The sequence below is a fragment of the Rhinopithecus bieti genome, unplaced genomic scaffold (genome assembly GCF_001698545.2).
Source record: "Rhinopithecus bieti isolate Rb0 unplaced genomic scaffold, ASM169854v2 scaffold_5889, whole genome shotgun sequence".
Lineage (NCBI taxonomy): Eukaryota > Metazoa > Chordata > Mammalia > Primates > Cercopithecidae > Rhinopithecus > Rhinopithecus bieti.
In genome coordinates, this window is record NW_016805277.1 from 3,509,341 (window position 1) to 3,579,729 (window position 70,389).

General features: G+C 47.9%; 1 protein-coding gene across 7 annotated transcripts; it reads left to right on the plus strand.

Moving 5' to 3' along the window:
• The first annotated feature begins 11,559 nt into the window (after nt 1-11,559).
• Nucleotides 11,560-46,886, plus strand: P4HA2 (prolyl 4-hydroxylase subunit alpha 2). 7 transcript variants are annotated; one of them, XM_017872040.1, is made up of 17 exons: nt 11,560-11,669; nt 12,228-12,363; nt 20,744-20,843; nt 21,540-21,636; nt 22,041-22,192; nt 25,332-25,469; nt 28,712-28,951; nt 29,886-30,079; nt 31,371-31,547; nt 35,362-35,432; nt 35,669-35,768; nt 40,584-40,637; nt 41,134-41,193; nt 44,022-44,090; nt 44,481-44,577; nt 44,699-44,838; nt 46,409-46,495. In XM_017872040.1, the coding sequence occupies exons 3-16, from the start codon at nt 20,756-20,758 to the stop codon at nt 44,809-44,811; spliced, it is 1,650 nt and encodes a 549-aa protein (XP_017727529.1). In that variant the 5' UTR covers nt 11,560-11,669; nt 12,228-12,363; nt 20,744-20,755; the 3' UTR covers nt 44,812-44,838; nt 46,409-46,495. The 7 variants fall into 7 exon arrangements, with proteins under 7 accessions (XP_017727529.1, XP_017727526.1, XP_017727531.1 ...); XM_017872037.1 differs by lacking the exon at nt 41,134-41,193 and adding an exon at nt 41,243-41,308; XM_017872039.1 differs by lacking the exon at nt 41,134-41,193 and adding an exon at nt 41,243-41,308 and having other exon boundaries at nt 11,611-11,669; nt 12,191-12,363.
• Nucleotides 46,887-70,389: the final 23,503 nt, after the last annotated feature.

Below are 70,389 nucleotides of genomic sequence, written 5' to 3' on the forward strand. Positions count from 1 at the left end.
TGTTTTTCTGACTCATCTCTGTGTCCCTGGGTACCCAGGACTGGACACAAGGGAGGTGTCAGGGGATGTTTGTTGACTGACTGTAAGTGAGGGTGTAGAGGGTTCCTGAAGCCCTAGGCTGAGTGACCAAGTATGGAAACGCTGCCTGCCACACTTCAGCATGGCCAAGGCAGCTGGTCTTCTCCTTCAAAGGCAGTCCTGAGGCTTGACAGGTCATAGAGCCAGGCTTTCATGTCTAGGCTACAGACAGCTTCCTCAAAGTCCATCTCCTCTTCCCTACTGATCTTTTCCTGCTACTCCCCATGGTTGAACCCAACCAGAAGTTGCAGGGCAAGTGTACCCGTTGATGCTATCCATACAGGTCAGCAGCCAGGACACAGAGCAGGGGGAAGAGGAGACAGGAGAAGAGATCTGGAAGGGTAAGCAGATGACATCTGTCAAGTGTTAGGTAACACTTGGTACAGGGAGAGTGCTCCATAAATTAGTTGTCCAATCACAGAAGCATCCCAGAGCATCATAGAAACCCAGATGAGGACTGCCCACCCTGCTCCTCTGGCTCTTTTCCTCCAGGAGCTCCTCTCCACGGAGCCAGGATATTCTGGGTATGTTCAGAGTTCAAGGTCTCCCCATCTCCTTTCCTAACTTCACTGCATTACTAGTCCTTGGTGTTTCCCTTAGGGTTACTGGCTTCTAGGGCTCGAGGCTTCTATAGCCTGAGGCTTCCCAAGGCTACAAGTCAACTTAGCTGACCATGAAGGGCCCTGATCACTATGGGCTGAGGAAAGGATTTGGTGGCTTCCCAATATCCTCCCTGCCTCTTCAGCCAGCGGAGGTCCCAGCATTGGAGTCACTCCCCAGGGCCTGGAAAACATCTCTCTCTGCCCAGTTGCTCATGATTATGCAGCCCTAGACACAGGTCTCAGCTAAACCTTGGCAGGTTGGAGGGATGGGGCACCAAGTGGAACCCCAAGTGGAGGGGCTTTTTGAGCAAGGCTGGAGCTGCTCCTTTGAGTGTCCCCTGGTGGGCTCCATGCACCCTCTGGTGGCCAACCTCATTTTTGCAACTACAGCTCTGGACAAGAAGGAAGCAGCTCCCCTAAAAGATTGTCCCAGAAGGCCTCACACCCGTTTGCCCTGGGACAAAAATAGTTGTTGGTGCCCCAGGAGAGAGTGCAGAGAAAATTCCAGATCTTGATGAGGGCATGGTGTCAGCCTGGCCTATAGCTGTTGGGTGACCATTGGGGTGAGAGGGCAGTACTTGCCCCCAAAACTGCATCCACCAATGACAGCGTCTAACGCTGTCAGTTTGAGAAAGCCATCTTTCCACCTTTACCACCTTGATCATTCCCTCTTCAGCCAAGAAGACGTACTGTCCAAGCCATCCCTTCTCCCTTGGGCTCTGATTTCTACAGATGATAGAGGTAGACATCTTCCTGATTCCAAGCCTGCAACTAGCTGGTTCAGGGTGTGGAACAAGGCCAGAGTCTGGTTCAAAGTCAGTATCAGGCTCTGGTTCAGAGTCAAGATTAAGGGCAGAGCCAGAGGACAAAGGACAGAACCTCCTCCTTCTCATGTGAAAGGCCAGATCCACACGCTTGCCTATGCATGTGAATCCCTCTGTGCATAAGCATACAAATGTGTGTGTGTGTGTGCGTGTGTGTGTGTGTGTGTGTGTTGGTGGGTGAGAGCCCTCTTACTAGAGGCTATGGCTAAGTCTTTCAGGCACTAGAGGGTCAGGGATTATCAAGCTTCTCACAGGTTTATGCAAATGTTTGAAACATGAAAAAATATAGAAAGCTATAAAAAATATAAATACTAAATACAGCAAATGTTAACAGTATGTCATAGTCATAGTCAACTGAAGTTCAGCCATGCTCTTGTGTGGTTAAGTTTAAAATGTATTTATGTGGGATGTGGGTGTGTGGAACAGGTTTGATGTGGAATGAGGTAGTCAGGATCTTTGGAGGAATTAGTGCCCTGGCCTCCTTGTGGTGGGTAAGAGTCCCAGGGTAGTGTCCTGCAGGGGCACAAGGCAGGGCTGACTAGCAAGTTCAAATGCTGGTGTCTACTGAAGGGAAGGGGAGATCAGAGCTGCAACTGAAGCTGATACTAGCAGGGCAGTTGAGAGCAGGAAAGAGGCCATAGGAGGGTTTAGGGTTTAGGGTCCTTGAGGCAGGAGTGAGCAGGCCTTAGCCACACCAGTGATTCAGGCTTTTGTGATTACGTGGTGGCAGATTGGGATTAGCGCTAGCCACTGACAGCTCATGTGGTGATTTTTTTTTTTTTAATTAGCAAGACATACTCCCTTTTCGGTTCACTTTATTTCCATCTACTGAAAACTTGTTGTAATGACTATGCACATCTATGATGTCTGCCATGTAAATGGAGCCCCAGGCTTCATTGTGCAGTGCACCAATTGAGCAATGTTTGATTGGGATAGGATCACTCATAGATAGATTCACAGACACCAGTCTTGCTCCTGAAAGGATATAAGGTACCTTACAAACATGTTTCATTATAGCAAAGTGAAGTACATTCATTTAAAAATAGAGACAGGCAGCCTGGGCAACATGGCGAGACCCCTTCTCTACAAAAATACATAAAAAATTAGCCATGTGTGGTAGCATGCACCTGTGGTCCCACCAGAGCGGCTGAGGAAGATTGCTTGAGCCTGGGAGGCTGAGGCTGCAGTGAGCCTCTGCACTCCAGCCTGTGTTCATACTCTGCACTTCAGCCTGGAGAGAGGAACACCCTGTCTCAAAAAAAAAAAAAAAAAAAAGAAAGAAAGAAAGAAAAAAAAGGAGAGGAAGGGTGGCACCAGGAGAGTTTGTGCTGAAACCATCATTAAATGGGTGGTTACCTTGCAATGAAAGGAGCCTCACATTTGAGGAAGCCAGACACTGTGATTAGGATTCCATGTCAGCCTGAAACCCAGAAGAGTGCTGGCATGTTCTCTGGAGGCAGCCAATTTTCATTCTGTTCTTGTACTGTCTGGGGGCTGCCACTAATTTCCTTTAGCAAGGGCGGCTCTAGGGTAACAGGGCTCAGGGGGCCTGGATGACAAGTAGGACCTCATTCCTAAAAGGGAGCTCAGAAAGGAGGGGGCAGAGCATTCAACAAATATTTCTTGAATAAATGAATGAGCAAAAGAACATAGCCCTTCCTACTTTACTTCACCAATTCTTAACTCTATCTACTTTTCTCTCTATTCATTGGCAGTTCCCAGTTCAGGTCACTGTCAGCTGTCACCCTGCCTCAGCCAAGCTCTGCTTCTCCTTCTCCTCCTCTCACCCATAGTAGAAAGGGTATTTTTCCTAAATCCCAAATCTGATCCTGCCACTCCCCTACCTTTGCTCTGGGGTGTTTGCTCCTTGTCTTCAGCATCACATCTAAATCCTTTTTTGTGGCCCATGAGGCCTCAGGTGATCTGTCCCTGGGATCTCTGCAGCTTTACCTCTTATTACTTCCCTACTCTCTGTTCCACCGTTGTTCCCCAAATCAAAGAGGGCTTCCAGGGTTTGGGCTTTGAGGCTGTGACAATAAACTGGGGAGATGTATTAGCGTGCTAAGGCTGCCATAACAAAATATCACAGCCTGAGTGGCTTAAACAATAGAAATTCATTTTCTTGTAGTTCTGGAGGCCAGAAGTCCAAGATGATTGAGGTGTCATCAGGGCGGGTTCCTGGTGAGGCCTCTCTTCCTGGCTTGTAGATGGTCACCTTCTTGCTGTGTCCTCACATGGCCTCGTTTTTGTGCAAATGTGGAGATACAACCCTCTTGTCTCTCCTCTTCTTATAAGGACGCCAGTCGTATTCAAGTAAGGCTTCATCTCTATGACCTCACTTAACCTTTATTAGCTTTATTAACCTTTTATAGGTCTTATCTCTACTGGCTTCCTGACATTTTAACAAGGCCTGAAAAAAACATTAAAAACACTGAACTTTCAGCCTTTTAGACAGTAGTACATCAGATGCCCAATAGCTATCCTCAAGCCTCACCTCATCTTCACCTATCCCTAATTCCCACCCAGCCCCAATATAGGCTCAGGGCTGGGGAAGGAAGGATGGGTGGCTGCTGGACTGTAATAATAATTTCTAAAAGTGTGCTTTACAGTATATACCTCAAAATATCAGATTTCAAGCACCATGCCTAGCCAACTGCTGCCCTCTGGACATTTGCACTAGTCCAGAGCCTCTTGCCCAGGATGGAGGTGAAGTGAGGAGGAAAGCTGTAGTGTAAGCTCACTCTTTACACCATGGGGGGCCTGCCCTCGACTTGCTGGGTAACTGCAGTTCCTGAAGGTCTTGGCATGCCTGTAATGACAGCTCAGCCTGGGCTGACTCCGCTTGTCTCGGGCTGCAGGGGTCCATGGGGGAGGCAACTGGTAGGAAAGTTGTAGCCTGCTTTGGTTTTTGCACCCACCAGATGGGCTCAGGGATTAGGGGGGCACTCTCTAGGTACCCACTTGGTCCTGCCCAGCATGTCCCCACAGGCTTCCGGGGATTCTGCCAGATTATCTTTCCCTTTTCCAGGATCAACCACCAGGCTATAAGACCAGATTACTGGATAGGCCCTATTTCAGAAGCAGTAGGGCCACCACTAGGTAGCCCCACTCAAGCTGCACCTCTTGCTGCCTGTGTTTGGCCTTCAGTCAAAGCAATGGCCAATTGAGACACACCCGGTCCTTCCTCAGTCTCCAAGGGGAGAAACCTAGGGTGGGTTGAGGATTGTTTCCAGGCTCCAGTGGACAGCTGCATGCAGAATGTGCTGAAGAATACAGATGTGTATCCACATATACAGTGCCCTCTGTGTGGCATTGGTTGAACCTGAGGGCCTTGTTCTGGGAAATTCCATGGAAGGCCAGATAGTCGTAAACCCTGACCAGACCTCCAGCTGCTGCAGTGGTTCCAGGGCCTGCAAGAGTCATTCAGGAAGGCTTTAGTGCCAAGCAGTGGAGCTTGCCCCACTCTCCTTCCCCAAAACAGGGATCACAGATGAGTAGGAGGGGAGGAGGCTGGGGCAGGGCAGGCTGAGGAGGCTCCTGTTTAGAGTTAAGGGCTATGCCCCACCCACCCTCCTATTCATCCAATTTCCTGTCCGCCCAGCACAGATGTTTTTACTATCCCTTCTGGGGAAACACCAGGTTCTTCCTTCTGGGTGGGGATGGCAGGCAGACAAGTCCAGACTGCTTCAAGGAACCAATGGCCAGGGATATTGTCTAGGGACAGCATGGAGGTAGAGCCTCATTTGGCAATACCCTGGCTATGCTGGGGTGAAAGGTCATAGGCCTTGCCTGAGCTTGAGCCTGGGAAGTGTCTCCAAGACTGGGTCTAGGTAGGCAGTACCTCCTACTAGTAGCCTTTCCCTCCCTAGACAAAGTTGCTGGGTGGGCCTCTGCTTACCTACTAGTTTTTTATACTAGACAGAGCCCCTTTGACATGTGTGGTCCCTGAATCCCCTGCCTCGACCTCAACTGGTGATCAGCAAATGTTTGTTGAGTGAATGCATAAATGAACACCATAGAGCTGTTCCAGAAGTGAGGTATGGCTTTGTTCATACAATGTATTTGGGGAGAAGGGATGCGAATCTCTATAACATGCTGTCATATGTGACTGTTAAAGATGGTTGTGGATTCATTAAGTGACACACACTGGTTGTACTCAATGAGGTCTGCTAAAGGCCACAATAGTGGGAATGTCCACTCATTCATTTATGTATTTTTGTTCACCACTTCCTGTCTGGGCTCTGGGTGCCAGACCCTGTGCTAGAGCTGGAGACGCAGTGATGAATAGGTTAGAGGCAGTCCCCAGGAGGGCCAAATGGTAAATGAAGTAGACATTGAATGAGGTCAGGTAGCATGTATGAAACTCATCCATGAGGAGTTTTGGGGCCTATGACTCCAAAGCCATAGGCCCCAAAAGGATCTGGCTCAGGCTAAGCCCAGAAAGGCTTTTGAAAGAAACAACCTTGGCCGGGCACTGTGGCTCACACCTGTAATCTCAGCACTTTGGGAGGCTGAGGTGGGCAGATCACGAGGTCAGGAGATTGAGACCATCCTGGCTAACATGGTGAAACCCCATCTCTACTAAAAATACAAAAAATTAGCTGGGCATGGTGGTGGGCACCTGTAGCCCCAGCTACTCAGGAGGCTGAGGCAGGAGAATGGCGTGAACCCGGGAGGCGGAGCTTGCAGTGGGCCGAGATCGCGCCACTGCACTCCAGCCTGGGCAACAGAGCGAGACTCCGTCTCATAAAAAAAAAAAAAGACACAACCTTTTGGGAAGAGAGTGTTCTAGGCAGGAGGAATAGCACATTCAAAGGCCAGGGAACTAAAAAGTGCCTGGAGTGGCTGCAGCATCAAGTTTAAGGCTGCACACAAGAAGAGAGACCATCAGGGCTGAATAAAGGGGATTGGCAGCATTGGCAGGATTTGTGTCTATCCTTCGGTCCATGGAATACCTTTCAGAGGTTCTGTATGGAAATAACATGATGGGCATCACATGGTTACAATGTCATTCTGCCTGTGGTAGGGAGTAAGGATAGAAGGAGCTGAGTAGAAGAGTGGGCTAGGATGGTTTGTCCAAGTGAGAGATGGTGGTGTCCTGAATTTGGTCTGCCATAGCAGGGTTGAGGAAAAGTAAGTGAACTGAGAGAGATCCACTGGGTAAGATCTCCAGGGGGGGCATGCAGTGGGAAAGAAAAGGGAAGTCACTGGGAGATGGTGATATTTGCTGAGATGTAGGAAGTGTTGGAGCAGAAGCAGTTTGGGTGGTATGGGGTGTGGTATGGGGGGAGGTGTTTCATCCTGGCTGAATCTGCAACTGGAGATGCCCTGAAAGCAGTGGTAGGGGAGTCCCCACACGGGACTACCCCAAACGATCCTGAAATGGTTGGGATTCTGAAGAGAGTAGCACTAAATGCCAGGGTAATCAGTAAAAAGCATTTATTAGGAACATTTCTCGGTCTCTGAGGGGGCTGCAGTACATCCTCCAGGCAGACAGCGAGACAGGGATGTTCTATCTAGGTATGCCTGCTGCAAGCGGAGTCTGGATATGGAATTTATATGAGATTTTAAGGAATTTGGCTCAGGGTCGGGGCTAGTTTCTTTCGGTGTTTTGGGCAACAATCTAAACACCTTTATCAGTGCCTCGGAATGTTTAAGGCCCCAGCTTGGGCTCAAGCCTACAGGAAAAAACCTTCGGCTGTCTGAGTCACAGAGTGGTCAAGGCATTTGGTATTTGTCAGGAGAGAGAAAAATGTGGGGGAACCTGGGGGACCCTACATGAGATAATGAGTTCACTTATCAAGAGGCCACAAATAAAAGGCTGTGATGATGTGGGTCTGGAGGGGACCCAGGCTGGAGATTCAAAACTGAGTGACAGATTTACATGGGTCCAGAAGCCTTTGAGGGTGTGGGGGAATGTCAAATGTAGTGGATTAAATGGCGCCCCCCCAACCCCACCAAATTGCATTCATGTCCTACTACCTGGATCATGTGAATGTGACCTTATTTGGAAAAAGGGACCTTACAGATACTATTAAGTTACAGATTAGGGGAGCTATTATGGTGGTTCCGGGCCTGTAAGAGTCATCAGCATTCAGGGAGGCTTCAGTGCCAAGCCTCCTTGGATTACCTGGGTAGACCTCCCAATCTGCCCTGGATTAGCTGGGTAGACCCTACAGCCAATGACAGTTGTTTTTATAAGAAACAGAAGGGCAGACGCTGAGGAGAAGGGCAGGTGAAGATGGAGGCAGAGATTCGTGTGATACAGCCACAAGCCAAGGAACTTCTGAGCCACCAGAAGCTGGAAGAGGCAAGGAGGGGTTCGCCCCTAGAGGCTTCAGAGGGAGCACACCCTGGTAACATTTTGATTTTGGACTTCTGGCCTCCAGAACTGTGAGAGAATAAACTTCTATTGACTTAAACCACCCAATTCGTGGTAATTTGTTGTGGCAGCCCCAGGAAATGAATAGATCAGGAGCCCAGATGGAGTCTGAGGGTCTTACGTTAAGCGCTGGGTGAAGTGAGGCCGCAAAGGCAGAGGTCAGAAATGGTATCTTCTGGGTGGAGGCAGGTAGAGGAAAAGGAATGTAAAGACAAATGAATTGCCACTTCCTGCAAGGCAGGAAGACCAAGGAGACATGATCCTCAGAAGTCCTGCCCCTTCTCAAGGCCTCAGATTTTTAGGAGGATACCTGACCAATGCTGTGGTCCTGAGCTGCCTGGACTCCGTGAAAGTCTTACTCATGCCCTTGGAGACTAAATCCTACAGTGTGGAGCAAGGTATTAAGGAGATATCCATCCATTCAAGGAGTTAGCAAATACTTATTGAGCCCAGTTCTGTGGTGGGAAAATGGCAATGGATAAATGCATGCATAGTTTATGTACTCCCAGACCTCCCAGTCCGGGAGGGGGGAAGATGCTACCCAAGCGATGATTCAATTTTATCAACTGTGGCAAGTGTTATGAAGCACATAGAGACATGAGAAGCTGTTATGGGAGGTTTTTGGTTGTTTCTTTTTTGAGGCAGAGTCTTGTTCTTGTCACCCAGGCTGGAGTGCAATGGCGCCATCTTGGCTCACTGTAACCTCTGCCTCCTGGGTTCAAGCGATTCTCCCATCTCAGCCTCCCTAGTAGCTGGGATTAAAGGTATTTGCCATCATGCGCGGCTATTTTTTTTTTTTTTTTTTTTTTTTTTTGAGATGGAGTCTCACTCTGTCGCCCAGGCTGGAGTACGGTGGCGCGATCTCGACTCACTGCAAGCTCTGCCTCCCGGGTTCACGCCATTCTCCTGCCTCAGCCTCCCAAGTAGCTGGGACTACAGGTGCCCACCACTACGCCCGGCTAATTTTTTGTATTTTTAGTAGAAATGGGGTTTCACCATGTTAGCCAGGATGGTCTCGATCTCCTGACCTCGTGATCCGCCTGCCTCGGCCTCCCAAAGTGCTGGGATTATAGGTGTGAGCCACTGCGCCCGGCTATGACCAGCTAATTTTTGTATTGTTGTAGAGACAGGGTTTCACCATGTCGGCCATGCTGGTCTCGAACTCCTGACCTCAGGTGATCCGTCTGCCTCAGGCTTCCGAAGTGCTGGGATTACAACCGTGAGCCACTGTGCCTGGTCTGTTATGGGAGGTTTTGACCTACACAGGGAAGTAAGGAAAATCTCTCTGCCTCTGAGGGAATCTGAAGGATTCTGAAGGTTTTAATCAGAGGGGGAAAATTTTTTTCTAGACAGACGGAACAGCTTGTACAAAGGTCTGGGGTGGGGAGGGCGAATGGCCAATTAGAGGGACTGGAAGAAGTTCGATGTGGTTACAGAAGTGAGCAGAGGCCAAACCATGTGGAACCTTATAAGCCACCTTTCGATGTTTCTCAAGATCAGTGCAATTTCCCATCTGCAAGTAATGGGCTCAGATCTGCATTTTGAGATCATCAGGGTTGTAGTGAAGGAGAGATGAGAGGGAACAAAAGTGGAGGAGTAGCCAGTTAGGAAAGTGTTGCCGTCACTCATGTGAAAAAGATGGAGAGAAGTGGGTGGATTAGAGGGAGATTTAGGGGTAAAATTGAACAGACTTGGGATAAAGGTGAAGAGTCTGGAGACGAGGGAGAGGGAGCTGCTAAGTATGACTCCTAGGCTTCTGGTTAGGTAACTGATGGGAAGTATTTCCTTTAGTACAGCAGTGAAGACAGTGTGTGTGGAGGTGGGAGATGTGGGGGAGAACAAGAACTCTGTGTTGGACATGTTGCCATTGAGGTGCTGTGGACACTCAAGTGGGGATGTACACTGAACAATGAGTTATATGAATTTGGGGTTCAGCAGTAAGGATAAGGGTAAAGAGAGAAATTTGTGTCACCTGCGTGTAAAGAGAAGAGGGAAATGGAAAGCCTAGACTTGAGCTTTGAGGAACCCCCAAACTTTACTAATAGGGAGAGGATGCTGAAGAAGCTTAAGCAGAGGTGGCCATAGAGGATGAGGGGAAACCAAGGGAAATCAGTGTTCCAGGGGGGCAGTGGCCATCGCTGGGTGTCAAACACTGCTCAGGGCCCTGGCAGATGAGGTCTGAAGAACAGCCGTTGAATTTAGAGATTGGAGGCTATAGTTTATCGAGACCTGGTTTGGTGCTGTTAGGGAGCTAGAAGGCTGATGGCAGGGCCTGAAGAGTGGGAGAGACAGCTCTTTTAGGGCCTGAAGAGTGGGAGAGACGTGAGGATGAGGAGACAGCTCTTTCAAGAAATTTTGCTGTGGTTAAGAACAGAGATACTCAGTAGGGTCGAATGAGGGTTTTGTTCCCATAGCAGAGACTTGAACACATTTATAGGCCAATGGGAAAGATCCAGTTGAGAGCGGATGGTTGAGCCTTCAGGAGAGAAAAGGGATGATCCATGGGACAAGCTCCTGAGAAGGGGGAGGAGATGGAAGGAAGCTTCTGTGCATGTAGCAGATGCAGGAGGGTTTCTGTGTGGTTTTAGCCGGGCTCGGGCCGGTGGCTGACGCAGGCAGGAACAGTGCCTCACCCATGCTTTATGTGTATTTCCGTGTGCGTGCTCTTGCTTTCCCCAGGTCTGGGCCGCCTGCCTGGCCCGTGTGCCACAGGGAATATCCACACTGGGGCCGGGTGGAGGCTGGGCATCTCCCGCTCTGGGCTTGCTCCCTGATGAGATTCTCAGACCGTGTTTCCCCTCATTCATGAGGAAGGTTCACAGAGCAGGCGTGGGAACTTGCCTGGCCGCCAGGGCCTCCTCCCGCTCAGGCTGAGGTTTACTGCATCTCTGTCCTTATTGCCTTCTAGACTGGATTGGCTCAACCAGGTGTCCACTCTTTTTGGCCCATGGCATAAAGAAGGGTTTGGGCAACCCACTGTGCCCCAGGTTGTTACCGCCCCCCCGCCCCCCCAGCCTTTGATGGGTCCCCTTCTCATCAATCCATTACCCCTGCACATGCCACCAGGACTGCCTGAACTGCCAGGGACTCTCTGAACCCCTCTGGGAGCTCAGTCCTGGGAATGGGCCTCCCAATCTTGGTCTCCAGGGGGTGGGCCCCAGGTCTCTAGTCTTCCTCAGGGCCTTCTCCACTGGTCTGCCTCCTCTCCTGATACCCAGTTCCTAGCCGGGGTGACCCCAGCCTCCTGTGCTGGGAAGAAGGGGCCCGTGTACCCGGCAGGGCCCCCCAGGCAATGGGCATGAGCGCAGGCAGGGAAATCCGTCAGACTCCAGGGACGCTCTCCCTACAGCCCCAGCGCGGGGATCGGGTCGTGGCGACCTCTCCAGGCGCCCGGGGGCTGGGGAGGAGGGCGGGCCAAGGCCCGCAGGTGGGGGGCGCCAAAGCCAGGCGGGCGCGGAGTACGTGCGGTGGGCTGCGGGCGGCATGAAGGGCGCGGGCCGCCAGCTCCGGCTCCAGCTTCACGCTCCGGCTCCCGCTCCCGCGAGGTCGGGTAGCCTGGGCGTTCCCAGGGGTCGCAGAGAACTGCGAACCCCGCCGGAGCCCCCGGAGCTCAGAGCCTGGACGCAGGCGGGCGTGTGGAGCGTGAGGTGGGGACGTGGCGGCGGCTCAAGTGGGCGGAGCCCCAGCCGCGGCCGGAGGCGGAGTCGCCAAGGGAGGAGGCGCCAAGCTGACCCGGCGACGCCGCGGGAGGTTCTGGAAACGCCTGGAGCTGCGAGTGTCCAGGTGAGCGCCCCGCCCGCTCAGCTGCCAGATCAACCCCAGGGCTAGGGCCGCCAGGCGGTGCGTTCTGCCTGCGCGGGGCTGAGAGGGGCCGGGGCCGGGGCCGGGGCCGGGGCCAGGGGTCGCGCTGCTAGCCGCCCGCAAAGCAGTCCGGGCCGCAACGCTGCGCCCTCCGCCCTGTTTCTGCACCCGTCTGGGTTCTTGTCTCGCCGTCCGCAAGCCTTCCCGAGCTCAGGGTGGTGAGGTCAGCGGCGCCCTTCGTGCGGTCCCCTCGGCGGTCGGGCAGGCCTGGGAACTTGGCAGCCCTTCCCTGTCAGGCTCCCGGGAAGTGGCGGCCTGACCCCGGGCTGTTGACTGTTGGGAGCAGGGGTGCGGCGTCCGCCTGGCCCTGAGGGGCTGCTTCATATTGGCTAGGCCCGTTTTCCAACCCCCCAAGGACTGGGAGTCCGAGGTCTTCTCCTGGCAGGGTCCAGCTTGGAGCCCATTAGATGGGTCATTGGATCAGAAAGTCTTTTCTCCCCCAGACATCCTTGTGGAACCTGCGTTGTTTTTCCTTGGCAGCCGCGGAGACCCGTGATAATTCGTTAACTAATTCAACAAACGGGACCCTTCTGTGTGCCAGAAACCGCAAGCAGTTGCTAACCCAGTGGGACAGGCGGATTGGAAGAGCGGGAAGGTCCTGGCCCGGAGTGGTGTGGTAAGCGCTGTGCTGGAAGGGAATGCGGGCTGTGGGTACTTGGTGGAGGACTGGCTGCCTCTGGCCAGGGGACTTACCGGAAGAGGTGACCCATGAGCTGAAGTGGTCAGAGGAAGGCTGGCAAAAGGGCACTGTGGACAGAGGAACAGCCTATATGAGTGGGAACAGAGACCTTGGCCAATGCCATTCCTTATGGCATTGTAGTGGAAGCAAGGTGATGGGGAAGGAACACTGTAGGGGATAGCTGTCCACGGACGCTGTCCACAAGACCCTGGAGTGAGACGATGTGCCTGGTACTGTGCCGTGCATGTGTAAGATGCCCAGTTGGCCCTCGCAGCATGAGCCTGGATCAGGACACTTCCTGCCTCAGGTATTGCTGGGCAGCCCACGTGGGCCCCTGGCCTTTGTGTTCTATTTGATCCTTTAAGATGGTGCAGGAGGATACAAAAAATTGGATGTGGTGGCGTGTGTCTGTAGTCCTAGCTACTCGGGAGGCTGAGGCAGGAGAATCACATGAGCCTGGGAGGCAGAGGTTGCAGTGAGCCGAGATCGCGCCACTGCACTCCAGCCTGGGCGACAGAGCGAGACTCCATCTCAAAAAAATAAAAAAGAAAAAACAGATGATGCAGGAGAGCATTGGGATCCCTCCCAAGACTGAAATTGTTGTCTTTTGCTGTAGAGTGACACCCGAGATTTGTGCTTCTTGATCTAGACTACCTGGGGCCTCACAGCCTCAGCCCTCTTGTAGGAGATCCTGTCCTAAGAGCAAGGGCTGGAGTTCATCACTTTGTAACTTGGGGCATTCTTAAGTATCCCAGACTTTGCAGAGATCCATTGTCCACCTAAGAATTTATAGGATGTTTTTGGGATCTGCTGCTTGTTCTCAGCCTATATCTCATCTGACATTAATGGGTTTCATAATTTAGTCTCTGTTAAATGAACTCGAATTTCCTTTGGCTTGTACTTAAACTGCCCCTGAAGTGCCCAAGGTGCAGCCTCTCACTGTGGTTCTGGGCCTCAGGGCCCAGTCTCTCTGTTTGCTTCTCCCCACTCACAGAATGTTTGATCTTTGGATTCTTTTCTTTTAGGGCCTCCTTGTTCTTACACAGTGGAGTGTCCACTGTGTGGCCCAGCCAATGAAGCCACGTAGCAAGGATGGAATGAGTTGGCTGGGGGCCTCATCCCAAAGATGCTGTCATACTGGATCACCCTAGTTCTTTAAGAGCTTAGCAGGGAGACTTGGTGACAGCTTAGCTGAGACATTGTCTGTGGCATGTGATAGGCCCTTGTATCCTGTTGAAAGCTCTGCATTGGGGTACTCTAGACAGTGCTTACTTAGTCACTGGTTTAGACTGGCCCCAGCTGATCTCAGTTCATCCCTTGAGTGCCTCCTGCCTGTTTGGCTTCTGACTAGAGCGTGCCTGGGGCTGGCACGAGGGAGGAGAGAGAAGAGGTGGCTAAGGCACTATTCTTGCCTGTGGGTAGCTCGTACTCTGAGATTGCTGCTTCATATTGGCAGCTGGCCATGTGCCAGGGGAGGAGCCCAGCTGTGAGTGCTCATCAAAGGAAGAGACTACGTGGGTGCAGCTCTGAGGAATGAGTCGGTTGAGGGAATCTAGGGTCTCCTCATTTCCTAAGAAGGCCTCCCTTTTTCACTCTGCCCTCCCACATCCTTGGGAGCGTCTGAGACTGTAAGCAAGGCCTTGGCTGATTTGTGGCCACGCTGGCTGATAGTGTGCAGAGGGCTAGGAGGTGTGTCTCTGGCTCCTGGGGTCTGTCAAGAGTTTACTGTTAGGCAGATGGAAGTTGGCAGGAAAAGCTGTGATGCAAGTACATGCAAGCCCAGCAGAGTGCTGGAGTGAGAGTTAAACTTCGGGAAAGTTGCTCACATCTAACAATTTGGACATTTGAAGTTCCTTAGGGTAAGACATCAGCCTGTCCTGGAGCAAAGAGGGCTGGAAGGTCCTGTGGTCTGTGGGCTTTGTGTTAGGGACATGGAATGAAGGATAGAAAGACAGTTTTTTTTTTTTTTTTTTCTCAGAGCAGAGGGGAATGAAAAGTCTGGATGATTTACTGGAGCTCTAGAAGAGAGTTCTTGTTCAGTTGGTGTCATTGCAGGGCAGAGGATTAAGTGTTTGGGTAGAATGCTCTCCAGCTCAGATGGAATCTGTCTGAACCTGGTAAGAGACCAGCATCTGCTCTGGACCTTTCAGGAAGTGCTTGCTTAGAGTGTGGCCTGTTTTGTACCTGGCACTCTGAGGGCCAGGGTGTAGTGGAGATCCTCAGGCCTGGGTACTTGCAGGAGCCTGGAATGAGCAGATCAGAGGCATGTAAGTGTGTGAGATCCTAGAGTATTGGTCCAGTCCTTCGCCTTTTGCTAGAGGACGTTGCTTGATGAGCTTTAGAACCAGTGATTGACCAGTTCCAAGGTTATCCCCTGAATTAAATGTTTCATCTCTTGTTGAGCTCCTGGGACGTGGAGATCGCCCAATTTCTGCCTTGTGTGCATCTTCACTGTCCCCTAGTCTGGACCTTCTTTCTCACCCAGGAATCAGCTGACTTGGGCTGGGCAGCTGGCTGCCTCAGGTCCACTGATGTTTCTCTGCTGCCCTTGGTACTAATGATTGACATAAATTATGCCTAGTGTGGGGCTACCTGCCAACATCTGTCATCATATTCAGTCCTCCAACAGCCCTATGAGATATAGGTCCTAGTATTGTCTCTATTATATACATGGGGAAACTGAGGAATCCTGTAACTTGTCCAAGGTCACAAAGCTGGGAAGTGGTATAGAACTGGGGTTTAACTTTTAGTATGTCTGACCCTAGGGCAGGTGTGCCTATCCATTCGACTGTACTGCCTTGCCCTGAGCTGGACTGGCTGGTTATTTGTGAGTGCTGTCTTGTCTAAGGTAGGAGTGACTGCCTATCTGAACTTAACGGACCATGGTGCTGTTTTCTGGGTCCATGTTGCATTCCTCCCTCTGGTGAGATCCAGCCAGGGATGTCATGGACCTGCTTTATGAACCTTTGGTGTAACCCATGATAAAGTCCTTAACCTGGGCAGGCATGCTCTTCCTGGGCAAAGTGTGGCTCCCCTGTTTGGGAGTCCATTGCACTTTAAGGTAACAGATAGATTACTGAGTAGGACTGGATGGCTGCAATATCTAGCAGAGTGTGTTTTGCGTTTGACTTTTGGTTCTGTCATTGATTTGTTGTCAGATGTCAGGTATGCAGGAAACCCTCTCTCAGCCTCAGCTGTTTGTCATTTGTATCTATCTTATATCTGAAATGGAGGTACTTATCTAGCTTAGAAGGTTTGGGTGAGAATTAGATAATAGAAATGAAAGATTTTTGGAAACAAATAGTGGTTATCTCAGACTAGGTTCCCAGAAACAGCCTGAGACAGAGCTTAAGTACTTAATGCTTTATTGGAAGGTGTAATTGCAGGACAGCCAAGGTGAGGGAAAAGAAAAGTGAGGTGCAGGCCCGTGTGATGGCTCAGGCCGTGCGATGGCTCCCGCCTGTAATCCCAGCACTTTGGGAGGCCGAGGCGGGTGGATTGCCTGAGGTCAGGAGTTTGAGACCAGCCTGGCCAATATGGTGAAACCCTGTCTCTACTAAAAATACAAAAATTAGCTGGGCATGGTGGCACACGCCTGTAGTCCAAGCTACTCGGGAGACTGAGGCAGGAGAATCCCTTGAACCTGGGAGGTGGAGGTTGCATTGAGCCAAGATTGCGCCACTGTACTCCAGTCTGGGCAACAGAGCGAGACTGTCTCAAAAAAATAAAAAAAGTGAGATATAAAGGAGGATGGGAGGTGGTGTTTTAGCAAGCTGGCTACTCTGCACAGAGATGTACTCGGTTACCCTACGAGGGCCCTTTGGTAGCCACTGGGGAGACCAGTCTGGTACTTCAACAGTCTGGAGATAGTGAGAGGAGCCAGAGATTCTAGCTTGGGCCTGGATAGTCTCCACCACTGAGCTGAGGCAAAGTAAATACCCTGGGACCTGGGAGACGGGTGAGACCAAGAGGTTGCAAGGTGGGACATAAGAGGCATCCAATATAGTGGTATATGGATTTTATCCTCGAGTGTAGTTCCCTTTTATGAGTTAGTCTCATTCAGACTGCCAAGTCTCTGCTGAGACTGTGACTGAAAACCCAACTTGGGTTTTGCATGTCGATTTTAACAGCCTTCTCTGCTACTTCATTGTCTAGTTACTGAAGCAAGACTTTGTGGTGGTGTTGATGGTATCCAGGTGGGAAAGTGGAAGTCAACCACTGTTCATGTACTAGATAGAGAATGTATGTGGATAGCTACAGATAAACATCTTGGCTTTATTAGGTTCTTGGTGAAGGAGAATATTTTTCACATAAAGTAGTTGTTGAAGATATGAAACCTGGCATGGTGAGATGAGGCTGGAGAGGGCAGCAGGGCCTGGTCACACAGTCAAAAGGACCCTTTGGGCTAAAGAGTTTGGACTTTATCCTGATGGCAGTAGAGAGCCAAAGGAGGGCTTTGATAAACCATGCTGGCTACTTTGTAGAGCAAAGGTGGGAGGAAGGCCAGATGAGATGTGGAGAGGCCAGTGTAGTGGGGGCCAGGATGGCTGTAGGGGAAGTTAGGGGTGGCTCAGATCAGGGTGATGACTGAGGCTCAGGAGAGTAGGGTGCCCCCCATACTTGCCTAGGGTGCCGTGACAGCAGCTTATGGGCCTGAATGGACATCCACATGCTTTGGTGGCAGGGTCTCCTGGAGCCTCTGGATCCTCTTAGGCTGAACACACAGGTCCTTTCAGCTCTGTTATCCTAGAGTTGGGGGTGGTGGGGAGCCGTGTCCAGTTAGGTTTTCCGCCTTCATAGAAGGCAGGCAGCTTCTTGTTCTGTGCCAAGCAAGACCAGTTTGTTCTCAGCAAGCTCATGTTCTGTCTCTAGGCTGTTAAATACATTGTTAAAACTCAAGCTGTTGCATTTGGGTTGCAGCTGGGAGCTTGGCAGAGGGTCTGCCTGATGAGGTAAGGAGAGAAGCTAAGGACACTGCTGGTTTGCAGCTGGAAACATCTTTTCATGGCCATTTGGCCAGATTGTCAATGTCTTTTCCAAAGATCAGGCTTGGTGGGACCTCTGGTGTATGTCTTGGAATTGCCCTGTGTTTAGAAACAGTGCCAGTCGCCTGTTGGGTGACTCACTGTTGCTGGGATGTTGGCAGGTTTTGCAGGACCTCCCTGTGGGGGTCCAAACACTGGGGCTGGCAGGGCCCCTTTGGAGTCTATTTGAGAAGGACCTGCTTTGTTTTCTTTACATTTTAAGCATATGATAAAATAATTTTAAAAATTGCTATAGAATTTCTTGTAGAAAGAGTAGAGAAACAAATCAGCATAAAACTAAAAAGAAATTATTTCACCAAGATAGAGCCAGACGTATAACTCTTTTCTTGCATCTCTCTGTATACACACATACATTAATTTTTCCCTGCCAAAATGGAATTATAGAGTGCATATTATTTGGGGCCCACTTTTCTCACTTAACAGTATGCTTTGATCTCTCCATGTTGATATATAGTATTCATTCTTAATATACTCCATAAAAACTCATTGTATAGAAGAAATGTAAAATCTTCTATTGTTGTAGTTTCCTAATTTGAACAAGTCTGAGGTGAAGTATTTTTCATTGTGTTCCTGGTATGAGGCAGGCATTGTTTTAAACTCTGGGCATGCAGCACAGATAAAACTCAGTATTGGTTTTCTGCTCAAGGCTGGTGTCACTTTGTTTTTTATAAAAGAGAGTTTGACATTGTTCACCTCCAGACATATTCCACTTGGATTTTGAGGGTTTCTGGCAGGGCTTTTGGCAGCACTGGACACTTTGTAGGGGCACTCAGCAGGTACACATACTTTCACCTACTCTGTCTTAAGCTGTGCATAGTTATAAGATGGGATGGGAATTGGCCTTTCCCACATTGTGGGGCACAGTCCCTCTTGGATGCTGCCTCTTCCCAGTCTAACCCTAATTAGAGGACTTTTTGTACAGAGCCTTTTGAGTTAAGGGGCCCAGGCTTGGGAGAAATGGGGTAGGGCTCCAGAGTACCCTTGCCTGAGATGTCAGTGTTGATGTGGTAGTCTGGGAGCTGCTACTTGGAGGTGCCCAGCTCTCCAGGCTAGCAGAGTTAGTTATCCACTTTTCCCACCAGAGTAAGACTTTGCAGGCTCTTGGTAGGCAAGTCATCTGTGATTACCTGTGATTCTTTGAGGCTCTGCCCAAACCCCATCTGTAATTCTTTGAGGCTCTGCCTCCAGGCTGAGATTCAAGAATGGGCTCAGTCTAAGCCAGATCGCACATTCCAGAGAAATGACAGCTGGTATTCATGTAATGAAGAAACCTGGCTTTTCCCTGAGTGCTGTGAGGTATGAACCATAGATGATAGGAGCAGAATGGTTTGAAAGGAATGGACAGACTTCCTCCCTGGAATTTGGCCTCTAAAAAGGTATGCAACTGTAGCTGGAGACACACCTGGGGAGAGATGCTGGGTTCCCCACTTCCAACCATGTCTGGTTTGGAATCCTGCCTGGGCTCTGTTCTCCCACCACCCCAGCTCTGAGGAGCAGTCAGCTGGTCCCTTTCTGTTCACAGATACATCCTCCCAGCTCTATGTTTTCACTGTCCCCTCCCTACATACATACAGAAGGAGCTGAGCCTGAGCCAGTCAAGTGTTTTGAGGAACAAGGAACAGACACCCAATCCCTTAGGTGTAAGGGGCTTGTGCAAGCAAGAGAGAGGCCTTCTGAAATCCTGGGATAGAGAAGACAGTATAGTAAGGCCTTGAAGCAGACCTGTGGCTAGAACTAGGAGGGCCTGGACTCTGCCTCAGGGCCAGCCCAGGCCTACTCACTTTCTCTTGATGACTTGCTCTCTTCTGCTGCTCTAACTCCCTAATGGACTGCTCAGCACAATACTGTCTACCCTGCAGCAGGTTCCAGATTGAAAGATAATTGTCCTGTGTGTCTTGGGACCCCTACACCTAGACTATGATAGGAAGACTGTCAGCTCTGCAGGCATTTGGCATAGGCATGAACACATGGGGCCATTCACTTATTCTTTCCTTGTGATAGAGGATGCCATTTGCAGATGGGAGTTGTGGTTGGCCTTCTCTGAGCCTAACCTAGAATCTCAATGGATTAGGATTTCTTCTGAAAGAGTAAGATGAGGAATGGTGGGTGTGCTGTGTGTCTAATCAAGTATGGCAGGCAAAAAATTGATGAACTGGCATTAGCTTAGACTTAGAATTCTGTCAGATAAGGCTTACGTTTTTTGGGGAAGCATTTGTATTTCCTTTGGTTTGCTTGTTTTCTCTTAGTAAATTTCCATTTGAGCACCCCCATAGGGTGCTCAAAAGCAGGGCAGGAAGAAGACTGGCAGAGCTGGGGTACAGATGGGTGCTAATCCTCCAGCACAGTCTAGCTACATGGCTGAGCTGGGAAGACGATATCTGAAGCTTCTGTTGTGGACTGAGGGTTACTGCCAGTGGGGCTTGTCTCAGGTTGTGCCTATTTCTGGGCTGATGAGAAGACAGTAGCTGGCCCCTTTCCCATGTCAGCAGCCCAGCCTGAGGTTTTGGCCATGTGTAGCATATTCATTTTTGTATCCTGAGTGCCTAGATCAGTGCCTGGCATCTGCAGGTCTTCAGTAAATATTTGTGAATGAATGGTGACGGGCCAGTGAGGACAGTGTCTGCCAAGGAGCCTTACTACAGGAAGAACACTGTCTGCCCAGGAGACTGTCTCCCCTGACTGCTCTTTCTCTGGCAGGTGCAGACTGGGAGGGGTTAGTTTTATTTCTCTTCTGGCTGGCCATCTGTTGTACACCTTAGTTTGGGTATTGGTACCCTGGAGGATATTGTGTCAAATTATCTTTCTGTTGTTGTCTCTCGTGTACTGTTACCTCCTTGTGGGCAGGGACTTGTTCCCTAGAACCTGGCGCTGTCCTGGCATATGTCTTGGAAGATAAGACAGAAACAAACAGCAGTCTGTGAAATAAGAAGGAGTGGGCCAGAATCTTGGACTGATAGACCGATGGAACCAGAGCTGACTACACCGCCCTGTGATTCCACCTTCCCATGGTACAGGTGGTTGCTGGGAGTAGAGAGGATGGGCTCTCTCCCTAGGGCATATGGCTTCCCAGAGCAGGGACCAGAATTGAGCACACATCACTGGCTGCGCGCGCTTTGTTCTTTCTGCTGTTTATCCTTTTTAGCTTCTGTGTGCTAGGCCAGGATTTTGGTATGTTTGATTATCTGCATATGTGTTCACATGCCTATGTGTCTCCTCACCTAAATTACTTTTTCATTTTGTTGATCCAGTGATTGTCATTGAATGCCTTTCAGACACTTCCCTCTATGACCATGAAGCTCTGGGTGTCTGCATTGCTGATGGCCTGGTTTGGTGTCCTGAGCTGTGTGCAGGCCGAATTCTTCACCTCTATTGGTATGTGCCAACAGGACTGTCGTCTCCCTGACCCTTTGGCTCACATGCCACGGATATCTCTGGCTGCAGCCTGTTCTCATTTAGAGTGGGATAGCCTTAATAACTGGTTTTGACCAGTTCTGAGAAGAGTGAAACTGGCAGAGTTGCTATTTTCCCCTATACGATCCCAGTGATCTGGTTGTTCAGGAAGCCAACCGTCTGAATTGGGTCTTTCTCCCTGGGAAGTGCAGGCTGCACTTGGGCTCTCTGGTCTTTTTGACCACCTTGCCCATGGACCAGAGAGTGGTTCTGAGCAGCAAATCCTTTGTATCCTGAGGATCAAGCTTTTCCTATCCTTCTGACCTAAAGTTCAGAGCTTTTTATCCTGTGATGTGCCCCCAGGATATCCATGCCCGAGTGTCATGACCAGCTATGTAACAGTTGGAGAATGAGATTTAGGTCTACTTCTTGAGTGACATCCAGTGCATTTATCTCAAATGTCCAACTGGTACCTCTGCCTCTTTCTCCCTGAAGTTGGGAGATAGGACCCCATGAGTGCCTAGGCCCCCTTTAACTCCAAGTCCCCGTGATCCCCAGAGAGCTTACGTGTTCTTGTCCCAGGGGACTTGCTTCTGTGCTGGTATTCTGTGCTCCAAGGAAGGAGGCTGGACATCCCTCTTCTGTTTCTCACTGGTGTCTTTCTTCTCTCTCTTGCAGGGCACATGACTGACCTGATTTATGCAGAAAAAGAGCTGGTACAGTCTCTGAAGGAGTACATCCTTGTGGAGGAAGCCAAGCTTTCCAAGATTAAGAGGTGTCCTAAGTCCCCATACAATCCTTAGTTGGCCCTTCTTCCCTTCTGCCCCTCAAGGAACAAGGAAGCCACTCAGCGTACCTATTAGAGGAAACCCTTGAGAGGGTGATGTGGGGCTGGCCTGGTTACTTCATGTCAGTCCTTGAGAGGAGCTAAGTGCATGGGCTAAGGAGTCACTGTTTATTTTGTATTTAAGACCTTTTCCCTTAAACTGGGGGTCCCAGCTCTTATCTAGATTAAGGGGCTAGAAGGATCTGTGGGGAGTTACTGTATTCATTTTTCATTGCCTCTTGATGAAAAGGGCCCCAGCACCTGGCATCAGGGAATTCTCACCTGGGAAATTATCACAGGTCAAGACCTATGTGGGTGGATGCATTACTCTTCCTTTTCCTCTGGTTCCACAGCTGGGCCAACAAAATGGAAGCCTTGACTAGCAAGTCAGCTGCTGATGCTGAGGGTTACCTGGCCCACCCTGTGAATGCCTACAAACTGGTGAAGCGGCTAAACACAGACTGGCCTGCGCTGGAGGACCTTGTCCTGCAGGACTCAGCTGCAGGTGAGGAATGGTGAGCAGGTGCTTGAGTGAGCCCATATGTTCGTGTGCTCATGCCTGGGCTGTTATGTCTGAGCTTGTCTTGGGTCTGGGTGTTGGTGGGCAAGTGCATTATGTAAACAGGACCCTGCTGGTCTCATGGCTCTCTCCCTTCTCTGTGGGGACCTGGAAGTTGGCTGTCCTTGGTTTTTAACGTCTAATGATGGTTAGTTCTTTTTTTAGCGTCCTTTTTTTAGTGTCTGTCTTTTCTTATGTTTTGCTAATGACATTTTTCCGATTATGCTTTAGTGATACATGTTTATAGAAAAGTTGGAAAACACAAAAACAAGAGAATTATAATTCTTAATCCAATTGCCTAGTGGTGAGCATTATTAAAATTATAGTTTTTCTACCTATGCATATACATTTAAAAAATGGAACTGTACATACATACCAGGGCATGCAAACTCAGTTGCTTGGAGGGACAAATGAATTTACAAGTGTCAAGTGGGCTGGATGGTGGGACCAGGGCAAGTTGGGGAGCATAGGTCTCATCTAAATTCATTCCTATTCATATCTTTTACAAACAAAGTGTATCTGTTGGTAGATTTGTGGCAGAAGAAAAAATTCTTTCTGAATTTCACCATGTTGGCCAGGTGCGCTTCTTTGTATGCTATTCAGTATTCTTCTGCAACGTGGTTTTAATGTCTGGATGGTGATTACCTATCAAATGGTGATAATCTGTCATAATACTGTCAAATGGGTCAAGTAATTGGATATGGGATTTTTTTCTGAATTATCAGCACCTTTTTACATATTTCTTGGTGTATACTTCTGATTTTTTTTTAGGGTAAATTCTTAGAAGTCATATTTACAGGTCAGAGTGTGAACTTTTTAAAAGCTTTAAACTATACTTGATGCTTTTATTGTGATAATACTTTTTATGCCCTAATACTTTCCTGTCAATAAGAAGAGATGGTAGGGTGGGCCTGGAGGTGGGCTCTCCTAACTCCTAGCCCTGGGTTTAGTCCTCTGGACTCACTGCCTTTTTTTTTTTTTGAGACAGAGTCTCACTCTGTCACCAGGTTGGAGTGCAGTGGTGTGATCTCGGCTCACTGCAACCTCCGCCTCCGGGTTCAAGCAATTCTCCTGCCTCAGCCTCCTGAGTAGCTGGGACTACAGGCACGTGCCACCACGCCCAGCTAATTTTTTTTTTTGGTATTTTTAGTAGAGACAGGGTTTCACCATGTGTTGGCCAGGATGTTCTCGATCTCTTGACCTTGTGATCCACCCACCTCAGCCTCCCAAAGTGCTGGGATTACAGGCGTGAGCCACCACGCCCAGCTGCCTTTTTTTTTTTTTTAAGGGACAGAGTCTTACTGTATTAGCCCAGACTAGAGTGCAGTGGCTATTCACAGGTGTGATTGTAGCACACTACAGCCTTGAACTCCTGGCCTCACGTGATCCTCCTGCCTCAGCCTCTTGAGTAGCTGGGACTATAGGCACAGAGCCACTGTACCCAGCTCTTCACTGCCTCTTTTCTCTGAGTTGTGAGTGCTGATTAACTTCAGACTAGCTGTCTCTCTGGCTGAGACATTTTAGCCCATGTGGCCAGACTGGGTTGGGCTTGGGGGCAGGGTGGCCTCTGGAGAGGGATTGGTGAGCTCAGCCAGGCTGGAGCTGTGCCCAGTGAGCTCACTGCCTCCAGAAACCACGTCTGCCTTTCCCAGACTCCCGCCTCTCCGCCTGGGCCTGCAGCTTGGGACAGGCTGTTCTGCCTGCACGGCAGGAGACTAAGCCTACCCAGATGACCTCCCCTCTCCAATCTTGTTCTCCATACCCTACACTCACACCATCATCTGGTTCCTTTGGAAAACCTTATGATTACCTGGAAGGAGTTAGGTCAGGCCCAGAGAATAATTGGTTGTTTTCATCTTTGACTTTGAGTTCTTGCCCCTGAAATGAATGGGGCATGCTGACAGTGTGGCTTTTCCTGGCAGCATGTTCCCCTACCCCCGCCCCACCAGATTCTAAACTCTTTAGAGTCCCTGACCATGTAGCTATGAAGACAAGGAAGGCAGGGTTACAGCTTCTTGGTCCCTGTCCCCAGTTATGGCTGGAAGTGGATGTTTAGGTCTGAAGTCATAGGTTGCAGTGGATATAGCTACTCTTGGGGAGAGGTTGGGGAAGGAATGGCCTTGTTCCCCTCTCATTTCTCAGCTTAGAGGCAGAATTGAAGGCCCTAAGTCACCCTGGGAAGGCTTGGCTCCCACCTGGAGCCCTGGGATTGTGAGAGGTACACATCTTACTTTACAGCTAGGGCTTGGAGTCCCAGAAAAGCCTCCTTGGAGTACTTCTGTGGTCAAAAGCTCTCCCAGGCTTCAGGCTGTGGTCTTGAGCACCATAACTGGAGAGCCCATGCCCTGAACTCATTGCAGGTCTGAGGGGTGGGAGTACAGAGGAGAATAGGCCCACCATGGTCTCTCAGGGGACCGACCTTGCTGGGCTGGTGCAGCCCCATCTTGGTCCTTGGCCTGTCTAGGTGGTCCCTCAGCTGTCAACCTAGGGGGAGGGGGATGACCTCCAGGACTTTCATCATCACCTTTATGGATGATAAGTGCCAGTGGTCAGTAATGAGTGGCCAGCTCGGCTTCGTTAGTTAACTGCCATTGTCCCTTGGACTCCTCAACTTGAAATGGGGGCTGGAAGTCTGTGTTTACCTGACTGGCCCAATTACCCTGGATCAAGGTTTTCGATGGGATTCATTTTCCACTGAGTGGTGGACAGTTCTTCCCTGAGTCCTCTCCCGTGCTCTTCTCAGTTACCCTCTATCCTCTGTTTCTTCTTTCTCCACCAACTCTGACTGAATGCTTTGGAGCCAAGACTTCTAGACTCCTAAATATTAACCAATATGGGGGGCTGTTTCTACTTAGTTACAAAGAGCATCACGGGAAGTAGGTACAGTGAGGACTGAGAAAGGAAAAGTCCCCATAGACTGGAGTAATCAGGGACAACTTCCTGGTGGAAGGGGCAACAGCCTTTGAGGGAAGGGACGGGGAAATTTCACTAGCCAGAGACCCTCTCTGTGGCTGCCTCTCTGGTCCCAAGTGGAATTCTGCCCCTGGATCAAGGGTAATCTCTTGTTCTAACTCTCATTTGGAAGGTTTTATCGCCAACCTCTCTGTGCAGCGGCAGTTCTTCCCCACTGATGAGGACGAGATAGGAGCTGCCAAAGCCCTGATGAGACTTCAGGACACATACAGGCTGGACCCAGACACAATTTCCAGAGGGGAACTTCCAGGTAATTCACCACTCCAGGCATTGCCTGTCCCGCATGTGTCTCTTTAGTGGCGGGACAGGTTGGAGCCACCACCGACTTGTGGCCTCTACCCTCAGGTGCACCTCTGGTGCATGTATTAGCCAAGGCCCTCTCCTCTTGTATGCATGTATTAGCCAAGGCCCTCTCCTCTTGTGTCTCAGAGAAAGCCAAAGTTGCTGCTCAGGAACCCCCTCTGCCTCTGTCTCCAGAGCACCACACAGATCTGCGTTCAGACCTGCTTCCTGTCTCCCACCCTCCAATGTCTTTTCATCTAAGACTGATCTGGGCTTAGTGTCCCCCTGTCCTGAGTCCTCTTAGTTACACTTGCCTCCCTCAGTATCTGAGACTCTTTTGAGTCTTTGCTGCTGATCCATCTCTTCTCCCCTCCTGGTTAGGCTACTGGATAGAGTAATCTACACTCTATCCACTTTTCTGGTTCCCGTATACTCCTGAACTCACAGTATCTGGCCTTTTTCCCCCCTGTTCACTGATCCTGTTCTTGCAAGGTCATCAGTGGCCACTTGGCTGGTAAACGCAGAGAACAAGGTTCATACCTTAATGTTCTTTAACTTCACAGCAGCATTTGACAGATGGATTGCCTCATTCTTCGTGATGTTCTCTCCTCCTTTGAATTCTGGGATACTGATATCTGCTTCTCTTTTAGCCTCTCTGGTCATTTTCTCTCAAGTGGCCCATCTCCCACTGACTTTCCAGTGTTAGTGTTTATAAGAAGATGTTTTGAGGGCCACTGGAGACCAGTAAACCCAGCGATTCACTGTGTGAGGCCCATGCAGACCCAGCTTATTCCAGCTCCAGAGCCCCAGCTGCCCACTTTAGACTCCATTAGAGAGAGGGCAGTTCAGGGCACCTGCAAGATCTGTTCACCCTGTAGCCTTGAGATTGGTTGCTTGGAGAAGGGAACCACACCCTGGCATTGACCTCTCACATTCACTCAGCAAACCCATGAGTGTCCTGAATAGGGATATGGAGCAGAAGGGAATTATTCCCTAGGACTCCATCCTTACCTCATCTTCTCCCTGAACACCTTCCCCAGGTGTTTCCATCAAGTGAGGTGGATGACATCCAGATCTGTGTTTCCTGCCAAGGTTTGTCTCCTGAGCTTCTAACCAGCATAGACAGATGCCTTTGGGACATCTCTACTTGAATGTTCAATGGACTTCTCGAACTTCATGTGTCCTGAACTGAAATCCTCATCTCCTTGTGAACACTTTACCTTCCCCCTCATCCTTCTGTCTCAGCAAAAAGGACCTCCATCCTCTGGCTGCCTAAGCCAGAATCCTAAGGCCTATGGATTCTACCTCCTTCTCTCATGTCTTCTGTACTTATCCCCTGACTCCAGCCTCACAGCCATTTTTTTCTCAATTTGATTATCAAAATACCATCCTGACTTGTCTCCTACTTCCAGCTCACTGCTTAAGACCATCCTCCATATGGTCTTAAGCACACATTTTTTCACATGAGTTCCTGATTACTATGCTTAATTTCCAAGGCTAAACCCAAACTCCTCCTGTGTGTGATCTTTGGGGTCCTGCATGACTCCATTTTCCTGGCTTCCTTGCCCATTGTACTCAGCTTTGCCTATCACTCAGCTCTTTTGTCTCACCCCTCTATAGGAATACCTTTACCCATGTCAGCTGGGCTACTCCATGTCTGATTGCCTATCAGCACTTAGCTCAGCTGTCACTCTCCCAAGTGCTCTCCAGGGAGTAGACATTCGAATTGGCTTCTGGGGAGGATGTTGAGTGCCAGGGAGCCATTCTTAGCATTCTTGGCATCTGGGAGACATGTTGATAATAGCTACTGGTCATTAGCATCCTGGGGATCATAGGAGGCATCTTCATATGTCATCTCATTGAATTCTTGGAAGAAGCTCTTTACAATTGATGATATTATCTTTATTTAGAGATAAGGGGACTGAGACTTAGAGAGGTATGGTACCTTGTCTGTAGTCACACATTGGTGGGCGCCCTAGTGAGGCCAACACAGACCTAGCTTAGTCCAGCTCCAGAGCCCCAGCTCAGTCAGCTATGTTACTCTGCCCCATCAATGTAGGTTCCTGGGCCTGCAGAGCCAGAGGAGACCTGTGGAGAGGGACAAGGGGCTCCAGGAGCCCCCTAATCCCTGGCCTACCTATGGACTTCATCTTGTGTTTACTCTCCCCAACTTCCTATTCCTCATTATTGGTTCCTGAGCCACCGGGGTGAGCAGACCCTGGTTTCTGAAGCACTTAGCCTACTGTGTAGAGGTTTCATTCCAGGCAGAAAGAGCCTTTTCTGAGTTCTTTTGTGTCAGCCATGCCCCGGTTGCTGTTAATGGGGCCGTGGGGAGTCTTCCTTGCTTTCCAGGGAGAGTCACAGCCCCTACTTCCCCTCCATGGTATCTGCTTTCTCATTATTCTCTGAGGAACCACACACATAGTCTTTCCCATCTTGAGCCCACCCTAAATCCTGCATCTTCCTATAGCTGCTTCTTCATATTGGCTTGAAACTATCTTCATGGTCACTTTCCAGCACTCCCCCTACAGCAGATGACCTTTGGTCATAAGACCCACTGAGCTGATACTCAGCAAGGTCCCTGCCACTTAACAGCCAAAGCTGGCACTGCAACCTTGGCTCTTGGCCTCCCTTGATGTCTCTCACACCACTCCCGCTCCCTCTGTTTCTCCTATCTTTAGTTCTTTCTCAAGGTTACTCATTGTCTGTTCTTTCTGGGTAGGTGTTCCCTGGAGCTCTGGGCTCAGCCATCTTCTCCATTCTTTCCTTAGAGTTCCTGCAAGTGATTTTCCTCACCCATAGCTTGGTTGCCACCTAAATTTATGTTTTTTATATTCAGCTAATTTTCCCATCCTCCAGACTCATATGGCAAGCTGCCCACCAGACATCTTCTTCTCTGTGGTCCACAGGACTTTCCCACTCTCCTCAACGATGCTTCCTGGTGGGTTTTTGGGGCTCCTCCTAAAAAGACCCCTTCCCACTTGGGGGACGGGGAATCTGTGAGGTTGGCTGTGAACCCCAGTCCAGGGCAGGGCCATCTGTCTGTGCTCACTGTGTCAGCGGCCCTTCAGGATATGCGGTCTAAATGTCTGATGGGGTTCTGCTTGGTAGTGCCCCCCATCCAGTGGCCCAGGCTTTCCTTGAAGCGGGAATCTCTTTCCCTAATGCAGAGGCTCTTTGGAGCCTCACAATTTACTTCCCTTGCTGTAGGAACCAAGTACCAGGCAATGCTGAGTGTGGATGACTGCTTTGGGATGGGCCGCTCAGCCTACAATGAAGGGGATTATTATCATACGGTGTTGTGGATGGAGCAGGTGCTAAAGCAGCTTGATGCTGGGGAGGAGGCCACCACAACCAAGTCCCAGGTGCTGGACTACCTCAGCTATGCTGTCTTCCAGTTGGGTGATCTGCACCGTGCCCTGGAGCTCACCCGCCGCCTGCTCTCCCTTGGTAAGGAGATTCTAGGGGAAGGTAAGATGGGAATGGAGAGTGGCAGAGGAACTGCACTGTGCTGGCGTCTATCTGACCCATCTCCTGGGACTGAGTCAGTTTACCCTGTCACTTGGCCAGTGACTAATGCATTACTGACTTTAGGACCAATCCAGCTTCTTACTAGCTCCTTACCCACCTCAATCCTGGCCTTAGCTTTGCCCAGTCGCTGATAGATACACTCAGGCCTGTGGCACTTGTGGCCCTTTTTAATAAGGACTCTGCATTACGGTGTATCTGTCACCATGCAGGACTACACAGGGTGGAACCTTTATTGCATCAGGAGCAACCCAGGAGTCAGAATGTACTTTAGGATTGCTACAGTGACAAACAGTGGCGGTGCTATTAGAGGCCTGAGGTCTAATAGTCGGACTTAGTATGGCATTGATAGTGCCTTGTGCTGTTGAACTGAAGAAGGCCAAAAGCACTGTGCCTTTAAAACTCATCTACCTCTTTTTTTTTTTGAGGCCGAGTCTCACTCATCCAGCCTGGAGAGCAGTGGCGTGATCTCAGCTCACTGGAACCTCCGCCTCTGGGGTTCATGAGATTCTCCTGCCTCAGCCTCCCAAGTGGCTGGGATTAGAGATGCACATGCCCCCATGGTGTATTTTTTTTTAGTAGAGATGGGGTTTCACCACGTTGGTTAGGCTGGTCTTGAACTCCTGATCCACCCGCCTTAGCCTCCCAAAGTGCTGGGATTACAGGTATGAGCCACGGTGCCTGGCCTCTGTTGGTTTTTCGGTTACGAACAGCATACTCTGGTTAGATGCTGTGGAAGGTAGAATGCAGCATGCAAGTGAGCTGCTGGGAGAGAAACCCTTACCGAATAATTTCTCTAAATGACCTAACAGATGTTTGTGGTTTCCTTTTCCTTCTCATTCCTTGCTTTTTCTAGACCCAAGCCATGAACGAGCTGGAGGGAATCTGCGGTACTTTGAGCAGTTATTGGAGGAAGAGAGAGAAAAAATGTTATCAAATCAGACAGAAGCTGAGCTAGCAACCCCAGAAGGCATCTATGAGAGGCCTGTGGACTACCTGCCTGAGAGGGATGTTTACGAGAGCCTCTGTCGTGGGGAGGGTGTCAAACTGGTGAGATGTGTGAGGAGCCAGGGTGCCAAAACAGTAGACTTGGACTCTGGCTCTGGGTAGGCAGGTTTGGGGAAGGTGTTCTTCATTCTGTAGGTACTTTTTTCAGTATCTCCCCCAGTTTTTCATGGCATCTGTGAGGCTGACATGTGGATATTCTCTGAATTAGGAAAGGAGACTGTCTCCCCTCGTGTCCCAGGTAGAGTGTTGCTCCTCTAAGTTACCACTGAGCTCACCTCCTTACCCCAACATGTCCCACTTTTTGCTTCACTCACTGTTGTGAAGAAAACGATGGGTGGACGTACCTCAGGCCCCAAGAGAAGTCATGGTATAAGTGGAGAGTAAGTCTCTGTGGTAAAGACACCAGCATGTACCGGAGCTTGGTATTGAGCCTTTGAGAGCCCTGGGATCCTAGTGCTTCCTGAGGAGGCTCAGGTGTGACAGGCTCTCGGCCTTTTCCATGCCCCCGTCTGCATGGCTTCCACTGGCTCCTCCACCAAGAAAGGTTTCTCCCCTGTCCCAGCTCTTCAGACCTACTCAAGTCTTCATGAAAAGGGTCAAAAATTACTCTCTGCCATGGGACTTGAGGATGTGAGGTGATCTTGGGAGAGAAGAAAGATTGCATGATTTGTGGGGTGTCACTTCATGCCAGTTAAGCTGAAGGGGCTTTTGTTTCCTTCCTTCCTTCCTTCCTGCCTGTTCTCTGTTTTCTGTCTGCCTTCCTTCCTCCCTCCCTCCCTCCCCGCTTCGCTTCTTTCTTCCTTCCTTTCCCTCCCGTCCTCTCCTCCCCTCTTTCCTTCCTTCCTTCCCTCCCTCCCTCCCTCCCTCTTTCCTTCCTTCCCTCCCTCACTCCCTCCCTCTGTTTTTCCTCTCTTTTCTTTTCTTTCTTTCATCTCACCCTGTCACCCAGGCTGGAGTGCAGTGGTGTAATCATAGCTCACTGCAGCTTTGACCTCCCAAGCTTGAGCAATCTTCCTGCCTCAGCCTCCTGAGTAGCTGGGACTACAGGTGTGCACCATCATACCTGGCTAATTTTTTATAGAGACAGGGTCTATGTCATCTAGGCTGGTCTCAAACTCCTGGTCTCAAGCTATCCTTTGGCCCCCCAGGGTTCTAGGATTATAGGCGTGAGCCACTGTGCATGCCCACCTGCTGGGACTTTTGTTTTCTTCTGTGGTGTGGTGGGAGGGAGCAGCTGCTGGCCGTGAGGTGAGACCAGTGTCTGCAGACAGCCAGACTGGGACCGAGGATTAGGACTCACTCAGCTCAGGGCCTGTTACTCTGTGCTCTCCAGACACCCCGGAGACAGAAGAGGCTTTTCTGTAGGTACCACCATGGCAACAGGGCCCCACAGCTGCTCATCGCCCCCTTCAAAGAGGAGGATGAGTGGGACAGCCCACACATCGTCAGGTACTACGATGTCATGTCTGATGAGGAAATCGAGAGGATCAAGGAGATCGCAAAACCTAAAGTAGGTGTACTTCAGGTCCTTCTCGGGGCACTGAAGGGGGCAGGTCCTTTCTCTCATCCCTAGCACTATGGGTGGTTGGTTTGCTCATCTAGCCACCCTTTATCGATATCTAGCATGGGCCTACCGTGGGGATACAGAGTTGCTTCAGACTCAGCCTGACCTTGTGAGTTCGTGGTCCAGTGGGGAAGAACAGGGTAATCAATGTGGACAGCCAATGCTATGATAGAAAGTCATGCTGACCTCATGATCCGCCCGTCTCGGCCTCCCAAAGTGCTGGGATTACAGGAGATCGAGACCATCCTGGCTAACACGGTGAAACCCCATCTCTACTAAAAAATACAAAAAACTAGCCGGGCGAGGTGGCGGGCGCTTGTAGTCCCAGCTACTCGGGAGGCTGAGGCAGGAGAATGGCGTAAACCCGGGAGGCGGAGCTTGCAGTGAGCTGAGATCCGGCCACTGCACTCCAGCCTGGGCGACAGAGCGAGACTCCGTCTCAAAAAAAAAAAAAAAAAAAAAGTCATGCTGGGACAGGGCAGGTCCACACTGGTGTGTCAATTCACCTGGTTGGGAGACTGGTGTGTGGGAGTTTTTAGGAAATATTCCGTAGGGTGCTATGAAGCTGGGTCCTGTGGAGCTCCTGATTAGGACTGTAAATGAGCGAATGACTTAGAGGAGAATGTATATCTTTATAATATTGGGTCTTCTCATCCAAGGGCATGACAGGTCTCTCCATTTATTTATATCTTTTTAAGTTTTCTTCATATAAGCCTTGCACATTTCTTAAGTTTAGTGCTAAGTAGTTTCTTTGTTACTGTTAATTTACTTGATTTCTTCATCAGTATTTTAACTGGTTACATTATTATATTAGTTTACTATTCTATGCCAAACTGTTGATTTTAAAAATACATTTCATAGTAAGAGCTAATGTTTACTGAGTTCTTAACTGTGGCAGGAACTTCTAAATGCTTAACATATATATTAACTGTTATGTCACAGTTATGAACAGCTGCTTATAATGGTGTCACTGTCTCTGTTTTGCCTATGAAAAAGCAAACTTATGCAGATTGCAGCTAGTGGTTGAATTTACTTATTCCTTTTTTGGTTTTTAGCTGATTCTTTTGGTTGCCTGGATAGCATTAACACCTGGAAATAAGGAAAATTTTATTTTCTCATCATGCTTGTAGTTCCTTTGTTTTTATAATCTTATTGAATCGCCCAGAACTTCTAGAGCATAATTACGAAGAATAGGAATCCTTGTCTCATTCCTGAATTTCCTGGGAATTCCTATGGTATTTTACTGCCAAGTATGCAGTTGGCTATTGGTTTTGTATATATGCCATGTTTTACAATTATTCTTCTGTTTCTAGTTCATAAAAGATTTGCTCCCCATTTGACATCTTTCAAAGAGACCTACTTGCTGCCATATCCCATCACTGATGATTGGGAGGGAGGATTTAGCTGGATTCTCTATTGCTCTGCTCCTAATAGAATTGTAGTGGCCGAGGTGACCAGGAGGCCCGACGCTCATAGAGAGACCTGAAATAGGTTCCTATCCTGGCCCCTGGACCTCATCCTGGAACACCTTGGCTTGAGGTACTAGGACATCTAGGGCTTTGAGTCAGTGTTTGGCATCATCAATGTGGCTGAGGGAGGGGGCTAGCCAGATGTATGGAGAATGGGGACTAGGACTCCCCTTTCTACTCAGCTCCAGAGTCCTCCAGGAAAGAAAACTACTTTGCTGGTTGTGCCAGGATTTCCTGGGAGATTTCTTACCTGTTCTTCCGTTCCAGACACTGAGAACATTTCTGTGTGCATGTGTGCACATGTGTGTGGCTGGCCAAGGGGTAGTATTGGGAAAACATATGTTTGAATAGAAGCCATGTGAAGAGCCAAACAAGGATGGCAAACATGTTTGGCTCTTCACATGGCTTCTATTCAAAGATAAGCTGACCCCTCCTTTCCGGAGACTGTGAGGGACAGATGCTAGTCTGGCTTTGAAGTAGAGCCAATGAGCTTAACTTGGCCTGTGGGGAATGGCTGGCAGCTGTCTATGGGGTCTCTGGCCTGCTTTCAAAATAGCCCTGTGTTTCCCCTGGGGCAGAGCACAGCTGCTCAGAGCCTCTTTGTGGGTGTCAGGCCAGTGCTGAAGCACAGATGTTTGGATGGGGTCTGGTTGTGGCTGCAGTTTTCAGGGAAGGACTGACATACGCTGGAGCTCAGGAAGGGCCGTGAGTAGGAGTTTGGGAGCCATCTGTCCTGCTTGCACTGGCCATCTTACCAGATCATGCTATAGTAGCACAGTGTCTAGGTTGGTCCATCTCTCTCGCTTACTAGCCTTCTGGTCCATCTACTCCTCTCCATTCCTTCTGCCACCACCTGGCCTGGGCCACCATCATCTCTTGCGCTGACCTCTGCCGTGGCCTCACTAGCCTCCCAGTCCCCACTCTGGCCCCTTATTAGGCAACTCTCCATGAGGTATTCACAGTGATCCATTTTACATTCAAATTTTGAGTGTCCCTCCCCTGCATAAAGCCTTCCCCATTTCTCGTTGGCCACAAGGTTGCATCTAGTCCCTAGCTCCTGCGTGTCTCTTCAGCCTATTCTCCTACTACTTCCGTTAACCTTTAATCCACACCTACTGCCACACCCGTTTTCATTCCCAGGCCTCTGGATTGCTGCTCCTTTCCTGTTCCTGTAATGTTCCTCTACTTGGATAACTCAAGTTAACCCTTCAGGCCTCAGCTAGGTGGTCTCCTCCCCTAGGAAGCTATTCTTGACACTATTCCCTGAGCTTCCACAGGACATTTAAGTTCACCCATGCTGTGCTGCAGTTACCTGGCTGGTTTTCTGCTTTCCCCACTCGACTGAGTTGTAAGAGTGCAGGGGCCATGTCTCAGTTACCTAGCATAGTGCCAGGCACAAAGTAGGCACTCATCAATATTTATTAAAATCAAGGGGAAGTGTGTTGGGGTGGGAGTACCTGGGCCTGTGGCTGCACCCATGTGAGGTCATTAGGACAGTCCACAACTGAAGCACATGGACCTTTGCCATGTTGGCTGACTCTGGGCAGTGAGTACCTCCTGGGGTTTCACTAAACCTGTCTGTGGAGACTGGGGGAATGAAGTAGATGAGGGGAGTACGTGTGTAGTGTGTACATATGTGAGTGGGTGACTTCCAGGCAGTGGTTCACTTATTTTAACTTACAGAATCTTTTCCTGGTTTTATCATCTGACTTGTAAGGATCCCAAGGGAGTGAAAACTGTGCCATCTGTTTTTGTTTTTGAGGCTGTGGGAACCCAGTGTGAGGTGGTACAGCAGGAGAGTGTTTGGATGGGTTTCTTGGCAGAGGAGCCCACTGAGGTTCAGAATGATGGTGGAACTTGACCAAGTTGGGAGAAGTACATAAGGCGGAGGCTCAGGGATGGTGGCACAGTCTGAATATGGTGGGAGTAGCTAAGCTCAGGCTGTGCTCAGGCAGGAGTGGTATGTGTGCTTGGCAAGGAAAGGGGCTAGCCAGGCAGATGCATGGATGGATAAAGCAGGCATAATTCTGCAGGCAATGCAGACCTGGGGAGGAGAAGGGATGAGCAGTGACCAAGCAGGGCAATAGCCAGGAACTGATTGCAAATTGGGAATGTGGAGGCCTCAGACTTTTGCCCTCACCTGGCCTGCAGGATCTTGGGGCCTTGGCTAGAGCCATTGGCTGCAAAGCTTCCTCCACTAGCATGACAGCAAATGTGGTCCCAGTGCTCTCTGGGAAACTACTCAAGGCAAAACAGACAAATCAAGTATTCCTTCTCCTCCTTCCTTCTAGCTTGCACGAGCCACTGTTCGTGATCCCAAGACAGGAGTCCTCACTGTTGCCAGCTATCGGGTTTCCAAAAGGTAAGCAAAGAGCAGGGGTTGGTAGCTGCTCAAGTCTCAACTTCAGGACTTCTCAGTGCCTACCCTAGGAATGGGTGGCTTGCCTTTTCCTGCCTGCTGGCGACTCCTCACCCCTTGTTGCAGCAGGCACCCTGTACTGCCTGTTTGTGCTGGCCCTGACTCTGGGGACAGAGTGCAGGACCTCATGGAAGCCTGCCCTTCCATCTTCTTTGCTCTGCTCTTTTCTTTTTACCCAGCTCCTGGCTAGAGGAAGACGATGACCCTGTTGTGGCCCGAGTAAATCGTCGGATGCAGCACATCACAGGGTTAACAGTAAAGACTGCAGAATTGTTACAGGTACAGATAGTCCCTGGGACTGTAGGAGTTGGGAAGTGGGTATCTGTGGCTATATGGTCTCACAAGGTGTCCAGAACTGGGCCAAAAGAGGCCCAACTGTATGACTACTGCCTGATGCTATGAATATGGAGTGATCTCATTTTAGGAAACCAGAATTAATCATGCCTGCTGGCTTTCAACAATTGGTGTTCAACAAATATCTATTGAGCATCTGCTGGGTGCCCAAGTGTGCTGGAAGCTAGGGATCAGTGGTGGCTATGACAGGTTCATTCATATCTTCTTGACAACAGAAGCTCACATCCTGAATGGTCTCAGGGACATCTCTAAGAGAGCTAAAAATGGTTTCAGAGGCCATGGTTCTGTGTCATAATCAAATACATTTGAAGGTCAAAGTGTTCTGTGTGTTTTCTCCTGCTGAACCACAGCTGAAGTCACTCCAAAAGCAGCAGCAGGGGAGTTCCCCTGAGGGACTGCCAAGATGGGGTCAGTTGAGAATCCAAAGAAAGCGGCACTAAACTCCTGGATCTTCAGTCCACAACATTTATTAGGGAACTTGCAGAGTGGGCTGCAGCAATCCTCAAAATGGACAGCAAGAGCCAAGAGTTGTTTTACCTAAGTATTTCCACAGTGATGGGGTCAGAGTATGGAGTTTACTTGAGGGTTTAGGGAATTTGGTTCAGGGCTGGGGCTAGTTTCTTTCAGTGTTTTGGGCAACAACCTAAACACCTTCATCAGTGCCTGGGAATGTTCAAGACTCCAGCTTGTGTTCCAGCCTGAAGGGAAAAACCTGCAGTTGGCTGGGTCACAGAGCTGTCAAGGGAGTCTGATTTTCAGTCAGAACAAAGAAAGGCAGGGGTGGGTCTGGGGGACCTTACACTGTGATATGTAGGTGGAAGTGAGAGGCCTGGACTGGTTAAGCTGGTGCAGGTGGAGTGTTCTTGTCCAAGTACTCCCACTGGGACCCTGGCTTCCTGCCTTTTTTCAGAGGTGATTATGAAGAAACGTGGCAGCACCCTACTGAAAGGTTGTGGGTAAAGCTCCTTATTAAAGTATCCTCTTGGGTATTGAGTTCAAATCAGCACTGGCTGTGTGCCCTTATGAATATTGGAACTTCCGTGTTCTGTTGTAAAATTGATCACCTGAAACACTGTCAGAGAAGTTTCACTGGCATCTTTCTAGAGGCCCCTGGGTCTCTCTGTTTGGCCAAAGTTTGTGTATACTTAAAGATAGCAGCCTTTACCTTTATGATTGGCATTTGGGTCTGATCTACTATAGATCTCATTAGAATATTGACTGAAGATCATTTGGGAAAGATTTTTTTGAACTTTTGCCTGGACATGCCGAAACAAATCAGCCTTCTTTTTGCTGTTGTTTTTTCAACAAAAAGAAGTGTAGTTGCATAAGCAATTGGAAAATCAATTTTGAAGTTCATTTTTATGGATTTGTGTGAAGTCTACCAGAGTTTTAAAAAACATACTGATTACCTTGCAAATAGTATTGTGAAATTTTAATATTTTTTTTTCAGTTCAGTTCAACTTTGTATTTTGTAATTTTTAAATAAGTTCTGCAGATAAGCACATCCATGGCGGACTTCTGTCTCATCTCCCACTTGCTGCATATGTGTAAGAGCACCACCATTTCGAGAGAGATAGGCACTCTTGATGTGCTAGATGAGTCCCTCTTGGCATTGTCTTGACTCATATCTTCTTGGAGCAGGTTTTGTTTGTTTGTTCGTTTTTTTTGAGACATCTGCCACCGCTTCCTCTGTGTCAGAGCCAGTCTTCAGGACTTTCATGGTTCTGATCAAAGACCACAGTCTGCTTGGCTGATTTCATACCCTGGACCAGGAGGCTAAGTAGACAGGACCTCTGGCTCTGTTGCTTTCCTGGATAGCTGTGCAGCTACACTCACTGTATGCCTGTCTTACACTCACCCATGGAAGATAGCAGCTTCTTGCTTATGGATTGACTTCTCTGCTACAATTTGGACTTTATCTTATCTGGCCTCTCATAGTGTTGTAGCTCAGTTGACTGGGGTCTGAATGCCAGACCTCTTGGTAGAGGGGCTCTTATAGTTAAGGACCTTCTGGAAGATTCAGACCACAGCTGCCAAGTGGCTGAGATGCCATTTTTGTTTGCATTCTTCTCCTAGGAACTGTCTTGGCATTTCCTTTGCCAGTCAGTGGTGTTGAAGGCTTTGATCCTTCATGGTCTGGGGAACAGGAACCTGGATTTCAGCATCTATCCCTAAGTACTTACTCCATATGAAATGCTTGTGGTATGATACATGCCTAGGCACCAGCAGCAGCCCTCACATCAGGTCCTTTAGGAAATGCTGCAGGAATCTGGAAAGGAGCTGGTTCTTCTATCTGTTGACATTCTTTCAGCTGTAGCTGACATGTTTGCTGTAGATCATTTGAAGGAAAAAGGTAATTGAGGCTTTCTGGTGAATTGGATGAGGGCTTATCTGATAGAGAGGAAGAGATGCTACACCTCTAGGATTCTCTAAGATTGAAGACTCCGGCTGCATGATGTCTCAGCCTCACCAGAAAAGTGATTTCTGACCTTTTTAATTTTGCCTTTACTCTGTCCTTAGCATCGTAAATACCCAGGTCTTTCAAATAACTGACTCCACTCTTACAATAGTAAGTCTAAAGATTTAAATGAATACCTCCTCACATGAATCAGTCTTGATGTACAGTTGCTTGTTACTAAAGGCGTGAGCCTGGGGACTTGCGTATGCCTGGATAGGCAATCTTACTGCTGCAAATCTAGATGGTCCCATGCATTTTGTACTTATTTGGGAACTGTATTAAAGAGTGTAGGTACAGTGGCTTCAGAACCATGATCAAATATAATTCTCCAAACCTAAAAGATGAGGCAGCTCTCGCAACACAACTTCTTTCACTGCCTGGGATCTGTAAGTTTAAGCAATCCATTTAACAAGTGGAAGTATTGGAAAATGCAGTCATATTCTGCAGCTCCAGCAACAAGCACTAATTGAATTTTCCTGAGTGCACTGGCACAGAGTCACAGTCGTGTTTAAAATTTTCTTCCAGGCCAGGTGTGGTGGCTTACATCTGTAACTCAGTTATTGGGGAGGCCAAGGCAGGAGGATTGCTCGAAGCCAGGAGTTTGAGACCAGTCTGGGCAACATAGTGAGACTCTGTCTCTACCCCCCACTCCCCCCAGAAAAAGGAGAGAGAAAAAAATTTTCTTCAAGCTCTTGACTACAAAAAAAGATATGCTTTCTCAGCTGCTCTGGCACTTCTCTCCTTAGATGCATCTCCAGCCTTAGGGCCACCTGCTGAACCAGGCTTCCTTGTGCTGTTGACAGGATTTCCAGGTATTTTTGGTGCAGGAATCTTAAAGGCTGAAGCAGTGGATGACAGCATGTTTTCATCCATGCTTTGTATCAGAAGTTTTATCTTTGTAGATATTGAAAATGATAAACTGCCAACATTTTGTGCTCCAATAAGAGAATTTCCTCTCTTATAAAGTCCACTGTCCCTTTCTTTCTTGCATTTCTTTTTTTGTGTGTATGTGAAACAGGGTCTCACTCTGTTGCTCAGGCTGGAGTGCAGTGGCGCAGTCATAGCTCAGTGCAACCTTGAACTCTTGGGCTCAAGCCATCCTCCTGCCTCAGCTTCCTGAGTAGCTGGGACTACAGGTGCACACCTCTGTGCCCAGCTAATTTTTTCATTAGTAGAGACGGATGAGGTCTTGCTATGTTGCCTAGGCTAGTCTCAAACTTCTGGGCTCAAGCAGTCCTCTCACTTCAGCCTCCCAAAGTGCTGGGATTACAGGCATGAGCCACTACGCCTGGCTTCTGTTCCACATTTCTATAGGTCTCTGTTATTGCTAGTTTTGTAGCATCTCTCACCTGACTGTTGGGATAGCAGAAAAGGATATACAAAAAATACCAACTTTCCGAGAACTTATGGCCTAGCCCCAGAGGTTTTTATGTTTTCAGTGAGACACACTAACCAACTGTTCCCAGACAGACATTGGTGGTGCTGCTTGATCCACCAGCTTCCATATCAGATTCTGTGCTTCATCTTTAACCTTGTCTCTCATTCTGTCTACTGAAGCTGAGACAATAATTGTGATTTAGGACTTTCCATTGTGCTGATAAGCTGTCCACAAAGGCATTTACAATTTCTAATCCAATTTATGACACCTGGTAGTTGCTCAGATGTTACTTCAGGTCCAGGGTCACACTGGGGGTGCTGATGTAGTGCGGTAATTCTTGGCCACCCAGCAGCTGGCCACCCATGTTGTGCTGTTTCATTCCATGCAGTAGACCACTGTGGGAATCTGCCCCATGCAGTCTCACCAGGAATAGCAGTGGTGGTAGGAACAGTACAAGGTGCTGAGTACCTCCAAAACTAGTTTAAAAAAGAAAATCCTCTTCTTAAATTTGTTACTGACTTTCCTCTGGATTACTATCTTAATATGTCCCAAACAAACTGGGTCCAGGGCCAGGGCCGGCCTCAAGCCGTGCTCCCTTTACTGCTGTCTAAGCGTCCATGAAGGGGCTGGAGCTTTTCCTCAGTGATCATATGCAGTTCACCCATCTTGTTTTGTTTGGGAAACCACATTTGTGCTGCAGCCTTACTCTTGGACAGAAATGTAGACTTGTTTGTGATGTTTGCTCTGCCTGTGCTGGCAGGGCATGGTTGTCTTCCACCTTAGAGAGGCTGCTCTTGGGAGTTCTGGTTGTTTTCAGGCCTGGGAAGATTGTATCCCTAGAGTGAAGGGCTGCTACAGAGCTGTTCATGCTGCTTACAAGGTCTAATGCTGTTATTTCCCACAGGTTGCAAATTATGGAGTGGGAGGACAATATGAACCACACTTTGACTTCTCTAGGGTAAGGTCTAAATCACAGGTGTTTTCAAAGGGCCCTACTCTAGCTGATTTGAGAAGGGTGGAGCTTCTAGGAGCATTTCAGCCTCCATATCAGTACCCCCACCCCTTGTCCTCCCTCCACCTCTGCATCATTGGGAGAAACTCTTTGTTACTGGTGAATCCCAAATCTGGAACCAGGGATCCTGCAGAACACAGTGGAGCCTGGCTGTCTCCCCTGTAGATGTGGGGAGTTCATCCTCTGCCTTAACTGTATCACCCTTTGCCCTGATTCTTCACAAAGAGCCTCACTAGGTCTTTGTGAAAACTGCTCTTGTCCCTTTTCCTTTTCCCTGCAAACCCCATGCCCTAGCCAGAATTTACTTTGCAGCCTTGGCACATGTTCCAGGCTGATTTATGGAACACACACTTACTACCTTCCCATGACCCTTTGGTCCTAGTCTTGTGGGTGGTGGATGAAGCCTGTTGTAAACTTCGGTGAAAGTTGTTGTCTGTTACAGCGACCTTTTGACAGCGGCCTCAAAACAGAGGGGAATAGGTTAGCGACGTTTCTTAACTACGTAAGTACTGGGTCCAGGCCCACCTGTTCATTCTCACTTAATTTTGTAGAATGATGAGCGACATACTTTCAAGCATTTAGGGACGGGGAATCGTGTGGCCACTTTCTTAAACTACGTGAGTATGATGTGTGCTGATGGGCCCTAAGGGGACCCTGGGTCCAGAGGGCTGCCTTATATCCCACCCCCATCAGGGCTGATACCATCTGCTATAAAGTAATGGTCAGGTCCTTCTGGCTTTCAGCACCCTTCTTGACTGCAGTAGGGAGAGTTGGCCTCTGTTTCTTTTCATTTTCCCCACTGCCACCACCAGGACTTTAACATTCCTGGCTATTTTTTTTCCCCCAGTGTTTAAAATTGTGATAAAATAGACATAACATAAAACTTACCATCTTAACCATTTTTAAATGTACGGTTCAGTGGTATTAAATTATATTCATAGTGCACAGGATCACCACCATTCATTTCCATCTATTTTCATCTTCTAAAACTGAAACTCTACCCATTAAGCAATAATTCCAGATTCCCCTCCTGCAGCTTCTGGCAGCCACCATTCTGCTTTCTGTCTCTGTGATTTTGGTTACTTAAATAAGTGGAATCAAAGTATTAATACTTGTCTTTCTGTGTGGCTGGTGTATAATGTTCTCAAAGTTTATCCATGTTGTAGCATATTCTGGCTGCTGCTTTTTTTTTTTTTTTTTTTGAGATGGAGTATTGCTCTGTCACCCAGGCTGGAGTGCAGTGGTGTGATCTCGGCTTACTGCAACCTCGGCCTCCCAGGTTGGAGTGATTCTTGTACCTCACCCTTCCAAGCAGCTGGGATTATAGGCGCTGGCCACCACGCCTGGCTAATTTTTGTATTTTTAGTAGAGACGGGGTTTTACCATGTTGGCCAGGCTGGTCTTGAACTCCCGACCTCAGGTGATCTGCCCGCCTTGGCCTCCCAAAGTGCTGGGATTACAAGCGTGAGCCACTGTGCCTGGCCATTCTGGCTCATTTTTGATGGGCACAGTGCTAGTCTGGATTTTTGGGATGGGTGCCCTGGAGGGTTCCCTCCTTGGCACCAGAGTGAGGAGACAACGTTAGCTCTCTCTAGATGAGAGCCACCTTTGTTTTCTCCAAGGCTTAGTGGCCTGATTCCTACCTCTTGTCTCTGTTTCATCTATAGGTTGTAGGGTTTACCTTTCACATGAGGAACAGTTTCCTCTCCCTTCTGCTGAGAGCCAGCTCTAAAGAGATATAGAGGCAGTAAAGTAACTTAGAGACAGAAGCCTGTGTCCATTTTTTACTTTTACGTTTTTATCGTGTGGTTATTACATGCTGGGGATTGTGCTATGTACATGTTGTGAGCAGAACATACGTGGTCTCTCTTGTGGTGCTTGAGGTCCAATATGAGAGACTTATTTTAAACATCAGAGAGATTCTTCTTCTTCTTCTTTTTTTTTTGGAGTGGGGGACAGAGTCTCCCTCTGGTGCCCAGGCTGCAGTGCAGTGGTGCGATCTCAGCTTACTGCAACCTCTGCCTCCCGGGTTCAAGCGATTCTCCTGCCTCACCCTCCCAAGTAGCTGGGATTATAGGCGTGCACCACCATGCCCAGCTAATACTTGTATTTTTAGTAGAGACGAAGTTTCACCATCTTGGCCAGACTGGTCTCGAGCTTCTGACCTCAAGTGATCCACCCACCTTGGCCTCCCAAAATGCTGGCATTACAGGTGTGAGCCACCTCGCCCAGCCTAAACATCAGAGAGAGTATTATGTAGTTATGGAGACAGGTGCTGTGAACCCCAGACTTGGGGTTCAATGGAGGCCTCTCTTTGGAAGTAACATATCAGTTGAGACTCAAAAGTTGAATGGAAATTAGCTGGTAGAACATGGTTTCTGGCACGAGAGCGAGTGTATGTAGTCCTGTAAGAGAAAAGGAGCTTGGGATGTTGGAAAAATAGAAAAAGGCTGGTGTGTCTGGAGAGAGGCTAGTGAGACTGACAGGGCCTTGGGGTTCTAGAAAAGAATTTGAGTTTGATCCCCAGGGCTGTGAGAGGCCATCAGAGCTTTTTGTCTTATTCATTTACCATATGTCTGTCAAGTACCCTTCACTGAGTCTGGTATGTGTCCTGTGGAAATATTTTTTAGCTCCAATTTTTATTACATTATGGACAAAAAAAGTAAGAGAGCCATATGGGAAAGAAGTAGTGCTTTGGCCATGAGTCAAGGCATGCTCTGTGGGCATGAGTGCAGCCTTGCTAGTGTGGAACTTGTGTTCAATGTAGTTTAAGGCCTTACCATGGGAGAAAGCAGGGCCTCTAGAAACACAGTGCCCCACCTTTCCACTCAGGTGGCCCCAAGAAGGGTGGCTACTCTGGTGAAGTCTGACTAGAGCAGCAAACTACTAGAGCCAGAGAAACATAGCTGCAGTGGGGACTGCACATAGTGTTGGAAACAGTAGGGAGCTCCTGGTCAGGGCACTTTGCTGAGTACAGTGGCTTAGGCAAGGCCAAGGCTAGATGGGAATTCAAGGGGTGGGGGTCAGAACAGGCATTTTCTAAGTACAGACTCAGATTATTTTCATCCAAGGACAGCCCGGATGTGGGTCTCCTGTGGGCCTCAACTCTTGAACACTCATGACATGGAGACTGTTCTAATGAATCACACTGATTAAGTAGGCATGGGAAAACCTTTCTTGGCTGACGGGCTGGCCATCATGGAGCAGACTCCAAGCAGTGTCACTGATGCTCAGAGGGGGGTGATCTGTACACTTTGTCATGTCCTTTGTGGCTCAGTTGCTCTGAGAGCCTTGCTTAGGAGGACCAAGCTCTATGTCTTATATTTCCAGATGAGTGATGTAGAAGCTGGTGGTGCCACCGTCTTCCCTGATCTGGGGGCTGCAATTTGGCCTAAGAAGGTAAGTTCTGATTCTTGTGGGTCAGAGGTTGAAGCAAGGCTCAGACTTGACTTTGTCCATGTCCCCCAGTACCATTACCTGGCCTGCCTGATTGTCACTGTGATGTGCCTTAGCCCACCTGGAGTCTGACCTTGTAGCCTCAGCTTCTCCCTGGGAAGAAGGGACAGGGAGGGAAGCCCCTTCAGGGGCGGGTGAGTTCCCAGACTTCTACTCCAGAAAGGTAGGTGCTTTCTGGGAAAAGTCTCTATTGCTAGAGTCCCAAAGCCCTGTCCCCCATCCATGGGAAAATGAGGGTGTTTCTGCTCAGGGCAGAGCTTCTGTGATGCTTGTGGTCAGGTCCCTGAGCCCAATCTCTAAGAATGTGTTCTGAAAAGACAATCTCTTTCCCAGGGTACAGCTGTATTCTGGTACAACCTCTTGCGGAGCGGGGAAGGTGACTACCGAACAAGACACGCTGCCTGTCCTGTGCTTGTGGGCTGCAAGTGGGGTGAGTGTCTTAAGGGGTGGTGTTGGTGTTGGTGGCCTCAGCTTGGGTTTTGCTTACTGGCCTTAGATTCTGAGCTGGGAGATAACTGCTGCCAAATTGCAGAGATTGTCTCCCTTCTTAGGTTTTTTTCTGCTGTTACTACCATCCAGCCATGTCATGTCCATGCACCTGGTAAATGCCAAGGCAGCTGGTTGGAAACACTTGGAGATACACAGGGAGCTGAAGAAGGCCTGAGGACGAACAGCTGCATAAGCACCATAGGTCCAGGACCCTCTGGCAAGGCTTCTGGGGGAGCAGAGTGGAGAGCTGGAAGCAGTGAGGAGAAAGAGTGTCTCAGGCGAACAAGGCCCATATGGATGGAGGCACAGGCTAAAACCAGCCTATGGGTGTGGGGACAGGCTTCCTTGTCACTTGAAGAAAGGGAGACCTGTGGCACAGGGGCCAGGAGATGAGGCTGGAGGCTGGGACCAAACTGCAGAGGCTCAAGCTTGAGCTTTATCCTGGGAGCAGTTGTGTGAGCCTCGGAGAGGCTTAAACCAGGATGTGACAGGAAGTGTTTGCTAAGGAGATGAGTGTGTAGCCCCCATGGAGAGTTTTGAAGATAAATAGTGATGGATTCACAGATAATTAAGCAAATGAAAAAGAAAACAAGTCAGTTGCTGAATTCAGGGAAAAAAAAGTTGTACAAGAGATAAGTATAAACTACTAGATGGCTCAGGCGTAACACTTACATGATATAGTTATGTACACACTGAGTATTACTTTAACTAAAACTTGTGATTTACCTGTACCGGAAAGATGGGATAAGTATATGTTTTAGGGGTAGAATAAAATAATTTCAAAGTTGAAAGTCACGGAATAGAACTATAAGCATGTTACCTAGAAAAATGAGGTTAAATATCAGAAGAAACAGCTAGAGGAGTTTAATGTTCCCTGGGAGTGGGGATTAGGGATGGGAAGGAGAAGCTTCGGAGATTGCTGTTTATCATTATAAGCCTTGTGACAATTTTATTTTTTTCAATTAAGTACATGTATTACTTTATATTTTAAAAGCTCTGTGACTTCAGTAGTGCATTGAAATAAAATTTTGATTCATTATGAGAGAGTCTGTGAGGAACAGAATCATGGTTCCTGTGTTTTTGAAGATATGGCATGGGGTGACAGTGCTGGCGGCAGCTCTGCTGCTCTTGTGCCCATGGCATACAGACTGGATCTGCTGGTCCACGGCTCCTGAGGTTAACATCAAAGCCCTCTGCAATGCTGACAGGCTTCCTCATCCTCACATCCTACCTCTCAGTTTCCACCTGCCACCTCCCAGTAATATTAGGCTTCTTAAGACCTCAACACACGTCAGGGTGGCTCCTGCCTTGATTACTTTCTCATCCTGTTGTCACTCCTGGGACCCTCTTGGTGAGAGAACCATCTGGGTATGTCCATCTTCTTCCCAGGATAACTTCTATTTAACTTTATATTCTAGCCCTAGGATTTCCTCTTCCCTCTAAGAGCAAGAAATGTGTGCACGTTGCCATGGGAATAGAGCCAAAGGGCATCGAAGGTCATGGGCATCAAAGGGCATGATTAGATGCTCTTTGGTGCTATTCCCATGGCAACCTGCACACATGTATCTTGTCCCGCTGGCAGAATTTCATACACTTACCTGTTTACATGTATCTTCCTCACCAATTCATTAGCAAATTGAGGCCTGAGATCATGTCTTGTCTTATTTGTGTCTGATTCCAGGGCACAGTGCAGGGGTCATCATGAAGGAGTCATTCGTTCAGGCTACTAAACTGACCAATAGGATTGTAACATACTTGCTTTCTTTTCACAGTCTCCAATAAGTGGTTCCATGAACGAGGACAGGAGTTCTTGAGACCTTGTGGATTAACAGAAGTTGACTGACATCCTTTTCTGTCCTTCCCCTTCCTGGTCCTGCAGCCCATGTCATCTTCAAGTTCAATGTGACAGACACCTTTGTATGTTCCAGTTTCTATCAGGCTGGTTTTTGGAGAAATGAATGTTTGTCTGGAGCAGAGGGAGACCATATTAGGGCGAGTCCTGTGTGACTGAAGTCCCAGCCCTTCCGTTCAGCCTGTGCCATCCCTGGCCCCAAGACCAGGATCAAAGTGGCTGCAGCAGAGTTAGCTGTCTAGCGCCTAGCAAGGTGCCTTTGTACCTCAGGTGTTTTAGGTGTGAGATGTTTCAGTGAACCAAAGTTCTGATACCTTGTTTACATGTTTGTTTTTATGGCATTTCTATCTATTGTGGCTTTAACCAAAAAATAAAATGTCCCTGCGAGAAGCCTTAAAGAGCCTTACTTGGAGTATTTTTAAGACTGGAAGCTTTTACCAGGTTCATCATTTCCTGTGCATCGCCTCCATGCAGGCAGAGTCTGGATCATGAATGCTTTAGTAACAAAGCATCTTGGGTCTTGGATTTGAGACCTGGTTTCAACACTTGTGTCTCCTCTAAGTGTCAGTGTCCTTTTCTGGAAAGTGGGGTAAATAATTTCTCTTTGTCTCCCAGAGAACATAGCACATGTGTTCATGATTGTAATGCTGTTATAATGTGTAATTTATTTTTAAATTTTGAGATAAGAATTGTTCATGATACATAGATGTATACTTAAAAAAAAAAAAAAATGAAGGTGAGCAGGAGCACCTGTGTCAACACCAAGTTAGAGAAGAGAATGTTTTCAAGTCAGTACCTTAGGAGCCCCTTGGGAACCCCTCCTAGATCACATCTCCTTCACTGCCCCCAGCACTTTGGAGATAACCATTGTCTAGTGATGTGTGGTACTTGTTCCTTTGCTTGTCCTTACAGTTTTACTGTCCATGATTAGATTCCTAAATAAGTAGTTATTCTGTTTTCCCTGATTTTGAACTTCTACTAATAGAATCAGAGTAAATATTTTTGGGTATGTGACTTCTTTTGTTCAACATTGTTTTAAGATTGATCCGTGTTGTGTAGCTGTAGTTTGTTTTAATCTTTATAGTACGGTTTTGTTAATGTTTATTGTAGGACTGTACCATAATACAGCCAGTATGCTGCTGATAAACATTGGAATTGGTTTCAGTCTTTGTATATTGTGAATAATGCTGTGATAAACATTTTTATACATGATTCCTGCTACACATATAAACACATATTTCTGTAGGATATATATGTAGGAGTGGAAATGTGGAGTCTTAATGGTGTTCCAACTTTGCTAAATAATGTATTCCAAGGTCGTTATACACATTCTCATCAGGAGTAAATGAGAGTTCTTATTACTCCAACCTTTTCCAATATCTAGTATTTTCATACTTTTGCATTTTAGCTAGCTTGGTATGTTACGGACTAAATGTTTGTGTCCCCCTTGCCCAAATTCATATGGTGAAATCTTAACCCCCAATGTGATGCTATTAGGATGTGGAGCCTTTGGGAGGTAATTAGGTCATAAGCCTGGAGCCCACACGAGTGGGATTAGTGACCTTATGAAGAGATCCCAGAGAACTCTAGCCCTCTTTCTGCCATGCGAACACACAGCAAGAAGATGCCTGTCTATGAACCAGGGGGCTCTCACTAGAAATAAACCTACTAGCATCTTGATCTTGGACTTTTCAGTTTCCATAACCATGAGAAATCAATGTTTTTAATTCAATGTATGGTATTTTATTATAGCAGCTCTACCTAAGACAGTACATGTATAGTATTTACTTTAACATTGTTGATAATGTTGAACAACTTTTCATGTTATTAGTTATTAGGTTTCTTCAAGTCTTTTGATTCATAGAAATTTAAAATATGTACACAAGCTCTTTGTTATATATTTTGCAAATATCTTCTGTGGTTTGTCTTTTGCTATTTTCTGTCTTTTGATAAACAGCTTTTAATTTTATGTCAAATCTATCAAGCTTTTCTTTTGATTTATGTTTTTTATGTCTTATTTGAGAAACCCCAAGATCATGAGGACGTTTCCTGTGTTCTCTTCTGAAAGCTATATAGTCTTTGTCATTAATTTTATCTTTATACATGGTATGAAGTGTAAAGGTCTACTTTTAATTTTTTGCATATTTTATTAGGATAGGATGGGCTTTTGCTATAGTGATAAATAATCCCCAAATCTCAGGGGCTTAATATATAAAATTGTCTCATGCAAAAAACCATTGGGTCTAAGGCAATTGCTATCTATAGATAAATAATCCCCAAATCTCAGGGGCTTAATATATAAAATTGTCTCATGCAAAAAACCACTGGGTCTAAGGCAATTGCTATCTACTGCCATCTAATCTCCCTCTAGTGGCTTCCATGGGTAGACCCTAATAGGAAGCCAGCTGATAAGGGAGGGAATCTGGGAAATGTAGTTTACAGAGTGGCAGCTACAGTAGAACAGTAGAGACTACAAGGATGAGCTTGCAGCTGAGAACGGAAACATGACTGGCACACTAGGTTTTTTCTTTTCCTGTTTCAGACTTTTTTGGCTTCTTGAATTTGTACAATGGTATCTTTAATCAATTTTGGAAAATTAAATGATTTTCTCTTTCAGCATTGTCTGTTTCTTCTGTAACTGATTAATTGTAAGTTGGATCATATCATGATATTATCTCTTAATCTGTCTTTCATATTTTTATATCTATGCTATATTTGGGGAGAATTTTATACTTGTTTTGTACAAAGTTCACTAATTCTGTCTTCTGTCGAGTGCATCCAGGAGTCTTTGTTTAAAGACTTTAAAGATGTAATTCTTTGTTTTCTAGCTTATACCATTTCTGTTGAAAAGTCGCTATCTGGTCCTTTGTTGTTCTTTTGAAGGTAACTTTGCCCCCACCTGGCTGCTTTAAAGATTTTTTTCTTTTTGGTTTTCAGTAGTTTTACTATGGTGTACTTAGTGTGGGTTTCTTTTTCTTTTCCTGCTTGGCATTTAGCTTCTTGAATTTCTGGGTTGATGTCTGATCAATTTTGGAAATTTCTCAGACATTATATCTTCAAAAATTGTTTCTGTCCCATTTTTTCTCTATCTGCTCTGAGACTTCAGTAATCTGAATGTTAGAACTTTTCATAGTGCTCTATGTATCTCCTATTCTGTGTCTCTCATGCTTTTTTCCTTGTGTTTCAGACTAGATATTTTCTATTGATCTGTCTTGGAATTCATTTGTTACTTTTGCTGCTAAACCCATCTACTGAGTTCTTAATTTAATTTTTTAAAAAATATTTCTCAGTTCTAAAATACCCATTCATGTCTTTTTTTTTTTTTTTTTTTCTTTTCTTGAGATGGAGTCTTCCTCTGTCACCCAGGCTGGAGTGCAGTGGCGGGATCTCAGCTCACTGCAACCTCTGCCTCCCAGGTTCAAGCAATTTTCCCACCTCAGCCTCCCAAGTAGTTGGGATTACAGGCATGCGCCACCACGCCCAGCTAATTTTTGTATTTTTAGTAGAGATGGGCTTTTGTCATGTTGACCAGGCTGGTCTTGAATTCCTGACCTCAAGTGATCCACCCGCCTCGGCCTCCCAAAGTGTTGGGATTATAGGCATGAGCCACTGCGGCTGGCCCATTCATGTCCTTTTAATGGATTTTAATTCTCTGGAGAATCTGTCTTGTTTTCTCTGTGTTTTTCTCGGACTGATAAATCAGTTGTGTGAAATTTTTTCTCTGATAACACCATGATTTTGATTTTCTATGGCTCTCTTTCTATTGTCTTTTTCCCTCCTTAGTTTCTGGTCATTTGGTCCACTCTGTTGATATGCCTGGTAATTTTTGATTGAATGTGTGACATATTGTAGAGCCTCTGGATGGATAACCTCCTGCACAAAGGACTCACCCTTTCCTCTACTCTGCAGAATGGGGATCAATCACCTTAATCCAGTAAGGATCTGAGCTGACTTAATTAAGACTGGGTGGTAGTTTTCTTAAGACTCTAACTCTGATTTACCTTACTTCCCCCGGTATAGGATGTAGTCCTCCAGGATTTTCTAATTGAGAGCCTAGTGTGTTCACTGGATCTGTTCCCACTGGCAGTTCCTCAACTCCAATTCTTGTCTTCTTAGTACGATACTCGGCCCAAAAAATTTATCCTCCTTTTCAAAGAATTTGAATTTTTTTTTTATCTAAGCAGATATTTTTTGCTTACCTTCTTAGCCTTCCATTCTGCACAGCATCAGAATTCAGAAAATGCCTCACTGGGTAAACAGGCTGAGTGGCCAAGTTCTCCACTCCTCCCTCTTATTCAATATTCTGAGCAACTACTGGCTAATTTTGGCTTTTCAATGCCCCTTGACACTGTCAAAAATTCTTTTGGTTTCTCTGCCTCTTAGTAGTTGCCCATTGCTCTGGATCCTCATTCTTACCCCATGGCTACAATCAGTAAATTATTATTATTATATGTTTTTTGAGATGGTGTCTGGCCCTGTCGCCCAGGCTGGAGTACAGTGGCGCGATCTGGGCTCACTGCAAGCTCGGCCTCACAGGTTCACGCCATTCTCCTGCCTCAACCTCCCAAGTAGCTGCGACTACAGGTGCCTGCCACCACGCCTAGCTAATTTTTTGTATTTTTTAGTAGAGACGGGGTTTCACTGTGTTAGCCAGGATGGTCTCGATCTCCTGACCTCGTGATCCGCCCACCTTGGCCTCCCAAAGTGCTGGGATTACAGGCATGAGCCACCGTGCCCGGCCAGTAAATTATTTAAGGATAAAAGAGACTACGAACTTTTGGCTCACCCACGAGATTTATCCTTCTTCAGGATCTCGATGCTCAAACTCTTTTTGCTTCAGCAATTCATTGATGTCTTCCAACAATTTTAAGAGATTTTATTCAGCTTTATTCATTCAGGAATGAAAATTGGTCTACGATAAGCTATTCTATCTTGGAAGTAGAAGTCGCCTATCCATTTTTTTAAAAAATTATTTTTATTATAAAATACTGATACAGAAAACCTTATCTTTGTTATCTTCCTTTGTTATCTAGTATAATAAGATGCTCCACACTCATCTTGAGCATTTCTCACATTAAGCATGGAATCAGCCATTAAAGAATCTTATTATATGTTGATGTCTGCCTGTCAATCCCAGCATGGTCCTGGGAACAAACATGGGATAACTTCTACCTTAGAGACAGGGCATTGCTTTCAGCAATCCTTATTAATTTAGCTTGGCAATAATATGTTCACTAGGGCAGCGAAGAGTTATTGAGCGTTTCATTATGCATTTGGTACTGTGCTAGGGATGTTACAGTCTGTTATTGCATTCAGCAACTTTTCAGAATGAATAAATAAGCAGAACGTCAGAAAGGTTAGGTAATACACCTGAGGTCACATGAAGTCTCATTGCTGGTAAGTGGAGGACCTGGCAATGAAACTCTGGCAGCTTCCAAAAGCCTTTGCTCTAAAACAAAATTTGTATTTTTATGCATTTAACAGTTATTAAAGATTTGATGGGGAAACATAAGGACTGTCTTTAAAGAATTCTGAGCAATGGAAGGGACTCATAAATAGATGTGTGAAATGTGAGAAGTCTGATAACAGAGAATGTGCTTGAGGAGCACAGTGGAGTGAAGGTCTACTTTAACAGGAAGTTGGCACTACAGTAGGCACCATTAGAGCTGGGTCTTGAAGTATGAGCAGGAATTTGTTTACTGTGCTATCCTAATTTAAAATACATGCACGTGGCTTAAATATAAGGGACAAAGGAAATTACCCTAAAATAGTTCCTGGCCCACCTTACTGCCCACTCCTAGTCCTCCTTCCTAGAGGAACCTTTTCAAATTATCTTTAATTTTTTCTGGCTATAAAATGCTATTCCTTGATTTTTCCACTTCATAAATTTGAGGGATGATCATTTAGTTTATATTCACTATCTCTCATGGTATCTCCCCCTGCTTTTGCCATTTTTTGAGAGTTATATTTTGTATAGTCCTCTCTTGTTTGCCTGGCAACATAATTTTTTTGTTTGGTTAAAACTAAGATGGTGAGATGAAGATCTAAACTAGAATTTTGCCAAACAAATGATCACTATTGTCTAGCCAAGTTGACACATAGAATTAAGTATTATACACCCTTTTGCCTCCCAACTACTGATCAGTTATACTTTGGACATTATTTTAGTAGCCATGGTACATTGCTTCTAAAAGTTAAAAACACAAATGTTATGTTACTTAATTTAGTTGAATTAGTCATTATAATGTTGATGTAGCTAATCATTAAAAGGAATTTGTGTCTTATTTGACTAATAGAATTCAAAATGAATTTGTAATGTATATAATTTGCTAGGGCTACCATAACAAACTACCACAGAATGGGTGGATCAAACAAAAGAAATTTGTTTTATTACAGTTCTAAAGGCTAGATGTCTAGAATCAAGGTGTCAACAGGTTGTGTTTCTTCTGAGGCCTCCCTAGCTGGCTTGCAAATGGTCACCCCTTGGTCTGTGTGTTGACTATGTCATATCGGATTAAAGTCTGCACATATTAACTCATTTTACTTTAATTATGTCTTTAATGCCTTGTCTCCAAATACAGTCACATATTGGGTTAGGACTTTAACACATGAATTTTGGGAGAACACATAAAACTACTAGGAAATCATGTTAGATCTGATACACTATTGAGACTAAAGCAAAATACTTTTCCTTACTCTCTGTACATCAGATATAGCCCATCTTGAACAAATGTATCTGATTATTAAGTATGTTTGTCTAAGAATAGTGTCATAACACTAGAAGTTTTATTTTGAGAAAAGGGATATAGGCTCTTCTATGAAATTATTAATAAATTGAAAAAGATATTGACATAAAATATCTTTGAGGCCATGGATATAATTGGACAAATACAGCAGGTGTGTATTTGTTTCCTAAAATTATTTTCCCCTAAAATGGTTATGCCAAATAAGTTCATAATCTGTGCAAAATGCTGCTTCTGTGAATTCAAATATAATCTTTTAGTATGTACAAATGATACATAATCTTTTATGAATTCATTGAGCAGTGGAATGTTATGCTTGTTCTAAAAACTACATTAAAAACAAATCCTGAGAGGCATCAAAGTCAAATATGATCAAGGTACTTCACACAAATATGTTTGTCAAATATTAAAAGAACATAAAGTGACACAATATCCTAAAATAGGAACCATCTTGGTGTGAATAGATTACAATTTTTCATGTAACTTGTCTATGTGGGATGATATTTTAAACTTAGTAGAAAAAGGTTTGTGAAAAAAAGACTATATACTGTTTGGACGAACGGAGGCAAGATGGTGCACTTCCGGGTTCTTCTTCACCAACTTTTCCCTTCCCGCGCGCGCGAAAATGCAGCCAGTGCCCAGGGAGGGTGCAGACCGACTGGGTATGTGCCAGGTGATGTCAATCCGAAGAGACCAAGATTTACCTGGTCGCACCTGCGGAACGCCTCCCGACACGCCCATGCCCCGCCTATTGCCCTCCCACTCCTAGAAAAGCGGCTCCGGATGGACGCCATGCGCGGCCTTCCTCAGTCCTCCACTCCTGTCGGGATGTCGGGACTGCAGGAACTCCGTCCGAGAGCCCCACTGGGGACTCTGTCGGCCTTCTTTGCCGGAGGCCGACAGACCTCTTCCCCACACCTTAGGTGACCAAAATAAACTTGCAGTTTTGCTCCTACACTTGCCTACTCGCTGGTTCTTTTGTGCCCGCTCTGGTGGTCTTAGAAAAACAAATCAGCCAGGAGCACTGACACAAGTGGCCCCGAATATCCATGCTCTGATTAGCTGCAGTTACAAGTGGTATTTTGTTGTTTTGTTTTTGTTTTTTTTTTGAGAAGGGGTCTCACTCTGCCACCCAGGCGGGAGTTCAGTGGTATTTTGTTGTTTTTAGTTTTTTGAGAAGGGGTTTCACTCTGTCGCCCAGGCTGGAGTGTAGTGGCTGCATCTCGTCTCATTGCAAGCTCCGCCTCCTGGGTTCAGGGGATTCTCGCACCTCAGCCTCCAGAATAGCTAGGACTTCAGGTGTGCACCACCATGCCCAGCTTTTTTAAAAAAATGTTTGTAGACATGGGGTTTCACCATGCTACTCAGGCTGGTCTCGAACTCCTGGATTCAGGCACTCCGCCTGCCTCAGACTCCCAAAGTGCTGGGATTACAAGCATGATTACTCCAGGCCTACAGGTAGGTTTAGTTTATTTTGTTTGTTTTTTGAAACGAAGGCTCACTCTGTCGCACAGGCTGGAGTGCAGTGGCTCGATCTTGGCTCACTGCAACTTCCGCCTCCCTGGCTAAGTTTTGTATTTTTAGTAGAGACAGGGTTTCACTATGTTGGTCAGGCTGGTCTCAAACTCCTGACCTTTGTGATCCACCCACCTTGGCCTCCCAAAGTACTGGGATTACAGGCGTGAGCCACTGTGCCCAGCCTAGTTTTGTTTTCTTAAGACAGCGTCTCGCTCTGTCACCCAGATTGGAATGCAGTGGTGTGATCTCTGCTCACTGCAGTCTCTGGCTCCTGAGCTTAAGTGATCCTCCCTTGCTGCTCTTGTGAAAGAAAAACATTTTGGGCTCCAAAATCACTAAGGAAAAGTCAAGCTGGAAACTGCTTAAGGGAAACTTGCCTCCCATTCTATTCAAAGTCACCCCTCTGCTCACTGAGATAGATGCATATCTCATTGCCTCCTTTGGAAAGGCTAATCAGAAACTCAAAAGAATGCAGCCTCCAGTGTCTCACCTATCTGTGCCCAGCAAGCTCCCTCCCTGCTTGGAGTGTTCCTGCCTTTGCTTCAAGTTGTCCCACCTTTCCAGAAGAACCAGGGTACTTCTTATATATATTGATTGGTGTCTCATGTCTCCCTAAAATGTATAAAACCAAACTGTGCCCCAACCACCCTGGGGGCATGTCATCAGTGCAAGGCTCTTGCATTGGTTGGAACCCCGAGAGTGTGCCAGCCAGGCGGGTCACGAATTCCTGACCTCGTAATCTAACAGCCTCAGGCTCCCAAAGTGCTGGGATTACAGACGTGAACCACCACACCCAGCCATGCCATAGTCTTCTTGGACCAATGTTGGATTTTGGGGCTGGAGAAACCCAGAGAGGCCATGTGGATTTTTCCCTGTTAACTGGGCTTGCAGGAAACTTACCAGTAGGCGAGATCAGTAACCGATGTGCAGGCCCAGAGAGGCGACTAGAGGCTGAGAAGCTTCCTGTGTCCGGCTGCTGTGGCCTGCTCTCCGGGATGGAGGGGTGGCAGGTCCACGGGGGACATGGACCAAAGCCCCTCGCAAGTTTCAGCACCGGATGCAAGGCTCTTGCATTGGTTGGAACCCCGAGAACACGCCAACAGACAACACGAGGCGGTGTGGAGCAACACGCTGTTTTAATGAGTGCCTGGGTGCAGACAGCCTGAGGCGGAAAATGGCATCAGCCCCAAGTGAGGACGGAGCAGGGGTTTTATAGTCCTCTGTAAACCGGAACTGTCCCAGCCTGACGTGACTGCTATGTAGCACTGGGACAGCCTCCCTCTTGATCTGCGGAGGGCATGCGTCTTCCAGCCAGCTCTCTTCCTGCCTCTGCTATCTTGCTGATGCACGCTGCTGGCACAAGTTAGGACTGGGCCTGAGGAGGAGGAGTTATTCATTCGCTCAAGCTTTCACGCCCCGGGGAGAATCTTTCATTTCTGTCTATTTGGTTACAGAAGAGGGAAAAGGGACGACTTTCTCAATAACTACTTCAGGCGTGACATAGGGGTGGCATGGGCACCTTGGAAAAAGAATAACTTAATTTTGGGGGATTCTTGAGAGACGGGTGGGCATCCATCGTGCCGTTGTAGCAGGAGCATCGTCTGGACTGTCTGGTGGCTAACTGTAGTTTCTTTTTTATTTTTTATTTTTTATTTTTAAGATGGAGTCTCGCTCTGTCGCCCAGGCTGGAGTGCAGTGGCCGGATCTCAGCTCACTGAGGCTCCGCCTCCCGGGTTTACGCCATTCTCCTGCCTCAGCCTCCCGAGTAGCTGGCACTACAGGCGCCCGCCACCACGCCCAGCTAGTTTTTTGTGTTTTTTTAGTAGAGACGGGGTTTCACCGCGTTAGTCAGGATGGTCTCGATCTCCTGACCTCGTGATCCGCCCGTCTCGGCCTCCCAAAGTGCTGGGATTACAGGCTTGAGCCGCCACGCCTGGCCTGCTAACTGTAGTTTCAACAGGAGTTTTAATGGCTTTCATTATCAGTGGGATAACAGGGGAGAAACAGGAGGAACCCAGCGATGAAGATGACCGTCTCTACCAGCATTTTCAATCCTCCTAAATTAGAGAACCACCTCCTGGAAGGTTTGTTGGGTCCCCTCCCTTCCAGGTTTGGCCTGGTTCGTGGGCTGCTTTTCTGATGTTTGAAGTGATGTTTAGAACCGCTTTTCCATTATCACCTATGTTAAGATAGCAATTGGAGGTATGAAACCTACCACAGGCCCCACCCTCTTCTGCTAATAAGTAGTCTAGTGCCAGCCTGTTTTGATAAATTGCCGCATGCCTTTGGGTTTGTTGTTATGCGAGCATTTCCAGGGCTCAGGCGGTTTGGTTGGTGATTATCTCTAGAACAGCCTGTAGTCTAATTGTTCTCTTCGGCGTATATATGGAAGTGCGATAACCCCAGGAACCATCCTCCGCCCAAGTGGCAGGACTGTGAGGCCTGTTTCTCGTCCTCTCGCCATGTTTGGCTCCCTTCTACCTCCGAGGATCGTTTTTCTCTGGTTATCATACACAGGGATTCTGAGGGTGTTGCCCGCCTGCTTTGGAAGTAAGAAGAATCCAGGTTTAATTGTGCCTAGGAAGGAAGTACCTTGCTAGTGATGAGGTAGCCATGAGTAAGCCTGGGTTCCACATATCCAAAAGAATCCATTGTAGGCTGGTGTTCACGGGATTGTCGCATAGTGCACCTAGGCAGGGGTATGCGGCATAAGGGTTAGTGGTGTTTGTACAGTACTAGGCCTGTGTTGACAAGACATAATTGAGGTAGCTTAAGTTAGAAGACCAGGCTCCGGGGGGTAAGCTTGGCCACCACTCAGCTGTGGAGGTGTTGACTGTTAGGGTTTGGTGACAGGGGCTTTCACCTACGGCGCGATGGGTTTTATTTGTCCACTTGCGGGATATTCTCACTGGGTTGGTAAGTGTCCAGGACTGTGGGTGTTCCTAAGGAGTGAAAGTGAGGCTGGGGTTTTGGGATGCTAGTAAGTAAGGGGGAATGTCTAGCCCGTCCCACAGCTCCTGTTCCCTCACACGAGCTCCCTGGCATACCCAGCAATTGGACACATTCATGGTATGCGCGATGGTTCTCCTAGACCTACAAACAGGTATTTTCCTGGCTTGGGAAGGGATGCATCTGCTTGTAGTTTTTGTATAAAGGAATGGAAATACCGCGGGTGATTTTCAGGGGGCGTTGTTAATCTGTTCTCTCTTTATGTCCTCGAGTACTTGAGTGTTTACTCCCCATTGTCCAATTTTGGTGAAGCAAAGCCACTGCTTCCCTTGGGGGCATACAGCCCCATTACAACTGCCAGATACTCCTAGATTCTTTACTTTATAATAACTCTTTCCTGATTCAACACATTCTTCGATTAAGGTTCCATAACAGTTTCTTTCTATATGAGTATGGTAAGTAAAGGTTTTTTTTTTTTTTTTTTTTTTGAGACGGAGTCTTGCTCTGTCGCCCAGGCTGGAGTGCAGTGGCCGGATCTCAGCTCACCGCAAGCTCCGCCTCCCGGGTTTACGCCATTCTCCTGCCTCAGCCTCCCGAGTAGCTGGAACTACAGGCACCCGCCACCTCGCCCAGCTAGTTTTTTGTGTTTTTTAGTAGAGACAGGGTTTCACCCTGTTAGCCAGGATGGTCTCAATCTCCTGACCTCGTGATCCGCCCGTCTCGGCCTCCCAAAGTGCTGGGATTACAGGCTTGAGCCACCGCGCCCGGCCAGTAAAGGATTGTTGAATCTTTCCTCTGTAGCGGAAAAACTGATAACACGGCAGCTGGGAGGGGCTGCTGCGGACAGCAGGACAGCTACTGACGGTATTAGGATCCTGGTGAGGGATATTCCTGTATTAAGACTTTTGGGTGGAAGAGAGGTATAGCAAGCGGTTGGGTAGGTACCAGCCATTCCTGGAAGCAGGTGGTTAGTCTTCCTTGTGTTTTGATTTTTAGGAAAAAAATGTTGGTTAATTTAGGCTTAGTAGGAGAAATTGACCTAGGCAACACTTAGCTGTTAATGTTTTGGAGGAAGAAGCAGCCTTGCGGGTGAGCTTGACCCTGGTACGATGGATCCAGTGGGGGAGTCCTCGGACTCTCACTGCAGTTGGCGTGCCAAGTACCACAGTGTAGGGGCCTGTCCACTTCGGTTGTAGCTTTTGTGAGGGTCGGGTTGGCTGATAAACACGTCTGTGCCTGCAAGACAGTTATGTTGAGAGAATAAGGTGTCGGCAGGGAGAGGCATGGCCTCATTCACTGCTTCACGAATGAAAGACCGTGTCTGGATTAAGGAGGGGAGGAAATTCCCAAGTGGCTCAGAGTCTGGTAAGGGTGGAGGCCCTAAGACAAAAGTTCGGCCATTCATGATCTCAAAGGGACTCTAAAAAAAGGCTGCCTTTGGTGTTGCCAGAGTCTCATGAGGGTGAAAGGGAGACTTCTCGGCCACGACTGGCAGATTTCTAGTGAGCTTGGTGAGTTGGGCTTTAAGGACAGAGTTGACCTTTTCAACTTTGCCTGAAGATTGAGGCCTGTAGGGTGTGCGGAGAACCCATTTTATTCCCAAGGATGTAGAGACGCCTTGGGTAATTTGGCTGATAAAGGCAGGCCTGTTATTGGACTAGATGGATATTGGGAGTCCAAAACAGGGAATTATATGCATGATGAGAGTTTGTGTGACGACATTTGCACCTTCTGAAGTTGCTGGGAACGCTTCTACCCACCCGGAGAAAGTACAAAGACTAGAAGGTAGCGGAGCCATTTATCAGGCGGCATGTGAGCGAAGTCTACCTGCCAATCTTGCCCAGGTACCTGGCCCTGGGCTTGGTGGGTAGGAAAAGGCAGCTGCTGGAGGGAACCCTGGGGTGACACTGAGCGGCAGATAGTGCAGGACTGGGTAATCTCTTGAACACAGCTGGAAAGATGAGGACAAGTGAGGATAGGGCGGAGAAGTTGCAGGAGAGGTGTGTCCCAACATGGAAAGAGTTGTGGAGGCTTTGGAGGACAGGGATTGTTTGAGAGTGAGGAAGAGCGAAGTGCCCTTCCTTGACACACCGTGGTCCTTGTTTTTGAAGGTTTTGGGCTTGGTAGTCCTCCTTTTCTTCTGGGGAGTAAAGAGGAGAGAAGGAGGACAGAGACAGAAACTGGCTTTGCACTGGTTGTAGGGCTATTTGTTTGGCTACTCTATCTGCTAAAGCATTTCCGGCCAGTATAGGATTGTCTGGGGTTTGGTGGCCCCTGCAGTGAACGATGGCGTGTTTCTGCGGGAGCCTGGCAGCCTGAAGGAGCTTGCTGATGGAAGAGCCATGTATGACAGGGGTGTTGTTTGCAGTTAGGAAACCCTGTTCTTTCCAGATAGACCAGTGTGAGTGCGCTATGGGGAACGGATAATGAGAATCTGAATATATATTGATCTGTTGTCCGGCTGCTCAAGTGAGAGCTCAAGTGAGGATGATGAGTTCAGCCTTTTGGGAGGTGGTGCCTAGCGGATTGACTTCAACAGTGTGGGCAGGTGATACTACAGCATAGCCAGCATGTCGGCGTCCTTGATGTAGGAAGGAGCTGCCAACTACAAACTAAGTACAGGAGGCATCTGGAAGGGGCTGGTCTGTTAGGTTTGGAAAAGGTATAAGAAAGGTTTGAACAGTGTCCACACAGAAATGTGCAGGGTCTTGGAAGGTGGTTGCTTCAGGTAAGAGCGTGGCTGGATTTAGATGGGAGCTGGTTAGCACGATGATTTGGGGGTTTCTATGAATAAAGCGTACAGTTGGAGGAGCCATGGGGCAGAGATGAGACTTAGTACACTGCGGTGAGCTAGCGAGTCTTTGATGTTATGAGTTGAAGAAACTGTTAGGTGGTATGCAGAGATAGTTTTAGGCTTTCACGGGTGAGGACAGCAGCTGCCACCAGTGCTTGGACGCAGGCAGGCCATCCGAGAACTGTGGTTTCCAGCTGTTTAGAGAGGTAGACAACAACCTGGAGGGTGGATCCCCTAGACTGGGTTAGAACATGCAGTACAACTCCATGCCGTTCATCGGCATAGAGGAAGAAAGGTTTGGTGAGGTCTGGGAAGGTGAGGGCGGGGGCTGAGGTGAGCGCCTTCTGGAGTAGACAGAAAGGCTAGGTAAATAGGCTGTGCAGGGTTTAAAAGCTCATGGAGAGGGCCTTTAGCAGCTTGGTATAACAGTTTGGCAAGTAGAGCGAAGGAGGGAACCCGGAGCCTAAAATATCCTGCTAGTCCTAGAAAAGAGAATTTCTTCCTTAGTTTGCAGAAGCGGGAGGAACTGGAGGAGAGATATGTGGTCAGCTGTGAGGCCTCAGGTTCATGAGCTAGGCCTAGATAGGTGACTGAGGGGGTACATACTTGTGCTTTTTTAGATTAGACCTGATACCCCCGCTCTGCCAGTACATTTAAAAGAGATGGAGTGTGGGCGTTGCAGTCTCTTTGAGAGGGGCTACACAGGAGCCCATCATGAATGAGAGTGGACAGTTTTAGGGATAAGGCACAGAGGTCGCAAGCAAGGGCCTGTCCAAAAAGATGGGTGCTGTCTCTAAAACCTTGAGACAGTATATGCACCAGGTGAGCTGATGTGAAAGGTGGGTGTTGGGGTCTTCCCATGTAACAGCAAAGAGGTCTTGAGAATCAGAGTGCAAAGAAATTGTGGGAAAAAAGCATCCTTTAGGTCTGGGACAGAAAAATGGGTGATATTGGAGGGAACTGCAGAAAGTAAAGTGTATGGGTTAGGAAATACTGGACATACTGGGAGTACAGCTTGGTTAATGAGCCTGAGGTCCTGGACTAAGCAATAAGTTCCCTCTGGCTTTTTAACAGGTAGAATTGGTGTGTTAAAAGGGGAGTTTGTTGGGCAGAGTAGTTGACAGGCGAGGAGGCGAGAAATGATAGGCTTTAGGCCTATAAGAGCTGCATGGGGATTAGATACTGCTTCTGTGATAGGAACTGGGTGGGGTTTTTGAGGGTAATGTGGAAGGGGGTGTGGTGTTTTGCGACTGAAGGTGTGGAAGTATCTCAAACAGCGGGGTTAACTATGGATGGGGGATTAGGAAAGGTTACATGTTTTAAGGTGGGAAGTTGGAGGAGTAGAAGAAGGTTAGATGGCCCGGAGGGGTCTGGGTGGATGTGTTGGGTACTATGGGGAACACGGAAGTGGAAAGTGGTGTGGAGTTTTGAAAGGATGTCTCTGCCTAGAAGCGGAGTTGGGCATGAGGGCAGGACTAAGAGTGAGTGAAGGAAAAGGTGTGAAGGGAGCAGAAAAGTGGAGGCGGTGCTTGGTTTGGAGACTTGTCCTTCAATTCCCGCAACAGAGACCTGGGAGGACTCAGTGGGTCCTGAAAAATTAGGTAAAGCAGAATAGGTTGACTTGATATTAATTTAAAATACATACTGGGCTACCTGCCACCATCAGGGTTACCCTTGGCTCAGATGAAACGATGGTAGTTGCGGGGTGTCCGTTCTTGGGCACTGTCAGTCTTCAGCAACAAGGCCGATGAGCTCGAGTAGGTGTTGGCCAGCTCAGGAAGGGATGGGGGCGGTCCTTGCAGGGGCCGCTCACAGTCCAACCTCCAGTGGTGTCTTCCGCAGAGGGGGCACGGCCTGGTGGGCTTACCTGGGTTTGGGCATTGTCTGGACCACTGGCCTTCATTGCCGCACTTGAAACAGGCGCCAGGTGGAGGTGACCTGCCAGGAGGCTCCCGTGTGGAGCTGTGGCCCCACGGACCTGCAGGGCCCCTGATGGCGGAGGCAGCCATTTGAAACTCTGCCTGTTTTTGCCTTTTACTTTTCTGATAATGACTGTTAAAGACTTTGAAGGCTAAATTTAGAAGGCCTCATTGTGGGGTTCAATTGAGGGTCATTGTCAAGCTTCTGAAGCTTGTGCCGGATATTGGATATCGGGGATGGGTTGGGAGATGAACCGAACGTTTAAGAGAGTGGTTCCTTCTGGTCTGGCTGGGTCTAGGTTGGTATATTTTCTCGTGGCTTCAGTTAAACAAGAGAGGAAAAAGGGCTGGGTGTTTGTCGGGACCCTGGGCGATTTCTGAAAGTTTTTCATAGTTTACCACTTTATGGGCACCCTTTTTGAGTCCTGCAAGGAGACAATCATGTGGTCTCGGTGGCGGCGTCCAAAGGCCCCACCTTGATAATCCCAGTGGGGGTCCTGGCTGGGGACTACCTCTGCACCAGTAGGCTGGGCAGGAGCTTGGTGATAATTGTATCAGCCTGGGTCTGAGCTAGGGTCCAGATACGTCCCAGTCTTCCGGGGTGAGGGTGGAACAGAGGATAACGTAGGGGTCATGCCAAGTTAGTTCTTAAGCCTGGGTGAGGTACTGAAACTCTATAATATAAAAGGCAGGGTCTTCTGGAAATGAACCAAGTCTTTTGTGAATTTGAGAGAGATCAGTGAAGAAGGGAACATGAACGCTAACAATACTTTCAGTTCCTGCGACTTCCCCAAGGGGGCATGCTAGCACAGACGCTGAAGTAAGGGTGGGGCATGGGCCAAAAATGATGCCTGAACCAGTAAGGGTGGAGAGAAAGAAAGACCGGAAGTGGTTCCTGCTGAGGGTTTGAAGGGGGAAGGGGGTTGAGTTAATAGGCAGCAGAGGATAGATAGGAGCCTAAGGTGGCGGGGTGGGTTTGCAGGCCTCAGGAGAGGACGGTGAGGGAGGAGAATGGGTACAAGCAGTGCTAGAATTGTCCTGAGGAGAGGATGGTGTAGGAAAAGAAGTGGATACTCTTGGAGGCGGTGCTGGCTAGGAAGACAAAGAGGAGGCTTGGGTTAAAGAAGACGGTTGAGAGGAAGAGGTAGGAGCAGGGACAGGTGGACAGCAGTCTGCTGGATGTAACAAGGAAAAAGAGGTAGGGTTCGGAGGAGAAAGGTGATCAGGGCTGCGAGAATGGAGGAGGAGGATTTGAACAGGTGAGCAAGAATTGGAGAGGTCGGGTTGTAATCTGAGTGTGAAAAAGGCCTGGATATAAGAAATTTCTCCCCATTTTTCCCACCGTCAGCAATAATTGCTTAAGTCAAAATTGTAAAGTCGTATGTTCTATTTGCGGCCCATTTGAACCCATTTTTTCAATTCGTACTGTGGCCAGACTGAATTGCAAAAGAAGAACAAGGTGCTGAGAGGGGTATCTTGCCTGAGGCCTAAGGTTTGCAGGTTTTTCATGAGGCAACATAAAGGGCTGTCCTTTGGAATGGAAGACTAGGAATTTCCCGTAACAGAGGGTAGGCTCAAGAGAACAGGGAAAAGCAGACCTTCCTGGACAGCCGGCGGGAGACGATAGAAGGGGCAATTGTCACCACTGCCTTTTTAATTCCCAGAACGGGATCAAATGGCTTAGAGGCGTCCCCCTAAAACCAGATTATCAGCGAGTGCCTGGCACATGCTGTAGCCTTTTTTTTTTTTGAGACAGAGTCTTACTCTGTCACCACCCAGGCTAGGGTGCAGTGGCGTGATCTTGGCTCACTGCAACCTCCACCTCCCAGGTTCAAGCTGTTCTCCTGCCTCAGTCTCCCAAGTAGCTGGGATTACAGGCGTGAGCCACCACGCATGGTCATACTATGGCCTTCTTGGACCAACATTGGATTTTGGGGCCAGAGAAACCAAGAGAGGCTGTGTGGGTTTTTCCCTGTTAACTGGGCTCCCAGGAAACTTACCAGTAGGCAAGATCAGTGACCAATGTGCAGGCCCAGAGAGGCGACTAGAGGGGCTGAGGAGCTTCCTGTGTCCGGCTGCTGTGGCCTGCTCTCTGGGATGGAGGGGTTGTAGGTCCACGGCGGACGTGGACCAAAGGCCCTCGTGGGTCTCAGCAGTGGATGCAAGGCTCTTGCATTGGTTGGAACCCCGAGAACGCGCCAACAGACAACACGAGGCGAGAACGCGCCAACAGACAACACGAGGCGGTGTGGAGCAACACGCTGTTTTAATGAGTGCCTGGGTGCAGACAGCCTGAGGCCGAACATGGCATCAGCCCCAAGTGAGAATGGAACGGGGGTTTTATAGTCCTCTGTAAACAGGAACTGTCCCAACCTGACATGACTGCTATGTAGCACCGGGACGGCCTCCCTCTTGATCTGCAGAGGGTATGTGTCTTCCAGCCAGCTCTCTTCCTGCCTCTGCTATCATGCTGCTGGCGCAAGTTAGGACTGGGCCTGAGGACGAGAAGTTATTCATTCCCTGAAGCTTTCAGGCCCCAGGGAGAATCTTTCAATCAGGACTTCCTGAGGCGGTGTTCTGGTGCGTGCCCGACCTTGGCAAAATAAACTTGTCACGGGTGCATGCCCAACCTTGGCAAAATAAACTTTCTAAATTAACAGAGACCTGTCTCAGATTTTCCAGGTTCACACCCAAACCTGGAAGTCGTTGATCAGCCTTCCACTGAATACACAATTGAGTCTGGTTCAGTGAATCTGCATTTTTACATAAACAATAGGGCAGAGGAAGCCATCAGATGTGCATTTGTCTCAGGGGAGCCTCACAGGAATGACTGAGTTTTCTGTGCGTCGTCCACAAGGAATTTCCTTATGAGCAAATTGTGAGGGAGATATATATTTTCTTATCTTTGTACCTATTTTATTAGGAGTAGAATGGGAGAATGATTTTATTAGGAGTAGGAGTAGAATGATCTCAAACTCCTGGCCTCAAGTAATCTATCTGCCTTGGCCTCCCAAAGTGCTGGGATTACAGGTGTGGGCCATTGTGCCTGGCCTCAGTGGGATTTTTTTTTTTTTTTTTTTTTTTAATTCTGAGACAGAGTCTAACTTTATTGCCCAGGCTGGAGAGCAGTGGTGAAATCTTGGCTCAGTGCAACCTCCATCTCCCGGGTTCAAGCGATTCTCCTGCCTCAGCCTCCCAAGTACCTGGGACTCTACGCCCAGCTAATTATTATTTTTTTTGTAGAAATGGGGTTTCGCCATGTTGGCCAGGCTGGTCTCAAACTCATGACCTCAAATGATCCGGCCTGCCTTGGCCTCCCAAAGTGCTGGGATTATAGGCATGAGCCACCACGCCGGCCCACAAGTGGGTTTGTAAAGGAAAAAGGAGGCACTTGGTAAATTGCTCGCCAACAATTTACATTAAAATACAAAAGCGATTTATTGGCTTGTTCTTTGTATCACAAATTCTACAAATTTAGAAACATGATTGTAATGAGTGAAGCAGGTATTCAGAGACTAAATGACTAAACAATTGCGCTAGGCATGGGTAGAGGGCACGAGTGAAGTCCCCAGTTGAGGTCTCTCTGTGCAAGCCTAGCAGAGCACAGAACATTCTGGGCTATCTTTTCACCTAGGGAATACAGGGGGCAGGACAAATCAAGGGGCATAGACAAGATGGGGACGGCTGCACCTCGTCGAGTGACTGACACAGGCAGCCAGTGTGTGAGCCCAAAGCATCCCAGACACCTCTCAGCCAATGTGGAAAGTTTATTTTGCCAAGTTTACAGACGCACCTGTGACAGCCTCAGGAGGACCTGAGGACATGTGCCCAAGGTGGTCGGGTACACTTGCTTTCATACATGTTAGGGAGACATGAGACATCAATTAATATGTGTGAGGCCAGCCATGGTGGCTCACGCCTGTAATCCCAGCACTTTGGGAGGCCGAGGTGGGCGATCACCTGAGGTCAGGCGTTTGAGACCAGCCTGGTCAACATGGTGAAACCCCATCTCTACTAAAAATACAAAATTAGCCAGGTGTGGTGTCGAGTGCCTGTGGTCCCAGCTACTTGGGAGGCCAAGCCAGGAGAATCGCTTGAACCTGGGAGGTGGAGGTTGCGGTGAGCTGAGATGGCGCCACTGCACTCCAGCCTGGATGACAGAGTGAGACTCCATCTCAAAAAAAAAAAAAAAAAAAAAAAAAAAGACAAAAGGTTACATTCTTTTGAGTCGTTGATCAGCCTTCCACTGAATACACAATTGAGTCTGGTTCAGTGAATCTGCATTTTTACATAAACAATAGGGCAGAGGAAGCCATCAGATGTGCATTTGTCTCAGGGGAGCCTCACAGGAATGACTGAGTTTTCTGTGCGTTGTCCACAAGGAATTTCCTTATGAGCAAATTGTGAGGGAGATATATATTTTCTTATCTTTGTACCTATTTTATTAGGAGTAGAATGGGAGGCAGTTTTCCTAACATGGTTCCCAGCTTGACTCTTCCCTTGGCTTAGTGATATGGGGGTCCCGAGATTTATTTTCCTTTCACAGGTGTCTTGAAACTGCCTTTGAAAAATGGTGACAGTCGGAGAAATCTGACAGAGTAGACTCNTCCCAAAGTGCTGGGATTACAGGCTTGAGCCACCGCGCCCGGCCTAAGACCCCTTCTTTTACTTGCCCCTACAGCCTTCTTTCCTCTGAGATTTTGACCATGCCTCTGGTCTCCATCCCCTCTTTTGTGACCAGCAGAGGAACCTGTCCAGTCTCTTATTCTGTGGGCTGAAATAGTATCACCCAAGCTATTAATGATGCTCTGTGGCCTGTGGTCACAATCTGTCGACATGTTTGGCAAAAAAATTGACAAAGAAATATTACATCAAAAATTATTTTTGGGCCTGGCACAGTGGCTCACATCTGTAAACCCAGCACTTTGGGAGGCCAAGGTGGGTGCATCATCTGAGGTCAGGAGTTCAAAGTTCAAGACCAACCTGGCCAATATGGCGAATCCCCATCTCTACTAAAAATACAAAATTAGCTGGACATGGTGACGCATGCCTATAATCATAGCTACGTGGGAGGCTGAGGCAGGAGAATTGCTTGAATCTGGGAGGTGGAATCTGCAGTGAGCCGAGATCACACCACTGCATTCCAGCCTGGGCAACAGAGCAAGACTGCGTCTCAAAAAAAAAAAAAAAAAAAAAAAAATTAAGGAGTACCTTTTGATCTCATCCTGTTGCTTCCAAGAAAGCTCCTTCACCAACATGTGATCTTCGCGAAGTCGAAAGAAACTGTCCTCCAATTCCTCCCGGTTCATCTTGCTCAAGTGTGGTTGAGTTTTCATATTCTTACCTAAAGTCCCAGAAGACAGTAAATGGACAGTATTCTTACATGTATTTTTTTAACCCTTTAGATCTCTCATCACATCTTGTCCAGAGAGCATAAATCTATCTTTAGGCAAGTATTTAATAAGGAAATTCAGGAAGTATGAAAAATGACTCCGGGCCAGGTGCGGTGGCTCACACCTGTAATCCCAGTACTTTGGGAAGCTGAGGCGGGCAGATCATGAGGTCAGGAGTTTGAGTCCAGCCTGACCAACATGGTAAAACCCTGTCTCTACTAAAAATAGAAAATTAGCCAGGTGTGGTGGCACGTGCCTGTAATCCCAGCTACTCAGGAGGCTGAGGCAGGAGAATTGCTTGAGCCTGGGAGGCAGAGGTTGCCATGAGCCGAGATCATGCCACTGTACTCCACCCTGGGTGACAGAGCAAGACTCCATCTTGGAAAAAAAAAAAAACAGAAATGACTCCTACTGGGTCCCTGGAGACTATTTTCTATATTATTACAGCATGAGGTATGACTCTACCTTCCATCTAGAAAGTACATTCTCTAGATAAAAATATATCCAATTAGGCTTTTATTCTACTTAATTTGTCTTTTTAGCTCCTTATGTTTTTTTATTTTTTTATTTTTTTTTTGAGACAGGGTCTCATTCTCTCACCCAGTCTAGAGTACAGTGGCGTGATCTTAGCTCACTGGTTCAAGTGATTCTCCTGCCTCAGCCTCCCGAGTATCTGGGATTACAGGTGCCCGCCACCACACCCAGCTAATTTTGTATTTTAGTAAAGACAGGGTTTCACCATGTTGGCCAGGCTGGTCTCCAACTCCTGACCTCAGGTGATCCACCTGCCTCGGCCTCCCAAACTGCTGGGATTACAGGCATAAGCCACCGTGCCCGGCCTATTCTATTTTTTTCTCCTTATTAGATAATTTGGACCTATACAAGGATTGTTCCCATGACTGTCTTAAAAAACCCAGTAAGGAAAAGGATAAAAACTTTTCTTGATTACCAAGAACCATCTCATTTGTTTTTTTGGTCAGGAGAAACTGTCCCCAACGCTGCCTCCTAGGACAAGAGCCTCTGCTTCGTCTAAGCAGAGGAAACGAGAGCACACTTTTCAGTGTGAGTGTTCACCGGCCCATGTCTGCTCTGATCTTATAGACAATGGGACAATATGGTAAATGGGAACCATATTGTTTATCTTTTATTGTTTATTTTTTTTTAGATAGAGTTTCGCTCTTTTTGCCCAGGCTGGAGTGCAATGGTGCAATCTCGGCTCACTGCAACCTCTGCCTCCCAGGTTCAAGCAATTCTCCTGCCTCAGCCTCCAAAGTAGCTGGGATTACAGGCACCTGCTAATTTTTTGTATTTTTAGTAGAGACGGGGTTTCACCATGTTGTCCAGGATGGTCTCAATCTCTTGACCTCATGATCCACCCGTCTTGGCTCCCAAAGTGCTAGGATTACAGGCGTGAGCCACCGCTCCCGGCTAATTATTATTATTTTTTTTTTTTTTTGAGATGGAGTCTTGCTCTGCCACCCAGGCTGGAGTGCAGTGGCCGGATCTCAGCTCACTGCAAGCTCCGCCTCCCGGGTTTACGCCATTCTCCTGCCTCAGCCTCCCGAGTAGCTGGGACTACAGGCGCTCGCCTCGTCGCCCGGCTAGTTTTTTGTATTTTAAGTAGAGACAGGGTTTCACCGTATTAGCCAGGATGGTCTCGATCTCCTGACCTCGTGATCCGCCCGTCTCGGCCTCCCAAAGTGCTGGGATTACAGGCTTGAGCCACCGCGCCCGGCCACCCCAGCTAATTTTTAAAAATGTTTTGTAGACAGGGGTTTCACTGTGTTGCCCAGGCTGGTCTCTAACACCTGGCCTCAAATGATCCTCCCACCTCAGCCTCCCAAAGAGCTGGGATTGCAGGCATGAGCCACAGTGCCCAGGTGATACCTCTATCATTTCATCTCCAACCATTTATCTGCACCCATTCCCTAGCTCCATGCCTACCAGATTGTCCATACAAACGCTAACCTGCAAGCCTTTGGGGAGACTGATTTGAGTAGGAACTCCATCTCCCATGGGGCTGGCCTCACGTTAATTAAACTCTTTCTTTACTGCAATACCACAGTCAGTCTCAGTGACCTGATGTTATCTCTGCGGCAGGCAGGAAGAACACATCAGGGAATCATAGTCTTGCTGGAAACGTGGGGAGAGTGGCTGACCAGAGAGAAGCGTCTTTGTACTTCTGAGTCAGTCAAGGCCTGACCCGCAGATCCGCATGGCAGGATCCTTCTGGAGTCTCCCCAGGGCCACAGAGCAGCTTCCTGTGCCACCGGGTTGTCTGTTCCCATGATGCCAGCCCAGCGGGGAGCAGGACCACTGCTCTGAGGGATGAGGGCCTACTGCTCCACACTGGCACCCGCTAGTCTTTTTCTTCTATGTTTTTAGAAATGAGGTCTCACCATGTCGTCCTGGCTGGAGTACAGTGGCATGATCACAGCTCACTTACAATCTCAGACTCCTGAGCTCCAGTGATCCTCCTGCCTGTGAAAGGAAGATAAATCTTGCCCCTCCCCCACCCCAAAGCCCACTAAGCTAAAGGGAGAAGTCAAGCTGGGAACTGCTTAGGGCCAATCTGCCTCCCATTC

Excerpts from the sequence above, each read along its gene's own strand:
- P4HA2 (XM_017872037.1), top strand. The coding sequence starts at position 20,756 with ATGACCATGAAGCTCTGGGTGTCTGCATTGCTGATGGCCTGGTTTGGT. Across the intron at positions 20,844-21,539 it reads CGAATTCTTCACCTCTATTG|GGCACATGACTGACCTGATT; the intron begins GTATGTGCCAAC and ends TCTCTCTTGCAG. Across the intron at positions 28,952-29,885 it reads CCGCCGCCTGCTCTCCCTTG|ACCCAAGCCATGAACGAGCT; the intron begins GTAAGGAGATTC and ends TGCTTTTTCTAG.